At 37.2% G+C, this 72,089-nt stretch overlaps 1 long non-coding RNA gene across 1 annotated transcript; it reads left to right on the top strand.

The window, feature by feature from the left end:
* The first annotated feature begins 28,697 nt into the window (after positions 1-28,697).
* On the top strand, positions 28,698-34,908 carry LOC311088911. Its single transcript, XR_014607579.1, has 4 exons — positions 28,698-28,902; positions 29,344-29,385; positions 32,058-32,091; positions 34,238-34,908. It is a non-coding gene; the product is annotated as an uncharacterized lncRNA (long non-coding RNA).
* Positions 34,909-72,089: the final 37,181 nt, after the last annotated feature.

Consider the following 72,089-nt stretch of genomic DNA (forward strand, 5'->3'; position numbering starts at 1 on the left):
TACTATGTACAGCACTTTGGATCAATCTATATTGTGTTTAAATGTGCTTTATAAATGTTGTTGTTAATTTCATCAAAAGGTCTGGGCTTCACTCCTGCTTTGTATTTTCCCATCTTTTAAGAGCATGTAGTTATAACTTTCATACTCTTAAGTGTCTTTTATACAAAGGTTAAATCATATCACTTGTGACAAAGAAGTAATACAAAGAAAATAATTCATACCTTAATATTTTATAGTAATTTTATATAAACTTTTGGTAACACTTTAGGGTATTTTAAGCATCCAATTCTCAATATGAACTAGTTGCTTATTAGCACTTCCAAAGGATAAGGACTCTGTAAAAATGACGCCATTTTTACTGTTTGTGTCACTGTGTGTACGAGTGCTGAGGAAGCGGTTTAGGATATTGGCTGTTTATAAGTACTTATAAAGCACATTTTAATACCTTATTCTGCATGACCATATTCTAAATCCCTCAATCCTACCCAATACTCAACTTTACTGTCTTACTAACAGTAAGCAGTAATTATGAATTTACTGAGGCAAAAGTTGTAATTAATAGTATTGTTCACCCAAGAAAGAAAATTGTAATTTACTCAAGTTGTTCCAAACCTTAATGAGTTTCTTTCTTCTGTTGAACACAAAAGAAGATATATTGAGGAACGTTGGTAACCAGACAGTTGACGGTAGCCACTGACTTTCATAGTGTGGAAAAAAATACTAATTTTTTTATCATTTTTATAAATATATTTTTTTTCTTTTTATGCCCTAGCCTAGACAAACTTAATAATAATAATAATAATAATAATAATAATAAACAGTGCAGAAAAAAATAAGCAAACAAAAAGAGAAATTATCAAGATAAACAAAAAATAGAGGACAAAATAAAACATTGGAATGAGAAAAAAACAGTGGAAATGTAATGTAAGGAGTCAAGGAACAATAGAAGGCAAATATGTGCAACGGGAGGCAAATTTACAAAATCATTGCATGTTGAGACTACAAGCACTAGTTCCCACCCTTTCAAACCCGCCCATAGGGGGTTGGACCTAATGCGCTAACAGACCTATCACAGATCAGTGCCAGTGCGTTTGATTTCACCAGCAGAAACCTGCATGTCCGGCCGTCGAGATCGTCCAAAATGTCCAAAATGTCCGGGATTTGGCTTTTGCTTTCTATGGTCGCCATTCATTGTTTACATGCACACCTTTTGTTTCAATCTAACTGAATTCATTCCGATTGGTGAATCTGAATGTAGTGTTTACATGAACGCTAAACAAGTGATCGGTTGAGTAGTATGAAGCTGCAGACTCGGAGCCTGTATCTACAGTCCCGCACCCAGAGTCCCGCATTCTCAGACCCCTCGTTTTTCGAGACAGCGCCTCCTATCAATCAGATAAACATTTGAAGAACTTAAGCCGAAACGCGAGTATCGTCAATTTTATTTAGCGAATCATACTCATTCGATTTATTTTTTAATCAAACTACTTTATAGCTCATCGATACACCAACATATGAATAGTCCATTTAATATTTGTAAAGATAGTTTGTAACAAAATTTGAGCCGTTAATGTATGTTTTTTCGCCTTTTTTCCCCGAAAATATTTTGATAGCTGTTAGCCTTTAACCTTGGACTTTTTGTAGACAAGCCATTGTAAAAATTGTATTAAAATGAGTTTACATTAAAGTAGACCAATTAAATACATTAAGTGTGTTAATATCAAAGAATGTCATCATTAATTATTTAATCAGATTTACCTTTTGACCTTTTTTTAATTACCGGACCTTTTCTCCAAAAACTATAAATTGAATTAAGTAATGCCGGAGTAATTATTTTACTTTATATAATTTATGTAGACTAGGCCTACTTAAATTAGTTCTTATAAAACGTAAGTATTAAAATTAATCAATATTAATTTAACTGTGATATGAAGTTGTTGCCAGCCATTTACAACTCATACAATTGCCTAATAATCAAATTTACTATGCCTTCACTATGTATTAACCAGTCTATATTAACATGTGAGCTAGAATGTGTCATTTGGCCTTTTGTTTGGGTTCCTTCTTTTAATTTGTATTGACTGAAATGTTTTATATATTAATTTATTTATTTATATGGACAGGCCATCATTCATGGCCTATGTGAGATGCAGGCATTATTCTGGCAGGAGGCTGAGGAGGTGTTCCTCTGTGGCCCTACTTATCACCCTAGGTATGCTTGTAATTTGCATTTGCAAAAAAAATATATATATATATATTATTACACAATATTTTTGACAATGGCATTCATCTTTTATTTTAGTGAAGTCGAGGAATTTGACAGAGCGATTGCAAAAAGAATGAAAAAAGAAGAAACATTCGCCTACCAGAAAGTAATTATTTTAGCTTATGCATTTACATTACATTTTACATTTATTCATTTAGCAGACGCTTTTATCCAAAGCGACTTATAAATGAGGAGTTTTTTTTAATGCAATTGAAGATGAAAAGTAAAGTCACTAACACAATTCTTTCTTCCTTTTTTCTTTGCTTTGTCCTGTTTACAGCAAGATGATGTTTAGGTGTTCGTTAAATAAAGTACAGAATTGTTTATTATTGGTGTTTTGTCTACTCTTATTTGAGTTTTGCTTTGCATTTAAAATATCAAAAAACAGGTTTTGTAATGTTAGCATGGTATAATGTTAATTAGACCATTTGAACTGAAAGAAAATTGGAATTTGAATAAAAAAAACATTGTAGCAATATAATATCACAATATTTTTCAGAAGATAGTTCAATCTGTAATTGTATCCCTTCCATCAGTAATTTTCTTTCAATTACACCCATGCTCAAAAAATAACTACTGGGTAATTTGTTAGTCAGAGAACACAATGAGTTTTTCTGGCACATGCATTAAGCAGGGAACGCAAATATTTATTTGGATCACTTTAAATAAAACAAGACCATAATATTGCATCCTATTGTTTTCAATGGCATTTAAGGGTGTTATACGATCTTCGAAACAGTAGGAGGCGCTGTCTCGAAAAACGAGGGGTCTGAGAATGCGGGACTCTGGGTGCGGGACTGTAGATGCAGGCTCCGAGTCTGCAGCTTCATAATGTTGGATCGGTTGATGTGCGTTTTACCATTGCTAAGAAAATACCCGCTCCTCCGTGAGAGATGCGAGACCCGGCACGTCTCAGTAATGACGCCACCGGCCTCGCGTTGTTCTCCCGCGGCCCTCAGCCTCGTCCTGCTCGCCACAGTAAACATGATGAATGGCGACTGTAGAACGCAAAAGCCGAATCCCGGACATTTTGTGCGATGCAATCTCAAAAACCCGGGCAGACTCAAGACTAGTAACTTAGCTTAGCTTTATTGTTTACAACAGCTCTATACCCGGTAGGCGTGGCTTGGAATGGCCTTGTAGAGCAGCGAAGCAAGTGCATTCTGGGAGTTGTTGTCTTTCATCCACATGAGCCAAAAATACATTTTCTGGCTTTTCTCAGTCTAGAAAGCTCCAAATTCAAAAATAATTTCACATTTCTTCTACATAAATGACCCAATTTAAATACACATTCATCTTTCCAGCGGTGGAGTGTCCCTTTAAAGAGGAACACATATCTTGCTTGTTTGAAAGGGAAGTATTGTTGACAAAAAAAAGGACTTGTCAGACACGGCAAGTGATAACTTTTTATCAGATATCATGTTCGTGACTTCCCATAAACACAATTTTTTTTTTGTCAACAATACATCCCTTTCAAACAAGCAAGATATGTGTTCCTCTTTAACATGCAATGTTTCTGTACCTGTGTTGGCACCTGCACTTAGAGGAAATGTAATGACTCAAATGTAAGAATCTATTTCTGCTTCTGGTTCTACTCTCCATCCTGCTACTGACTATGATCTGCTAACAAATAAATTATTATAGAACCAAAACAGCCCAGATGACTTAGAAATGACATTCTAAAAACAAATTAATAATGAACGCTTTGAGCGCTGCTGATGACGCGATTAAGTGACGCTTGAGTGATCAAGTATTCCAATGTATAAAAAAAAGTTACATTCGAATCCTCCATCCTCGCGTCTTTTCCTTGCAGCCTTCCCTCGCATCCTACAGGGGGCGGAGCTGAGACGCGAGGAAAGGAAGCGAGGAAAGGAAACGAGGATGCACAAATAAGAAATGAGAAGCACCCAGAGACGGGGAGGTTGCCGCTTGATTGTAACACCGGTGTTGCGTCTCAATTCGCCTACTTATAGTACTCTTTTTGTGAAGAAAAAGTAGACACTTTTGAGTGTGCAAAAAGTAGACAACTATGGTTGGCGGGTGTTGCTAATAAACTGAATGTAATTTAAGTTCTGTTGCTTTTATATGTAGCCTAAATAAATATGATGAACAATACCCAAAGTACTTGTCATATAATTCCATTTAAAAGACGTGTTTATCAATAATTTTTACTTTAATACAGACATGTTGTTATATCGCCTATTTTTAGAAATATGAAAACAATCACATAGCCTATCCCATAGAGAGATCAGACGGTCAGACATATTAGGAATTCACGCATACTTTATACACACAAAAACATGATTGCAGAGTTTTAAAATCAAACATATATCTGTTTTATCTGTCAGGTTATTGTAAGAAAAAAAAGATGAGGATGTTGAAGATCTCAGTCAAGAAGTTTATTTCACTGACAAAGTACACAGAGCATCTTGGGTTTAATGGAGTTAAGAGTGAACCCTGAATATCCTAAACTCACACCTTTTATCCCATTACAAATTACTTTTCTGCTCATAATGATGCAGTATATTTGTTTCATATTTGTTTATTAAAATACATATTTTTATGTTCCTTACATCATGATGCCAAAGAACTGCAGAGCAACAAACAAGCTTTATTCAGTAAACTATAGCAATTGTGTATCATATTCAGTTGTTTGCAGTGGTTTTTGCTGTAGAATCTGAAGTGCAGGATCTGGAGTCACTGAAACCAGAAGTAGAAGAGCAGAGGAGAGAAGAGCAGGAGGAGGCTTGCCTTACACACTCCATCTGATCAAGAGGATAAGAAAAAATTATTAATAAATATTATTACTACTAATAATAGCAGTTAATAAAATGGCATGTTCATTGTTCATCAATTTTATCTGTTTTCTAAAAACAATAAAAAATTGCCAAAAACACTTGACTAATTCAAAAACTTCTCCTTTTCACATTTTTTCTAGCTTTATGCTATTGTTGACTACTGAAATTTGATAATGTGCTCTTTATCAACAATCACTTTTATTTTAATTATTATAATAGTCGTTGTTGGAAAGGGCAACTGCTGGTAAATGTAAAATATCACGCTGTGGAATAAAGGCAATACCTGCTGCATTGCAGAGGTCAGTGTCACAGCACCGGATGGACACATTCCCTGCATATGGTACCTCTTCGATCCCGGGTTTACATGGATTTGCACACCCTTTAACTGTGACGAACAACTTAGTGGAACCTTTTGAATAACCTACAAAAGATTTACAAAAATCATGTTCCTCTTATAATAGACAAATCATTGTAATTATGTGATGAGATTAACAGATACTTAGGAGCTGAACAGAATAATCTACTTTAATGCTCTGCCATGACGCTTTAAACTTGACGTCGACAAGTTGCTGATCATTCATGGCCTTTAGAGGGCTATGAACAGGACAATACTTTTTTGAAATCCACTTTTACCGTTTCAGTAAAAATGACAAATAAATACATGCTCAGAGAGCGCTCCACAAGATAGGTTTGATTTGTGATTTCACCATCTGGATGATCAAAAATTGATCGCCTGAATGCACGTTTACACAGCTTATTGTACAGGCAAATTAATCGTTCTAAAATGCATTAGGCTACACACACAGACACACACACACACACACAGTAGCGCGCATATCACATGAAGATCGCGCAGGATTCATTCAGTAGCACAGAGAGGAATTGTAAACTCCGTTCTGTGAACAAATCTGAATCTGAATCTGATTTAGAACAAAAAGAAATCTGTGAGAAATATAATGATCCAAAGACATAAAAGCTGATAAAAGTAAGCTGTTATGTAGGGGTTCTGTGTCATATACCATATCTGTGCACAAAGCAACCTGCATACGAGTCTCGGGGTTCATTGATTTGTTCATCAATGACGTCATCGGCGACTAGTAAGCTAAACGTCGACTCGACTTTCATCACATAAATGTCGACTTTAAAAAAAACCTGAAGTCGATCAACCCCTACTACAACAGTCAGTGACCTATTCTGGCATACCAAAGATTGGGTGTTCCATTGTAACGCTTGCACATTTAGAAAATCCATCTGGACAGACCTCCACTTTTGCTTCACAGGAACCCGTCAAATAAGACATACACGTGTAACACTTGAGAGAATATCCTGAAAGACAGACAGAAACAGTGAGTTATCACTCTACAGTATGTGTACCAAATAATACATTCAATACTTGCAGTTTTTTGTACCTCCAGTGAGAAAAAAGAAAAAAATAGCAACAGAGACTCGCAGATCCATCATGTCTCAGGAACAGAATGAAATAATAATGTTTCCATTCCTCTTATGTCGGTTCAGAAAGGGGTGGACCCTACACACATCAGACAAACTCAGACACTCATGGTAAATGTTTCTAGGGCAACTGATGTTCAGCTTTAATTAATTGATTATATTAATGTAAGTTAATTTCCTCAAGAAAAAAGTTCCTCAAGACAAAACTTGCAGTGCTGCTCATAGCTGGTTGCTACTGAACTATGTTCTGACTTGTTGCTTGGCATTGTTCTTCGGGCTGGTAAATAGACATTTCGGTTTCTTGCTGGTTGATAGATGTGGACACTTAATAATGTACATCATTTTACATGTGTGGCTATTTCTGTAGTGGGGACTAATTTTAAAGGGATAGTTCACCCAAAAATGAAAGTTAGCCCATGATTTACTCACCGTCAAGTCATCCTAGGTGTATATGACATTCTTCTTTCAGACGAATAAAATCTGAGTTTAATGAAAACATGTCCTGTCTCTTTTCTCAGCAGTTAACATGTCTAACAGTAATCTAGGTATTTTATGTCAGCATTAATCATTGTCAAAGCATTCTCAGTTCTGTCTGCAGTTTCCAACACAGTCCGTTATAATTTACACAAATACTCTTAAAATGTATTCATCCAGAGAGTAATTCAAATCAACATCATAAATGACAAAATTAATCATGATTACCAGTAGTAGACAGAGCTGGATAACTAATCCATTTAAAGCTTGTCCCATGTTCTGCATCATCTTTTCATCAGATTGACTCTTTAAAGTTTTGTCGTTTCTCTTAACCCATCTGTAATGATATAACACTCATTCCAGAGGTTAATGACACAATATCCACAACATCGGGAAATAATAGTAGGCCTACCCCAAACTAACACATACAAGACATAAAGTGCAGTCACCATCACACACTCATAGACACACATGACTATAAAATGCCCATAATCAAGTTTTTTGTTTTGTTTTCTTCTTCTTCTTCTTTTTTCTAAAATGATTTACTTAACATTTTCTTTAGGTTTTGCCTATAGTTCTTAACCAGTTCCAAATAATGTCTGTTCCAGGGCCGTGCACAGGGGGGTGGCCCGGTGGCTAGAGCCACTGCCCCTCTGCCCTCATCGACTGAGGTGCCCCTCTTCCCCACCCCCACCGCTCCGCTCAAAGCATTCCGCTGATTCCGCTAATCCACTCCAGGTTTTCCCGCTCGCTCCGCAGCATCACTCACAGTATACGACAGTTCACGAAAGCTGTCGCATTAACAGGTAGGCTATGCAAGACAGTGGTTGAATCTGCAAAATTAGTCATTTGTTTTTGTTTTTTTTGTATTTATGTCGGTAATGTTTTGCATGGTCTTCTGGCTTCTGGCTCTTTCTACTAGTGCTAACAACTTGTACAACCAGGGCTGGACTGGCCAACGGGCATACCGCGCACTTTCCCGGTGGGCCGACGTGCTTTTTTGGGTGCTTTTTTTTATAATACTCAAACATTATTTTTATTAATATTATTTTTTCTTTTTCTTTTTAACGGCCCATCAAATTTGTACATCGGCGGCCCATTCGTTTTGTTTTGTTTTGCTTAATTGGCGGCGCTGGGTTTGTGCCGGTGTAATGCATTGGTCAGAAAAAGCCAGCGTTAGGTTTTTTTTTTCTTTTTCTGACAGACCAGCCCATGAAACACGTAGATCAGCGGCCCATTGGTTATTTTCTTGATTGACACTGGGCTGGGCCAATCACAGTTTTAAACGAGTGAGCGAGAGTGCAGCAGTGTCAGTGTGTATCTGTCAAAATAGTCAGCGAGATGGAGAAGAAACGCAAGGAATGTGCAGAGAAATAGCGTGAAAAAAATAGAAACAGGCCCTTAAAGCAGACGCTTTATGTGTCAAAATATACACGTTCAAAAGTTTGGGGTCAGTAAGATTTTATGTTTTTAAAAGAAGTCTCTTCTGCTCACCAAGGCTGCATTTATTTGATAAAAAACAAACAGTAATATTGTGAAATATTATGACAATTTAAAATGACTGTTTTCTATTTTAATATATTTTAAATTGTAATTTATTCCTGTGATCAAAGCTGAATGTTCAGCATCATTACTCCAGTCTTCAGTGTCACATGATCCTTCAGAAATCATTCTAATATGATGATTTGATGCTCAAGAAACAGTCATTATTATTATCAATGTTGAAAACAGTTGTGTACAATTTTTTTTTTCAAAAGTCTTTGATGAATAGAAAGTTCAAAAGAACAGCATTTATTTAAAATATAATATTTTCTAATATTATAAATGTCTTTACTGTAACTTTTGATCAGTTTAACTCATCCTTGATGAATAAAAGTATTGATTTATTTTATTTCTTTCCCCCAAAAATAAAATTAAAATTCTTACTGACCCCAAACTTTTGAACGGTAGTGTTTAATGTTACAAAAGCCTTAGATTTCAGATAAATGCTGTTCTTTTGAACTTTCTATTCATCAAAGCATCATGAAATAAAAATGTAAAAAACTGTTTTCAACATTGATAATAATCATAAATGTTTCTTGAGCATCAAATCATCATATTAGACTGATTTCTGAAGGATTATGTGACACTGAAGACTGGAGTAATGATGCTGAAAATTCAGCTTTGATCACAGGAATAAATTACACTTTACTGTATATTCACATAGAAAACAGCTGATTTACATTGGAATAATATTTCACAATATTACTGAATTCGTTTGCAAATTTTTGTTTGCATTTTTAATCAAATAAATGCAGCCTTGGTGAGCAGAAGATACTTCTTTTAAAAACATTAAAAATCTTACTGACCCCAAACTTTTGAACGGTAGTGTATGTTTTCTGACCTTCATCAGCTCCAGTGGCAGATGATGATAGTGAGGAGGATCAGGAGAGAGCTACTTTCAAAACACTTAGGCCATGTCATGAGTGTAGGAACCCATAACCCAGTTACAGATTATTTCCACATCTGCATAGTTGACGATTACCGCAATTCACTAGAAATATAATGAGAGGCGTTTGTAAACCATGTTTTCCTCCAAAATAAAAGCTTGATGCAGTTTCCGTCAAAATAAAAGATCATGTGCTTATCTCTTTCAAGTACAGAAATTTGTACAAAACTAATCATGAAAGTTTCCTTTATTGTTTTAGTGCATTTGTTTTACAAAATATGGCTATTACTGTCATTGGATTAATATTATAACATTATTAGGCCTATGTAGTGTAATGTAAATAGACACTGTAACTAAAAGAGGTTTGAATATTTCTTTGTTTAATTTGCACACTGAATATGGGTTGGAGCTTTTAATTTTGAACTCTCAAAGTGCACCAGATTGATGAATTTAACATTAAAATGCACACAATTTTCTTACGGGGGGGGGGGGCATGCCCCCAAACCCCCCCTAGAAGGGCCGAGGTCCACCCACCACAGTTTTACCAAAAATCCTGTGAGAAACACTATTGCTATGCCAGTGCAGCTTATAGCTTGTTTTAGGCTTCATCACTGTATTAATAAATGTCAAATTTTTACTTATTTCATCTGTTAACCCTCACTCGTTCCTATACTCACTCATTACATGGCATTAGTGGTTTTAAGGAATTGGAGTTGGTATGCATATATTTAAGGGCGTGCAAAGATGGGTGGTGTTTATGATCATATATGGGCCAGTCTGGGCCAAAATGCCAGGGACGATTTTTTTTTTCACAGTCCAGCCCTGTGTACAACATATCCACGTTCTTAGAATTAGCTGCTTGTCTAATCAAATTATTGTACTCTCGATCAGATCTAATACAAATAAATTTATATTTTTTGTATCTAATACAACTAAATTTTCTGTTGTTGGCACACTTTGTAGTGTGCCAACCCCCCAAAAAAACAAAATAGTGCCCCTTTTTTGGTTTAGGCCACTGCCCCTTAAAATGTCTGTGCACGGCCCTGCTCAAAGGATCTGCCCTTATCTTGTTGAAGTTTGTTTATTTAAGAAATTCATAATAAATAATAATAAAGCAAGATACCCTGTTGAAATATGTGAGATGTGTGGTTTATATAAACTGCAAAGGTAAAGTATAAATTAAAATGATTGTGACCGATGTGAAGGGGGAGGAGAATTTAGACGTGCGTCACGTTTAAGTCGATAAAACTCTTCCGCATAGGATACACCTGTGTATCCTCGCTCATGACTCCTCAGGAAGCCTCCTAACTCCTCGATCCTTGACTCCTCGCGGTGCAATTAGAGAATTGAGATGTCCTTCAAGATGGCTGAGCTCGATCGGTTTCCGGGTCATAGGATGGAGGACGGAGGAGCGAGGAGACAAGGAGGGATATTGAGAAGCACCCACACTCTTGAAACCAACACGGAAGTGAGTTAAACTGCAATTCATTAACTGGCCGCTTGAGGCTGTTGTCAGAAGTGAGTCAAATCTGTATCTCCCTCATGTTAAAATGCCAAATTTTACAGCAGAAAAAAACGTGTTTAAAGCCTGGTTCTCTCTGTGGCTTTGGTCTATACAGCTAATTTTGCCCTTCATAACAACTGTGAGGGGGGTGAATTATTTTATAACTCGTCCGTTTAGTTTAGTTTGTGCTTTTTTTCGGGATTATTATTTCATACAATTTAATACTTGGGTAACGTTACAAAGCCCACGTCTTTGGATTCCGTCGTTATCGTTCGAGAAAACAACCAGCGCTGTATTTCAGTTGTTTTCCTCTGTGAACATGCACTAATGGATGTTTCGTTGCTTTTTGGGGTTTTCAAATTTAAAACGTCAATAAATGCTCGTTCGTTCTGCTCCCATGGAACAGATGGATTATAATATGCTTATGTAAGTTACCGTCAGATGAAATCCTGCAGGCGTCGGCGCTTTCTCCGTTCATGCAATAAATGCACATGAATGAGCGTGGATTTTCTAGCGCATTTATTTGCACTTCAAAGGCAATATATCTATGGTTTAACGGTTTAACCCATTTGAGAGACGGCCAACATCAGAATTTAAAATGGACTGAATAAGCTCTCTACGAACTTGAGCGATGCCGCGCTGACGGACCATGAAAGAGTGACTGACATGTATGCACATAAATCACTGTCACACACAAACACTCTCGAAGTAATACACAGTCTCACTTGTAGCCGTGTCTTTTAACTAATATTTCGAAGGGCAAAAATAGGAACGTTTAATTGGCTTTACATCATCAGCTAACTCGATCACGTCGAGCTAGGTGATTTCAGATAGCCAGGCTCCTCAGCTCCACCCACGCCCCGCCTGTTTGTCTATTTTCTGTTATCCGGGAGTGACGCAAGGCCAAGATGGCGACGGCTATGGGGTTCCATTTGTGCCAAAAATGAGTCGACTGCTTTGTGCTTTGTACTACACATTTGTCCTTGTCAACAGTCATTGTCTAGTTCAGTGGTTCCCAAACCTGTCCTGAAGGCCCCCCAACACTGCACGTTTTCTTTGTCTCCCTACTCAAACACACCTGATTCAACTCATCAGCTCAATTAACCCATGTGATAATGAGCTGATGAGTTGAATCAGGTGTGTTTGATTAGGGAGACAAAGAAAACGTGCAGTGTTGGGGGGCCTTCAGGACAGGGTTGGGAACCACTGGTCTAGTTGTTCGAAAAATTGGTATATGTTCATGTGTGTGTTCTCTGTTTATGTCGATTTGTTCCGTCGTCCTTACTGTATTGATCCTCCTTTTTCAGAAAAAATAGTATATGTTGATGTGTGTGTTCTCTGTTTATGTCGATTTGATCCGTCGTCCTTACTGTATTGATCCTCCTTTTTCAGAAAAAATAGTATATGTTGATGTGTATGTTCTTTGTTTATGTCGATTTGATCTGTCTTCCGTACTTGAACTGTAGTCCTAGCCATACTGTCGTCCTGTTCAGTCATCTTAACTGTCGTCCTGTTCTGTCATCTTAACTGTCGTCCTGTTCTGTCATCTTAACTGTCGTCTTGTTCAGTCATATTAACTGTCGTCTTGTTCAGTCATATTAACTGTCGTCTTGTTCAGTCATATTAACTGTCGTCTTGTTCAGTCATATTAACTGTCGTCTTGTTCAGTCATATTAACTGTCGTCCTGTTCAGTCATCTTAACTGTCGTCTTGTTCAGTCATCTTAACTGTCGTCTTGTTCTGTCATCTTAACTGTCGTCTTGTTCAGTCATCTTAACTGTCGTCCTGTTCAGTCATATTAACTGTCGTCCTGTTCAGTCATCTTAACTGTCGTCCTGTTCAGTCATCTTAACTGTCGTCTTGTTCAGTCATCTTAACTGTCGTCTTGTTCTGTCATCTTAACTGTCGTCCTGTTCTGTCATCTTAACTGTCGTCCTGTTCTGTCATCTTAACTGTCGTCTTGTTCAGTCATCCTAACTGTCGTCCTGTTCTGTCATCTTAACTGTCGTCTTGTTCAGTCATCTTAACTGTCGTCCTGTTCTGTCATCTTAACTGTCGTCCTGTTCTGTCATAACTGTCGTCTTGTTCAGTCATATTAACTGTCGTCTTGTTCAGTCATATTAACTGTCGTCTTGTTCAGTCATATTAACTGTCGTCTTGTTCAGTCATATTAACTGTCGTCCTGTTCAGTCATCTTAACTGTCGTCTTGTTCAGTCATCTTAACTGTCGTCTTGTTCTGTCATCTTAACTGTCGTCCTGTTCTGTCATCTTAACTGTCGTCCTGTTCTGTCATCTTAACTGTCGTCTTGTTCAGTCATCTTAACTGTCGTCCTGTTCTGTCATCTTAACTGTCGTCTTGTTCAGTCATCTTAACTGTCGTCCTGTTCTGTCATCTTAACTGTCGTCCTGTTCTGTCATAACTGTCGTCTTGTTCAGTCATATTAACTGTCGTCTTGTTCAGTCATATTAACTGTCGTCTTGTTCAGTCATATTAACTGTCGTCCTGTTCAGTCATCTTAACTGTCGTCCTGTTCAGTCATCTTAACTGTCGTCTTGTTCAGTCATCTTAACTGTCGTCTTGTTCTGTCATCTTAACTGTCGTCCTGTTCTGTCATCTTAACTGTCGTCTTGTTCAGTCATCTTAACTGTCGTCTTGTTCTGTCATCTTAACTGTCGTCCTGTTCTGTCATCTTAACTGTCGTCCTGTTCTGTCATCTTAACTGTCGTCCTGTTTAGTCATCTTAACTGTCGTCTTGTTCTGTCATCTTAACTGTCGTCTTGTTCAGTCATCTTAACTGTCGTCTTGTTCAGTCATATTAACTGTCGTCCTGTTCAGTCATCTTAACTGTCGTCCTGTTCAGTCATCTTAACTGTCGTCTTGTTCAGTCATCTTAACTGTCGTCTTGTTCTGTCATCTTAACTGTCGTCCTGTTCAGTCATCTTAACTGTCGTCCTGTTCAGTCATCTTAACTGTCGTCCTGTTCAGTCATCTTAACTGTCGTCCTGTTCAGTCATATTAACTGTCGTCCTGTTCTGTCATCTTAACTGTCGTCTTGTTCTGTCATCTTAACTGTCGTCCTGTTCTGTCATCTTAACTGTCGTTTTGTTCTGTTATCTTAACTGTCGTCCTGTTCTGTCATCTTAACTGTCGTCTTGTTCAGTCATCTTAACTGTCGTCTTGTTCTGTCATCTTAACTGTCGTCCTGTTCTGTCATATTAACTGTCGTCCTGTTCTGTCATCTTAACTGTCGTCCTGTTCTGTCATCTTAACTGTCGTCCTGTTCTGTCATCTTAACTGTCGTCCTGTTCTGTCATCTTAACTGTCGTCTTGTTCAGTCATATTAACTGTCGTCCTGTTCTGTCATCTTAACTGTCGTCCTGTTCTGTCATCTTAACTGTCGTCCTGTTCTGTCATCTTAACTGTCGTCCTGTTCTGTCATCTTAACTGTCGTCTTGTTCAGTCATATTAACTGTCGTCCTGTTCTGTCATCTTAACTGTCGTCCTGTTCTGTCATCTTAACTGTCGTCCTGTTCTGTCATCTTAACTGTCGTCCTGTTCTGTCATCTTAACTGTCGTCCTGTTCAGTCATCTTAACTGTCGTCTTGTTCTGTCATCTTAACTGTCGTCTTGTTCAGTCATATTAACTGTCGTCCTGTTCTGTCATCTTAACTGTCGTCCTGTTCTGTCATCTTAACTGTCGTCCTGTTCAGTCATCTTAACTGTCGTCTTGTTCTGTCATCTTAACTGTCGTCTTGTTCTGTCATCTTAACTGTCGTCCTGTTCAGTCATCTTAACTGTCGTCTTGTTCAGTCATCTTAACTGTCGTCCTGTTCTGTCATCTTAACTGTCGTCTTGTTCAGTCATCTTAACTGTCGTCTTGTTCAGTCATCTTAACTGTCGTCTTGTTCAGTCATCTTAACTGTCGTCTTGTTCTGTCATCTTAACTGTCGTCTTGTTCAGTCATCTTAACTGTCGTCCTGTTCAGTCATCTTAACTGTCGTCTTGTTCAGTCATCTTAACTGTCGTCCTGTTCTGTCATCTTAACTGTCGTCTTGTTCAGTCATCTTAACTGTCGTCTTGTTCAGTCATCTTAACTGTCGTCTTGTTCAGTCATCTTAACTGTCGTCTTGTTCAGTCATCTTAACTGTCGTCTTGTTCTGTCATCTTAACTGTCGTCCTGTTCAGTCATCTTAACTGTCGTCTTGTTCTGTCATCTTAACTGTCGTCTTGTTCAGTCATCTTAACTGTCGTCTTGTTCTGTCATCTTAACTGTCGTCCTGTTCAGTCATCTTAACTGTCGTCCTGTTCTGTCATCTTAACTGTCGTCTTGTTCTGTCATCTTAACTGTCGTCCTGTTCTGTCATCTTAACTGTCGTCCTGTTCTGTCATCTTAACTGTCGTCCTGTTCTGTCATCTTAACTGTCGTCTTGTTCAGTCATCTTAACTGTCGTCTTGTTCTGTCATCTTAACTGTCGTCTTGTTCTGTCATCTTAACTGTCGTCCTGTTCTGTCATCTTAACTGTCGTCCTGTTCTGTCATCTTAACTGTCGTCCTGTTCAGTCATCTTAACTGTCGTCTTGTTCTGTCATCTTAACTGTCGTCTTGTTCAGTCATATTAACTGTCGTCCTGTTCTGTCATCTTAACTGTCGTCCTGTTCTGTCATCTTAACTGTCGTCCTGTTCAGTCATCTTAACTGTCGTCTTGTTCTGTCATCTTAACTGTCGTCTTGTTCTGTCATCTTAACTGTCGTCCTGTTCTGTCATCTTAACTGTCGTCCTGTTCTGTCATCTTAACTGTCGTCTTGTTCAGTCATCTTAACTGTCGTCTTGTTCAGTCATCTTAACTGTCGTCTTGTTCAGTCATCTTAACTGTCGTCTTGTTCAGTCATATTAACTGTCGTCTTGTTCTGTCATCTTAACTGTCGTCCTGTTCAGTCATCTTAACTGTCGTCTTGTTCTGTCATCTTAACTGTCGTCTTGTTCAGTCATATTAACTGTCGTCCTGTTCTGTCATCTTAACTGTCGTCCTGTTCTGTCATCTTAACTGTCGCCCTGTTCAGTCATCTTAACTGTCGTCTTGTTCTGTCATCTTAACTGTCGTCTTGTTCTGTCATCTTAACTGTCGTCCTGTTCTGTCATCTTAACTGTCGTCCTGTTCTGTCATCTTAACTGTCGTCTTGTTCAGTCATCTTAACTGTCGTCTTGTTCAGTCATCTTAACTGTCGTCTTGTTCAGTCATCTTAACTGTCGTCTTGTTCAGTCATCTTAACTGTCGTCTTGTTCAGTCATATTAACTGTCGTCCTGTTCAGTCATCTTAACTGTCGTCCTGTTCAGTCATCTTAACTGTCGTCCTGTTCAGTCATCTTAACTGTCGTCTTGTTCTGTCATCTTAACTGTCGTCTTGTTCTGTCATCTTAACTGTCGTCTTGTTCTGTCATCTTAACTGTCGTCTTGTTCAGTCATCTTAACTGTCGTCCTGTTCTGTCATCTTAACTGTCGTCTTGTTCTGTCATCTTAACTGTCGTCTTGTTCAGTCATCTTAACTGTCGTCCTGTTCTGTCATCTTAACTGTCGTCTTGTTCTGTCATCTTAACTGTCGTCCTGTTCTGTCATCTTAACTGTCGTCTTGTTCTGTCATCTTAACTGTCGTCCTGTTCTGTCATCTTAACTGTCGTCCTGTTCTGTCATCTTAACTGTCGTCTTGTTCAGTCATCTTAACTGTCGTCCTGTTCAGTCATCTTAACTGTCGTCCTGTTCTGTCATCTTAACTGTCGTCTTGTTCTGTCATCTTAACTGTCGTCTTGTTCAGTCATCTTAACTGTCGTCTTGTTCAGTCATATTAACTGTCGTCTTGTTCAGTCATCTTAACTGTCGTCTTGTTCTGTCATCTTAACTGTCGTCCTGTTCTGTCATCTTAACTGTCGTCTTGTTCTGTCATCTTAACTGTCGTCCTGTTCTGTCATCTTAACTGTCGTCCTGTTCTGTCATCTTAACTGTCGTCTTGTTCAGTCATCTTAACTGTCGTCCTGTTCAGTCATCTTAACTGTCGTCCTGTTCTGTCATCTTAACTGTCGTCTTGTTCTGTCATCTTAACTGTCGTCTTGTTCAGTCATCTTAACTGTCGTCTTGTTCAGTCATCTTAACTGTCGTCTTGTTCAGTCATCTTAACTGTCGTCTTGTTCTGTCATCTTAACTGTCGTCCTGTTCTGTCATCTTAACTGTCATCTTGTTCTGTCATCTTAACTGTCGTCTTGTTCAGTCATCTTAACTGTCGTCTTGTTCAGTCATCTTAACTGTCGTCTTGTTCTGTCATCTTAACTGTCGTCCTGTTCTGTCATCTTAACTGTCGTCTTGTTCTGTCATCTTAACTGTCGTCTTGTTCAGTCATCTTAACTGTCGTCTTGTTCTGTCATCTTAACTGTCGTCTTGTTCAGTCATCTTAACTGTCGTCCTGTTCTGTCATCTTAACTGTCGTCCTGTTCTGTCATCTTAACTGTCGTCTTGTTCAGTCATCTTAACTGTCGTCTTGTTCTGTCATCTTAACTGTCGTCCTGTTCTGTCATCTTAACTGTCGTCTTGTTCAGTCATCTTAACTGTCGTCTTGTTCAGTCATCTTAACTGTCGTCTTGTTCTGTCATCTTAACTGTCGTCTTGTTCAGTCATCTTAACTGTCGTCTTGTTCAGTCATCTTAACTGTCGTCCTGTTCTGTCATCTTAACTGTCGTCCTGTTCTGTCATCTTAACTGTCGTCTTGTTCAGTCATCTTAACTGTCGTCTTGTTCAGTCATCTTAACTGTCGTCTTGTTCTGTCATCTTAACTGTCGTCCTGTTCTGTCATCTTAACTGTCGTCTTGTTCTGTCATCTTAACTGTCGTCTTGTTCAGTCATCTTAACTGTCGTCTTGTTCTGTCATCTTAACTGTCGTCTTGTTCAGTCATCTTAACTGTCGTCCTGTTCTGTCATCTTAACTGTCGTCCTGTTCTGTCATCTTAACTGTCGTCTTGTTCAGTCATCTTAACTGTCGTCTTGTTCTGTCATCTTAACTGTCGTCCTGTTCTGTCATCTTAACTGTCGTCTTGTTCAGTCATCTTAACTGTCGTCTTGTTCAGTCATCTTAACTGTCGTCTTGTTCTGTCATCTTAACTGTCGTCTTGTTCAGTCATCTTAACTGTCGTCTTGTTCAGTCATCTTAACTGTCGTCCTGTTCTGTCATCTTAACTGTCGTCTTGTTCTGTCATCTTAACTGTCGTCTTGTTCAGTCATCTTAACTGTCGTCCTGTTCTGTCATCTTAACTGTCGTCCTGTTCTGTCATCTTAACTGTCGTCTTGTTCAGTCATCTTAACTGTCGTCTTGTTCTGTCATCTTAACTGTCGTCCTGTTCTGTCATCTTAACTGTCGTCTTGTTCTGTCATCTTAACTGTCGTCTTGTTCAGTCATCTTAACTGTCGTCTTGTTCTGTCATCTTAACTGTCGTCTTGTTCAGTCATCTTAACTGTCGTCCTGTTCTGTCATCTTAACTGTCGTCCTGTTCTGTCATCTTAACTGTCGTCCTGTTCTGTCATCTTAACTGTCGTCCTGTTCTGTCATCTTAACTGTCGTCCTGTTCTGTCATCTTAACTGTCGTCCTGTTCTGTCATCTTAACTGTCGTCTTGTTCTGTCATCTTAACTGTCGTCTTGTTCAGTCATCTTAACTGTCGTCTTGTTCAGTCATCTTAACTGTCGTCTTGTTCAGTCATCTTAACTGTCGTCTTGTTCAGTCATCTTAACTGTCGTCCTGTTCTGTCATCTTAACTGTCGTCCTGTTCTGTCATCTTAACTGTCGTCTTGTTCAGTCATCTTAACTGTCGTCCTGTTCTGTCATCTTAACTGTCGTCCTGTTCTGTCATCTTAACTGTCGTCCTGTTCTGTCATCTTAACTGTCGTCCTGTTCTGTCATCTTAACTGTCGTCTTGTTCAGTCATCTTAACTGTCGTCTTGTTCAGTCATCTTAACTGTCGTCCTGTTCTGTCATCTTAACTGTCGTCTTGTTCAGTCATCTTAACTGTCGTCCTGTTCTGTCATCTTAACTGTCGTCTTGTTCAGTCATCTTAACTGTCGTCTTGTTCTGTCATCTTAACTGTCGTCTTGTTCAGTCATATTAACTGTCGTCTTGTTCAGTCATATTAACTGTCGTCTTGTTCTGTCATCTTAACTGTCGTCTTGTTCTGTCATCTTAACTGTCGTCTTGTTCTGTCATCTTAACTGTCGTCTTGTTCAGTCATATTAACTGTCGTCTTGTTCAGTCATATTAACTGTCGTCTTGTTCTGTCATATTAACTGTCGTCTTGTTCAGTCATATTAACTGTCGTCTTGTTCAGTCATCTTAACTGTCGTCTTGTTCTGTCATCTTAACTGTCGTCTTGTTCAGTCATATTAACTGTCGTCTTGTTCTGTCATCTTAACTGTCGTCTTGTTCAGTCATCTTAACTGTCGTCTTGTTCTGTCATCTTAACTGTCGTCTTGTTCAGTCATATTAACTGTCGTCTTGTTCTGTCATATTAACTGTCGTCTTGTTCAGTCATATTAACTGTCGTCTTGTTCAGTCATCTTAACTGTCGTCTTGTTCTGTCATCTTAACTGTCGTCTTGTTCAGTCATATTAACTGTCGTCTTGTTCTGTCATCTTAACTGTCGTCTTGTTCTGTCATCTTAACTGTCGTCTTGTTCTGTCATCTTAACTGTCGTCTTGTTCTGTCATCTTAACTGTCGTCTTGTTCAGTCATATTAACTGTCGTCTTGTTCTGTCATCTTAACTGTCGTCTTGTTCTGTCATCTTACTGTCGTCCTGTTCATTCTATCATTAAAGTAAACAGTTTCAAATGTGTACATACACAAAAATCACGCAAAGATGTCAAAATAAGAGCAAAGTAGGTTTACTAAATAATTCCATTGATGTTATTTTGTCTTGTTGCAGAAGTTGCTACCTAAACGTGCGTGTGTACATACTTGTAGATACATACATGCATATATGAATCAGCATTTTAAATTATATATATAAAAAAATATATATATGTATGTATATAGGCCTACATCAATATCCAACAGCAGTTTGCGCTTATAAAACAGCAGAAATGTCAATTTACACTATTAACCGCTTAAAACCACCTTATAGCCTATTATACAGAGGTAAAGAAAAAAGAAAGAAAAAAAACAACAACTATGAACCATTTTCTAAATACACTCCTGAAAACAAGGAGCTTGCAAGCCGTAGCCATAAGCTGGAGGAGAATATGTTTTCAAAGGCAAAACAAGCTGCTCATGACAACAACCTTCTAGCTCAATAAATACAACATTAGAATCTCTTCAGTTACAGCCAAACTGTAAACTACTATCTTCACTTCGAGTGTTAATATTTATGCATTGTGTGCTAAATTATTTAATATCTTTACTATAGTCAAATCAAAGTTTACATCTATAATTTTATATATATATATATATATATATAATTTTTAAATAATAGTCAATGAGAGCAATAAAAAATAAAATTTGTATCGAACAAAAGTTGTTTAAATCTGTGTTAATAAAGGCTTTGTGTCAAATGGTTTTATATGCCAAAAAAACTAAAAACAAATACCAGAGCAAATTATTATGGAAATTAAAGGTGGTACATTTTTAATAGTTTTTGGGAGATGAATTTGACCATAAAGTAACTAGTAATCTAATAGTAAACTAATTTTCAGATTTTCAGAATAAACAGCGAAATTGCTACAGAACAATGATTTAGTTTAGAGGGACAGGCCTATGGTGACCAGTTATGCATGTTAGAAATTGTAATCAAATTGCTCCCTTGAAACTCTTAATGCCTCCAGGAAAATGTCAACTCCAAAGCAAGTGCTAGTGCCAAGTGGATCCACTCTTCCCTGAAGAAACTGGAAAACAGCACTGTGAAGATTCTCAGGTGGCAGGGGAACTTCAATTATGTCATCACCATCAACTGGTGTTGGTCCCTCCCAGTCAATGCTGTGTTCTTCTAAATATCTCTAGAAGGGGGAAAAAAAGAGAAAAGAATATACATTATTTATATATACACACACACACACACTACCGGTCAAAAGTTTTAGATTAGATCAGTACGATTTTTAATGTTTTTAAAAGAAGTATCTTCTGCTCACCAAGGCTGCATTTATTTGATTAAAAATACAAACAAAAACAGTCATTTTGTGAAATATTATTACAATTTAAATCAGCTGTTTTCTATGTGAATATAATAGTTAAGTGTAATTTATTCCTGTGATCAAAGCTGAATGTTCAGCATCATTACTCCAGTCTTCAGTGTCACATGATCCTTCACAAATCATTCTAATATGATGATTTGATGTTCAAGAAACATTTATGATTATTATCAGTGTTGAAAACAGTTTTTTAAAATTTTATTTCATGATGCTATGATGAATAGAAAGTTCAAAAGAACAGCATTTATCTGAAATGGAAAGCTTTTGTAACATTAAACACTACCCTTCAAAAGTTTAATTTTATTTTTGGGGGAAAGAAATAAACTAAATACTTTTATTCATCAAGGATGAGTTAAACTGATCAAACGTTACAGTAAAGACATTTATAATGTTAGAAAATATTCTATTTTAAACAAATGCTGTTCTTTTGAACTTTCTATTCATCAAAGAATTTAGAAAAAAAAAATTGTACACACCTGTTTTCAACATTGAAAATAATAATGAATGTTTTTTGAGCATAAAATCAGCATATTAGAATGATTAAGTCAAGTCAAGTATATTTGTATAATTACAAATATAATTGTATAGCGCTTTTCACAATACAGATTGTATCAAAGCAGCTTCACAGTATTAAATTAAAATAAAATTACTGAAGGATCATGTGACACTGAAGACTGGAGTAATGATGTTGAAAATTCAGCTTTCATCTGAGGAATAAATTACATTTTAAAATATATTGAAGTAGAAAACAGTCATTTTATATTTTCATAATATTTCACAATGATACTTTTTTTTTTTTATATATATAAAATAAATGCAGCCTTGGTGAGCAGAAAGGACTTATTTAAAAAAATCGTACCGAAAACTTTTGACCAGTAGTGTATATATATCATCCCTTTAAACCAGATGCTAATTTGTGCTGCTCTTAGTAGTGTTGGTCATTATGGAAATGATCTGTCTGTGTTCTCTAATGTGGGCATTTTCAGTAAATCACCCACAGAACTTTACACTCCCATTGGCCCTTTTATGGGATTGTAGTACTCCCATTCTAATTTGCCTTTGTTAATTTAATCTGGCCCTACAAGAATCATACCGTTTCCAAACGTACATATACATTATATTTATCATTTAATCATTTAGCAGACGCTTTTATCCAAAGCCACTTACATATGAGATAACTTATGGTGTGTGTGTACACATGCACACACACACACACACCAGTGATGCGCGGGTTGATCCTTTGTGTTCACGAGTCACGGTTACGAGTCAAAAATATTTTTAATGATATTCGGGTCGCGGTCGGTCGGGTCGTTTGAAATAAAGATGCCAATTAAACCATTGTAATTTATATAGTACTAGACACAATTTTCTATGAAATACATCGGCCGACACTTTATTGGCTGAATAACTGGCAAGAAGTACGATGACGCACGAGCTCAGTCTGCAGGTATGGAGGCGGCAAGAGAAAAGGTCAAGACTGGGGAGTGTAAGCTGTGGGAGTGTGGGAGATATTTGCCGAAATAATGAAAGATGATGGCCAAAGTGCTGGCTTTGTCATGTGTACTTCTTGCGATGCTATTTACACATTTGATAGCCACAAAACTGGCACGACCAACCAGGCACGGTGCCAGGATTCCAGTTTTGGATAAGCCAGACCAATTGTGTGTGGGCCTTAAATTAAAAACGTTAAATAAAAAATAAAAAACATGATCCAATCACTGCTTAACATATTAAAAAGTATTGACTAATATAGCCTATGTTATATTATCTGTGCGTATACATAATATACATTTTAATAGCTTGATGCTCTTTAAATATTTTGTTGCACTGTTAAAAGTTTCGGTGCATAGGACAGACCTATCCGCGATCGCTCTCCATGGTTCTGACCAAAGAAGAGCGCTTTGGAATCTCCATTACGCATCATACGCGATAACTGTGGGTGCTTCTCAATTCTTATTTGTGCATCCTCGTTTCCTCTCCTCGCTTCCTTTCCTCGCGTCTCAGCTCCGCCCCATGTAGGATGCGAGGGAAGGCTGCAAGGAAAAGACGCGAGGACGGAGGGATCGAATGAAAGCTTTTTTTACACATTGGAATACTTGATCACTCGAGCGTCACTTCATTGCGTCATCAGCAGCGCTCAGAGGATCTGCCCTCATGTTGTTGAAATTTGTTTATTTAAGAAATTTATAATAAATAATAATAAAGAAAGATACCCTGTTGAAATATGTGAGGTGTGTGGTTTATATAAACTGCAAAAGTAAAGTATAAATCAAAATTATTGTGACCGATGTGAAGGGGGAGGAGAATTTAGACGTGCGTCACGTTTTAGTCGATAAAACTCTTCCGCATAGGATGCACCTGTGTATCCTCGCTCATGACTCCTCTGGAAGCCTCCTCACTCCTCGATCCTTGACTCCTCGCGGTGCAATTAGAGAATTGAGATGTCCTTCAAGATGGCTGAGCTCGATCGGTTTCCGGGTCATAGGATGGAGGACGGAGGAGAGAGGAGACGAGGAGGGATATTGAGAAGCACCCAATAGGCTTGTTCGACTTCATGCAGCTCTGCGCAGACCGATCGGCGGCTGACTTAAAGCAGTGCATGCCGGTTAGAAATTTTGTCCGACTTGATACAGCGCCGACGCCACGTGACTGTGACGTATGCCATCAAAGTACCGCGAGTGCAATTCGAGAGTAGCCGGAGAACTCAGCCAGCGCAGCTTCTCAGGAGCGGCTGCACTGGGCTGCAGGAGCTCTGATGACGACACTGCTGTTCCACGATTGGCCGGATTCACTGCATGACAACGATCACGTGTGTTTCGTGTTTATTCGAAAACCTTTAGTTCCTCTAAAGCTCTCAAATCAGTTTATTATAACAGTGAACACTCTTTTCATGTCGTTGTCATGTTATATTGTGTCATGTTTATCAAATTAAAACTGCTTAAGAAAACGTAGACTCCACTTCATTGATAGTAGCTTATGTTGAACTTTATTCTTGTTCAAACAGACACTGGATGAAGCAGTAGGCTACATAAAGTATTGAATCAAAATGTCTCTGAAACATCTGTGCATTATTTGGCAAATATTGCATTTATTTCACTGCAGCTGTGGTAAAGTATGCAAACACCACGTGAGCGGTCCCTACGGGAACCAGAAAGTGTCCGACTTCACGTCTCCGTTTGCAGCTCCTCCCCGCCTGCACGCGGCTACTCTCGCCGATCGGGTGCATCCAGCCGCAGCCGATGTCGAACACACCTATTGTCTCTTAGCGCGCTACAAAGACAGAAGGCTTGTTCGACTTCATGCAGCTCTGCGCAGACCGATCGGCGGCTGACTTGAAGCAGTGCATGCCGGTTAGAAATTTTGTCCGACTTGATGCAGCGCCGACGCCACGTGACTGTGACATGTGTCATCAAAGTACCGCGAGAGCGATTCGAGAGTAGCCGGAGAACTCAGCCAGCGCAGCTTCTCAAGAGCGGCTGCACTGGGCTGCACGTGGGCTGATGACGACACAGCTGTTCCACGATTGGCCGGATTCACTGCATGACAACGATCACGTGTGTTTCGTGTTTATTCGAACACCTTTAGTTCTTCTAAAGCACTCAAATCAGTTTATTATAACAGTAAACACTCTTTTCATGTCGTTGTCATGTTATATTGTGTCATGTTTATCAAATAAAACAGATTAAAAAACGTAGACTCCACTTCATTTATAACAGCTTATGTTGAACTTTATTCTTGTTCAAACAGACGCTGTATGAAGCAGTAGCCTAAATAAAGTATTGAATAAAAATGTATCTGAAAAATCTGTGTATTATTTGTCAAATATTGCATTTATTTCACTTCAGCTGTGGTAAAGTATGCAAATACCACGTGAGCAGTCACTACGGGAACCAGCCCACTGAGCAAGCGACGTCTGTGGACGTACAAAACAGGTTGAAATCAAGTCGGCCCGTCCAGGCCATGATCTGAACGTCCATTGACAGCCAGAATTAGTTGATTAATGACACTGAGAAATTATGTCCAATCCGGCCATAATCTAAACGTCCACTGACAGCCAGAACTAGTTCAGAAAAGACGTTCATACTGACTATAATCTGGACGTCCGTTGACATCCAGAAACAGTCCATAAATGACGTGAATAAAGATGTCCAATCCGGCCATAATCTAAACATCCATTGACAGCCAGAACTAGTTCAGAGAAGACGTTCATACTGACTATAATCTGGACGTCCGTTGACATCCAGAAATTGTCTATAAATGACATGAATAAAGATGTCCAATCCGGCCACAATCTAAACGTCCACTGACAGCCAGAACTAGTTCAGAAAAGACGTTCATACTGACTATAATCTGGACGTCCGTTGACATCCAGAAACAGTCCATAAATGACGTGAATAAAGATGTCCAATCCGGCCATAATCTAAACATCCATTGACAGCCAGAACTAGTTCAGAGAAGACGTTCATACTGACTATAATTTGGACGTCCGTTGACATCCAGAAATTGTCTATAAATGACATGAATAAAGATGTCCAATCCGGCCACAATCTAAACGTCCACTGACAGCCAGAAATAGTTCAGAAAAGACGTTCATACTGACTATAATCTGGACGTCCGTTGACATCCAGAAACAGTCCATAAATGACGCGAATAAAGATGTCAAATCTGGCCATAATCTAAACGTCCACAGACAGCCAGAACTAGTTCAGAAAAGACGTTCATACTGACTATAATCTGGACGTCCGTTGACATCCAGAAATAGTCCATAAATGACGTGAATAAAGATGTCCAATCCGGCCATAATCTAAACGTCCACTGACAGCCAGAACTAGTTCAGAAAAGACGTTCATACTGACTATAATCTGGACGTCCGTTGACATCCAGAAACAGTCCATAAATGACGCGAATAAAGATGTCCAATCCGGCCATAATCTAAACGTCCACTGACAGCCAGAACTAGTTCAGAAAAGACGTTCATACTGACTATAATCTGGACGTCCGTTGACATCCAGAAATAGTCCATAAATGACGCGAATAAAGATGTCAAATCTGGCCATAATCTAAACGTCCACAGACAGCCAGAACTAGTTCAGAAAAGACGTTCATACTGACTATAATCTGGACGTCCGTTGACATCCAGAAATAGTCCATAAATGACGTGAATAAAGATGTCCAATCCGGCCATAATCTAAACGTCCACTGACAGCCAGAACTAGTTCAGAAAAGACGTTCATACTGACTATAATCTGGACGTCCGTTGACATCCAGAAACAGTCCATAAATGACGCGAATAAAGATGTCAAATCTGGCCATAATCTAAACGTCCACAGACAGCCAGAACTAGTTCAGAAAAGACGTTCATACTGACTATAATCTGGACGTCCGTTGACATCCAGAAATAGTCCATAAATGACGCGAATAAAGATGTCCAATCCGGCCATAATCTAAACGTCCACTGACAGCCAGAACTAGTTCAGAAAAGACGTTCATACTGACTATAATCTGGACGTCCGTTGACATCCAGAAATAGTCCATAAATGACGCGAATAAAGATGTCAAATCTGGCCATAATCTAAACGTCCACAGACAGCCAGAACTAGTTCAGAAAAGACGTTCATACTGACTATAATCTGGACGTCCGTTGACATCCAGAAATAGTCCATAAATGACGTGAATAAAGATGTCCAATCCGGCCATAATCTAAACGTCCACTGACAGCCAGAACTAGTTCAGAAAAGACGTTCATACTGACTATAATCTGGACGTCCGTTGACATCCAGAAACAGTCCATAAATGACGCGAATAAAGATGTCAAATCTGGCCATAATCTAAACGTCCACAGACAGCCAGAACTAGTTCAGAAAAGACGTTCATACTGACTATAATCTGGACGTCCGTTGACATCCAGAAACAGTCAATGACTGACAGCCAGAACTAGTTCAGAACAAAATGACAAACAATATCTGTAAATTAATTAACTGACTGTTAATTTACGGACTCTATCATTAACTGTTAAATTGATCTTGCTGGTCAGACACCAACAGGGTTCATGATGCACACATGGCGCTTTTAAGTCCTTCTGGGAAGTTTGTATTCATGAGGTTTTACTATTTGTTTTTTTTTATGTTTTAAATTAATTTATGAAGCCACTGTAAAATGTATCATTACATGTTATATTGTTATACTATAATACTGTCATATTTTGTGCAGGCATTAGCTTACTTAATCGTAAATAGAAAAGCCTGACAATGTAACTGCTAAATACCAAAGTATTGTGGTATTACATGTTTCTCACTGACACACTCATAACTCTTCAAGATCGGGCTTAAAGAAAATCCCAAGCTTCCTACTCATATTTTCATCATTGTGGCGGCGTTCATGTGTGTTCAATTTGTAAATACGATCTTTATGATACAGGTATGTCTTGAATGCATCAATAGCTCTAGTTTAGGGACAATCCATACAAACAATCTTTACTAAACAGACTGTCACAGTGAGAAGATTTTTGTCCTTTATCAATGCTAAAGGCCTAACCACTGCAGTTAACACCATGCTGTTAAATAAAAGTCTGTAGACAAGTCTTAAGGTTAGGGTTAGGGTTATCCTTAACCCTTAATTTCTAACCCAGACCCGGTTTCACAGACAGGGTTTAGATAAAGCCAGGATTTGTCCTTAGTTCAATTTGGGTATTTAATTATAGCTTTTAAAAATGTGCCTAAGAAAAAAAAAAAACATTACTGGCGTGCATCTTGAGACAAAACAATGGCACTGCCATAAGATATGTCAGTACAAGTTGCTTTCAGGTAATACAGCTCAAACATGCATTTTAGTCTGGGACTACAGGCTTAAGTCTTGCCTGTGAAGTGTGAAACCCGGGGTATTATGTTGTAACTTGTATGCCAATGTTACCAAAGTGTTGCGTTGAACAGAGGATTAACTCTAAACCAACAGGTTGTGTACCAGTGCCACACAGGGTGAAAAAGGATGTTGACATTATTAGGCATAAGAGTGTTTCTAAAGGAAAGGTCAAGAATTTGTGAAAGTGTAAAAGGGTCAGGGTCATTATGGGTCACATGAATGTAACTGTCACCACCATGATACCAATTCATTAGATTTTCATATAGATCTACATACAAATTGTATATGAATATATGCAGTGTTTGCTCTGTTTAATATACTGTTTGCTCTATTAAATTCCGCTTTATCAGAACAGTGGTAAATAAATATTATATATGGTCAGTTACTGTAAGTTCTTACAGTATTTTTAATCTTTTATTTAATGTTTAATTTTTAATCATGCACTGCAATGAAAAAACAATTTAACCAATTGATTAAATATAACAGCCAGTCTACAAATACAACCAAATAAATAGCACATTATATATATATATATGTTCATATTTTCCTGTAATTGCAATGTTGCCACACTATTGGCTGTCTCTCCTAGCTGTTTCGAGCATGATTGGTTATTCTCTGTTTATTCTGACTGTCATCCAGGAATCTAGCCAATGACAACTAAGCGCGCCTTTACGAGTCAAGTTTGAATAAACGTCAGTTGAGTGAGTCGGTGTTTGCTTTGCTGCTGCGCGGGATCTTCAATATTAGCCTATTCTGTGGGTTTTACGTCGTTTAAAACATGGATTATTTTACATCGGACTGCTAAATGTTTATTTTGAGCGAGTTGCTGGTGTTGCTGGATGTAAATGAAGAACAAACAAGGAATATGGACAAAGAATTTTAACAACGGACATATTGCAATCTACGGAAGGTAAAACTTTATCTTATACAAATTCTGCTACATCAAGATATTGTATTAAATTGAGAATCTAAACGCGATTAGAGCAATATTATTAGTGCATGCGGTAGGCTATTCCAATGTATTTGCTGATAGCATGTGTGACTTGTCTAACTTATACTTATTAGTTTATGATAAAAAATAAAACTCAGCATGGGAGCTTTACAACGAGTGAACTGAGAATATTGTAACTTATCTTTAGACAGAAAGGAACTGTCACAGTCTTACTCTAAGAATCTGCAAACTAGGCTTTTGAATCGTTGATCGGCTAACCGATCAGTTAAATTAACGAGTCGTAATAATATGTTTTGGAGCTGGTGAGTCAATTTTGCAAGCTTTTGCAAATGTCTCCGTTAGTAAGTAAAACCAATAACTAATATTGATGTGTATGTGTGTGTTTCCTTCATGATCCAGGCATTTTGGGAATATGATGCTGCCACACGATGTTCATATGCGGTGAGTACTGGGTTGGTATTGTCATAAAATACACGTGAAATAGAGGCAGAACATGTAAACTCTGCTCAAATGCACTGGTTCAAACCCCCCAGACAAGCTTTATCTTCTTGAGTTTACAGGCCTAGCTGACCCAAAAATAAATGTCTTTCAAAATGAAAGTATTTTCAAACCTGTATAACTTACTTTTGTGAAACACAAGAATTTTGGGAATAAAACAACTGTATTCATTGTATGACAAAAATAAAAGGCATTTTTCAAGATATCTTAATTATGGTTCTACATAAGAAACTCATACAATTTCAACATGAGGGTGAGTAAGCTACATAATGAGATAACTCTATATATTTTTTTTTTGGATGAGCTGTTCTATTAGTTCACCTCAAAGTTGAAAATTGTGTCATCATTTACTCACCCTCAAGTTGTTTCAAACCTGTATGAATTTCTTTCTTCTGCTGAACACAATGAAAGATATTTTGAAGAATGTCTGTAACTTGGGTCCCATTGACTTCCATAGTATTTTTTTTTCCTACTATGGAAGTCAATGGGACCCAAGTCTGTCTATTTACCGACATTCTTCAAAATAAATTTCTTTGTGTTCAGCAGAAGAAAGAAATTCATACAGGTTTAAAACAACTTGAGGGTGAGTAAATGATGACACAATTTTCAACTTTGAGGTGAACTAATCCTTTAAGGACATTTGCTAAATTAACCATGTTTTTTATTATAGTGTAGAAACCATGTTTTTATGGTGGATTGATTACAATAATTTATTAAGTGAGTATAGGAGCAGGGTTCACTGTATATATTAATAAACTTTTATAGTGCTGGCCTGGATAATTGTAATAAGTAAAATAGGAAAGAGGCCACACTATGCATAAACTTTTATTTGCAAAAATGCGTTTCGGCGCGTGCAAACTGATGAAGGCACGTTCGCGAAACGTGTTTTTGCAAATAAAAGTTTATGCATAGTGCGGCCTCTTTCCTATTTTACGCATTACAATAATTTATTACCATTTGGTTAGTGTCACAAAACATTGTTAATTTTTAGTAAGGGTTCTCCAGATTTATATAACACTTATGGAACATTAAAAAAATGGTCCTATGTTACCCGGTCAATAATCCTATTAACACACTTTAAAAAAAAAAAAAATAATTAGATCAAGCATTGGACTTACGGAGCAGAATAGGCACCAACAGAGAAACAAGTCCATCACTAGTAAGTATCCACTGCAGTATCTGGTTACACTTTATTTCGATAGTCCACTTTCACTAACATGTCAACTAACTCTCATTATAGTATTAGTAGGCTGTAGTAGACAGTCAATAGACTGGTAGGTTAAGTTTAGATGTTAGGATTCGGGTTAGGAGAATAAGTTGACTTGTAGTTGCCGAGTAACTTATAGTCAGTAGAATGTCTGTTAGGGGACCAACAAAACAGAGTGTTAGCAAATATTAAGCAGACAGTCTACTAATACTCTAATGACAGATAGTTGACATGTAGTTGCAAAGTTACTTATAATTAGTAGAATGTCCAAAGTGGACTATCGAAATAAAGTGTTACCCAGTATCTAAATCCGCAGTCAATTTTAAAGGCACAATGCACTCCGAAATTAAAAAATGATCTCTTTTTATCTTCTCTCGTGGCATTCCAGATGTATATCTGACTTTCTTTCCACAAAGATTTTTTGAAAAATTATCCATTATTGTAAGCCAATATAATGCAAGTGCATACGCCAGAAACTTCATACAGCCTACTCACAGCTTGCTGTGTTGTTCACACAAGATGTTTTCTGCACGTATCATGTGAGCTTTACAATGCTCTTGGACTTTTTCGACCTTCAGCATTTTGGTGTCTATTCACTTGCATTATTTGACACACAAACACAAGAGATGGATAATATTTTTTAAAAGTCTAGTTTATTTTTTCTAAAATATGTGTTTTCATCCGAAGAAAGAAAATCATATACCTTTCGGTCGGCATAAGGTAGATCAAATGAAGGGGGAATCAGTTTGCTCTCCTTTACCTAATATTATTTATAAACCTTACATGTGATTTAATAAATGTACAATTAAAGGGGTGTTCCAAGCAAGCATCTAAATCCCTTCACAAAGAGCCCTTCCACAAAAGGGTTAGCAAAGGGGGACATGCATGCAATGGTAAATTAACTGAAGTAATTTTATCTTATAGTAATTTTATATTATATTTATGGTAATGTGACCTAGGATGGCAAGTTCCTGTGATTCATTTTAAAACTAGATATGGTGGAAGAGTTCCATTTAACATAGAATAATTGAGTTGTTTGTTTGGGTTTGCTTTATTACACACATTTTCATCATATCAAAGTTCCATAGGTAAAACTTTTATTAATAGATGCGTTAACCCTACCTGCAGGGTTAAAAGAAAAGACGTCAAGAACACACAAACTTAAGGAACTTTTACACATTAACAATGTACTAAAAACGGAAGAGTTTTTTCTTTGTACAGATGACAACGTTGTTAAAACGATTACCGTTTGGACAGATCCACTGTGTTAATCTACATGTTCCTTCTTTTGGTGATGCACATTTTTCTATCAGACATAAGTTTTAGATACCAGACAAAATGAATGAAATGTGACCCATGCTAATTAATTCCCCCCTTTTACCTCTCTCTTTTATCTTTCTGTGGCCAGGATCCGTCATTCATCAGAACAGCTACCAAGAGAAGTGAGTATTCGTCCTCTACCTCCTTTGTCTCAATGTTATTTCAGCACAATTGGTCTCCAAAGTACTATATGTATGTGTTTATATTAGGGGTGTAAGATTAAGAAAATGTCATAATTCGATACAATTGCGATTTTCGATGCAAAAACGATTCTCGATAAATAAAAAAACGATTCACAGTATGTAAATGTAGTTACTTTTCCTATGTAGGTATTAGGGATGTGCATCTCCATAACTGAGGCCGATACGATACGCATCTCGATGCATAGCCAACGATACAATACATTAATGATACAGATAAGCAGCTGCCAGCTACCAATGCAATGCAATACGATTCACTATTATTACGATCCGGTGCGATTCCATTTCGATTCAACGCATTGCAAAAATATGATGCTATGCAATTCAATATGGTATAGATAGTTAACTTTTATTTCTTTTGTTCAGACATAGGGCAAATCATAAAGTAGCTTAAGTGCCATCTGACTTTTAACACATGGCTCTCTCACAATCAAAAGATTTGGTTTCCACAAAAAAAGCAGGTACTGTAGGCTAACTGACCAGAAAGCAGGTCCTGTTATTATGTGCTTCACGGGCTGTTTATCAGTTTATCAGTACAGGGCTCTAAGAGATCCCCACTGAAGTAATAACATCGCTGCGAGATCTAGTGAGAAGCATTCATATTTCTCTGTTAATAACGGATCAAACAGCGCTGACGTGGAAACATTGTGCCATGAATGAACAATCCAGTGTCCACATATCAGCAACATTCACCATGGATTTACTGTAGTAACACTAACTGTAACCATGGAAGTTTGGCAGGAATAGTAGGCTATAATGCTTTCAAGTTACATTACGTCGGTTTTATTTTTTTGACATAAATAAAATTACTGCCCTCAAATGTTAATCTGAACTAAAATAAACCTTTGTTTATAACTACAATATTACATTTCATTTTTTTCAAGGAGCTGTTTTACATGCTTCTAAGAGTCATATTATTCATTATTATAGCTTCATCATTCCTCAAAGTAAAAAAAACATCATACTTTATGATGTTAGGTTTAATACAAAAAAAAAAAGTTAAAAATATTAAATCAAGGAAATTTCTCTGGCATTTCTTTCTTTTTCCTGTATCGAAAACGTACCGTGACACAAGTGTATCGTATTGAACCGAACCATGAATTTTGTGAACCGTTAACTTACACCCCTAATATGTGTGTGTGTGTGTGTGTGTGTATGGGGCTGTTTAAACCTGGCCACTTGATGCGTTTTCTCAGATCGGATAGCTATCTGTTTTATCACAACATTTCCATTTACACCTGGTCACATAAATATGTTTTTGCAAACCGGATATAAATCCGATCTTCGATTCCCTTGCTATGCAAATATAATGGCGTTCACGTCACCGAAAGCAACAGATATGAGCTGCATTTTATTGATCATCCGTTAAAATTTCTAAATCAAAGACCGCAAAAGGAGAGAGCGCAACAGCCCTGGTAAGATCATTTCGTTTCTTTACTTTTAATGATGATATTGATAACTGTGTGTTAAGCATCGGGGACTTACTTTCACTTTGATTTGCAATAGTTTGCACATTGGCTTGATGAATAACGTTAGATGGTCAGCGGCGATGTGGCAGTAGCGTCGTCATAACTAGCTATAACATGACATATAGCCTATAACACGCTCTCACACCTTTATTTTAGAGTGTTTTTGGGAGGAGTAAAATTTACATATGTGGTTTCAACAACCAGATGCATTTACACCTGTCCAGTTTCTTCAGGAATGCGGCCCAGACCACCTCCTGAAGTGGTTTGAGCAATCAGATTCAAATGCGTCACGAATGCGTTTCGGAGGGCATTTACACCTGGTCTTTTCAAGATCATATAGCTATCCGATCACAAAAATCGCATGAAGTTGTAAATGGCCCCTATGTGTGTGTGTGTGTGTGTGTGTGTGTGTGTGTGTGTGTGTGTGTGGAATGCCTTATATCAGGCTTGATGTAATTTTACTTGATTTGTGATTTATTTCATTTAATTGATTCGAGTACTCAAATTTTCAACTATGTATCTCTGCTGTAAGCTAAACCACAACAGTGGCATTTGTATTTATTTATTTAACATGTGGATTTTTTTTGCTTTGATTGTAGCTGCTGTCATGAAATGGGACCCAGCTGCAACAGAGGCCCAAATAAAGTCTGTAGCCGATCATCTGAAACTGCTTGCTGCTATAAATGAAGCTTGTGAACCTTATAGCAGCCATATTTTGTTAATTGTTATGTTATATTGTTTTAACAACATTTTATAGATTATTTAAAGGGAAATTGTGTTAATTTACAACTTTACTGTTCTGGCTTTTAAGTTTTATTGTGTTAATTTATACTTTACTCTTCCGGCTGTTAAGTATTGGTCCAGCAGAACAAAATGGTAATAAAAATATATTTTGAGATTTAAATAGTTGATTTCTTGGAGTGATTAGTTTGGTTTACAGGAAAATGGTAAGCAGTTTATTACAGTTATATTGTTAAGATATACAAATGCAAGTATATACACTACACAGTTATTCAATTGAATATTCAATATTATCAATATTCTTTAAAATCTTATTTAGGTCTATGGTCTGTGTGTCTGCAGTTTCATGACACGACAACCATTAACAATGAGTAACTGGGTTTTTCTCAGTGAGAACTAGCTCACTCACTGCCACTGTTTTGTAAATATTTGTAAGTAAATATTTTTTAAAGTTGGATCCTTGCAAAATGCACATACGGGATTTCCATGTCAGTATGGGTCTTTAACAGTCTTTGACATTTCTACTACAGAAAACACATCTAATACAACTTTTATTCTGGCTGCCTTTAGATGTCTAAGAATGACGTCTTTAGCACGTCTTTAATTTACGTCTATACAATGTCCAGAAAAGACGTAAAAAAACTTTCATTCTGGCTCCTGTGAGGACGTCTTCTGGATGTCTAAGAATGACGTCTGTAGCACTTCTTTAATTTACGTCTATACAATGTCCAGAAAAGACGTTAAAAAAACTTTCATTCTGGCTCCTGTGAGGACGTCTTCTGGATGTCTAAGAATGACGTCTTTAGCACGTCTTTAATTGACGTCTATACAATGTCCAGAAAAGACGTAAAAAAAACTTTCATTCTGGCTTCTGTGAGGACGTCTTCTGGATGTCTAAGAATGACGTCTGTAGCACGTCTTTAATTTACGTCTATACAATGTCCAGAAAAGACGTAAAAAAACTTTCATTCTGGCTCCTGTGAGGACGTCTTCTGGATGTCTAAGAATGACGTCTGTAGCACTTCTTTAATTTACGTCTATACAATGTCCAGAAAAGACGTTAAAAAAACTTTCATTCTGGCTCCTGTGAGGACGTCTTCTGGATGTCTAAGAATGACGTCTTTAGCACGTCTTTAATTTACGTCTATACAATGTCCAGAAAAGACGTTAAAAAAACTTTCATTCTGGCTCCTGTGAGGACGTCTTCTGGATGTCTAAGAATGACGTCTTTAGCACGTCTTTAATTTACATCTATACAATGTCCAGAAAAGACGTAAAAAAAACTTTCATTCTGGCTCCTGTGAGGACGTCTTCTAGATGTCTAAGAATGACGTCTGTAGCACGTCTTTAATTTACGTCTATACAATGTCCAGAAAAGACGTCAAAAAAACGTTCATTCTGGCTCCTGTGAGGACGTCTTCTAGATGTCTAAGAATGACGTCTGTAGCACGTCTTTAATTTACGTCTATACAATGTCCAGAAAAGACGTAAAAAAACTTTCATTCTGGCTCCTGTGAGGACGTCTTCTGGATGTCTAAGAATGACGTCTTTAGCACGTCTTTAATTTACGTCTATACAATGTCCAGAAAAGACGTCAAAAAAACTTTCATTCTGGCTCCTGTGAGGACGTCTTCTGGATGTCTAAGAATGACGTCTTTAGCACGTCTTTAATTTACGTCTATACAATGTCCAGAAAAGACGTCAAAAAAACTTTCATTCTGGCTCCTGTGAGGACGTCTTCTGGATGTCTAAGAATGACGTCTTTTAGACGTCTTCTAGACGACTTTTTGCTCGCTGGGAGAAAGTGTCCGACTTCACGTCTCCGTTTGCAGCTCCTCCCCGCCTGCACGCGGCTACTCTCGCCGATCGGTTGCATCCAGCCGCAGCCGATGTCGAACACACCTTAAGTAGGGGTGTGACGAGATCTCGTGTTAAGAGATCTCGCGAGATTAAAACGCGACGAGATTTCTCGTCGAGGTGAAACTTTAGGCTTGTTTGAGATGAGCAAAATCTGCGCAGAACCGATCACCGGTGATCAGCGCGAGATGCATGCCGGTTAGAAATGTGTCCGACTGCGGTCCGCCTTGCTCTGATGTCATGCTGACGTATGTCAAAAATCTCTCGCGATCGCAAGGCAGACGTGTCGGATTCTGCAGTCGAGCGCAGTTGCTCTCCACCGACTGCGCTGATCAAAAGCATGATGGGAAACGACTTGCTGACGACACAGCTTAATGCTCATTGGTTTAAAGAACTGTGATGTAGGCTATTGTTCTCTTTTAAAATGTTTGATTTTAAAACTCTAATATCATGTTTTATGTGTATATGTTATGTGTGAATATTCCCAAACTATCTGACAGTGCGATCTCTTTGGGTTATGCAATTTAATTTTTATTAAAAAAAAAATAAAAAAAATAAAAAACACATATGTCTGTATTAAATAAAAAAAATATTGATAAACATGTATTTGGAATGGAATTAAATAACAAGTACTTTGGGTGTCTTGTTCATTTTATTTATTTTCATATAAAAGCAACAGAACTTGAATTACATCCAGTTTATTAGCAACACTGTGCACGAGCGTGAATCCCGCGATATCCATTTGATCTCACAGGTGTCAGATCCACTACGAGAAGAGAGAACTGTCCGGCTTGCCTGCGCTTTTTTCACTCCTCCTCTCACTGCAGCCGCCTACTCTCGCATACATTTCAGGCGAGGCAAGGCGCATCTCAAACAAGCCTATTGTCTCGTGAGTTGTTGTGATGTCAGCGTGATGGAGCGTGAGGGTGAAATTAGTATTGAAGATGCCCCTGCCACTTTTAAATCATTTGTGTGCCGGGCCAATCACACACACACTCCGCGCGCACACACACACTCACTGTCCCTCGCTCACTCACTCACTCGCGCGCACACACACACACACGCTCACGCACACTCACTGTTGCTCGCACTCTCACTCACTCGCGCACACTCACTCTCGCTCACACTCAACCCGTCGTGGAGGACCGTTAAAATTAAACATGCTACACTGTAAAAAAAAATTACATCCCCAAGTCAAAAATTTCAAGTGACCGATAACATCTAAATTTTTCAATTAGTCTGACGTATTATTTCTCATTGAGCCAATGTTAACAGACTATTGCAACAAGAATTTCACTTGGGCCAATTGAAAAATTTAGATGTTATCGGTCACTTGAAATTTTTGATTTGGGAGGGTTAGAATTTTTTTTACAGTGTAGTCTTTCTGTCGTGATGTCCTGAAGCATCGCAGACGCGTAGGTTGTCGCCCACTATGACACACTATACGAAATGAAACGATCGAATCTTGCGTCCCGACGCCCGTTGTCCTTTACGGATCTCCACGAAACGGATCGTGCCAAAATCGCGCTAAAATAGTGTAATCTGAACCAGGCAGGTAATAAACATTTGACCTATCGCGCAAAGAACCTATTAAAGCACTAAGACATGGGAACAGTATAGCTAACATTCACATATCACAAGTCATATAGACATCGCAATATTAAACAATGTTATCGCACATCGCAGCTTGTCCTCATATCGTGCAGCCCTAGTTACTGCCCAAAGGTCTCAACTGCTGCCAGAAATCGACATGCTTATATTCTTGAAAAAAGAACATGACCATAATCTTAGTCTGTTCTGTGTAGTTAATTTATCTCTTTTTCATGCTTGAAGAAAATGTTTTTTTCTGTTTGAACTTGTAGTTTTGAGAGAGCAGTAGCCTACTTTGATTATGGATACACACTTACTGTTTGCATTTAAAGTGTTATTTCAGTTATTTATATTTATTTTATTTATACTGTTTTATTTTTTTTTTATGTTCGATTTGTGGAAAGGAGTTAGATTTCTCATATGAAATCGTACAGGGGAGAAGCCAGACGGTAGAGTTTATAGCAAAACATTTTGCAGTGTTTGCATGTCCTTTACTGCATAGAATTCATTAAAATAGAAGTAAAATAACATTCATTACAAGTTGATTTCAAAATGCACCTAAATTGTTTTGCATTTTGTGATTTTCAGTTGAATAAAATACTATTTTCCATTCATACATTTCATCATTGAGGATTTCTTAAAAATTGTGTAAAAATCTCGTCTTGTCTCGTTCTCGTGAACCCAATCTCGTGTCTCGTCTCGTCTCGTGGAGTAAGCGTCTCGTCACACCCCTACTCTTAAGGTATAACTTAAAGGGATAGTTCACCCAAAAATGAAAATTCTGTCATCATTTACTCACCCTCAAGTTGTTTTAAACCTGTATGAGTTTCTTTGTTCTGCTGAACACAAAGGAAGATATTTGGAAGAATGTTTGTAACCTAACAGATCTCGTCCCCATTGACTACCATAGTATATTTTTTTCCTACTATGGAAGTCAATGGGGACCGAGATCTGTTGATTACAAACATTCTTCCAAATATCTTCCTTTGTGTTCAGTAGAACAAAGAAACTCAGCTTGTGCCTCACAGATTTGAGAAATATAGGCTATATATTACAGAAAGCTTGAAATGTCAACTTTTAAATGAAAATATTCAAAACCAAAATAAATAGGCTACTCTCTGATTATGTAATCCATATGAAATGTGCATTTCTCTCATGGCGAGTCCGAATCGTCAACTTCATCTGTGCAGCGACACAGAAAACACCAGTTTATTACTAAACAATTAAATGTCTCCTTGCTAATTTAGACACATTCATAATCATTACTTTAACCGGTTCTTTGTGGCAAGCTTTATGCGTGCGGTCATAATGCTAATGCTTATTATACTGTAGGCTATAGCCTATTTACGTAATTCAATTAATATAAAGGGGAGATTTGTCCACGAATGGCTTAAATGAACAACTATAGTCGACTAGAAAAAAAAAATCAGTCGGAGGCAGCCCATGGTAATTTTACAGTAACATTCTGCTAGAGGTTGTGTGTTATATTACAGGACTATTGTTGTTGTTTTTTTTACATTTTAAAATAGCTTCATTAACATACCTGCTCAGACAGTGGATCACAAATTTGGTTGCTGTTCCGTAACTGCCCTTCAATCCATAATTGCTGTGGTGACCTCCCATGCTCTGTGGATATTGGATGCCGATCCCATGCTTGCTTGAAGAGCTGGAGATGCATATTTATTCGTGGAAGCATCACATAATGAAGGCAAATTATATCAAGTTCATTATCAGGATTGAGAGCACCGGTGCTGGAGAGATGTTGGAGTGCAGAGTGATAGTTGACTGTCACTGCGCACCAAACATCTCTCCAAAGTCTCTCAATACGTTGATTATGCACGCTGCGTCCAGTGATGAATCTTTCTAAACAAGAGAAGAAAAAAAAGAAGCAATTATGAAATATTGCTGTGTTTTATCATGATTCTACATACAGTATGTATTTAGAGAAAAAAACAAGTGTTAAAACTGCTAAAATTACACTATTCAAGAAATACCTGATCCTCTATCTGGATGCTCAAGCATAAAGCGTGCCACCTCAACATTCTCTCCACCTTTATCACTACGCACTCTTTCAGGTACCCCAAAGAGTTGCACAGCACCAACAAATGAAGAAAGAACAGTCAAGGCTCTATTGTTGTCACTTGCATGCAGGTACATGATTTTCCTACTGTACCCATCTATCCCCCCATGGATCACAATTCTCCATCTACAAAAAAAAAAGACACTTATGAGTAGGTCCAGAAGTATCCCTTTAAGTACGTATGTTAAGCATATACTCTATATTGTATCTATACATTGTAAAAATTGTAAATTGCAAAATTGTAACTGTATACTGTCTTCTATGTTAAATTGTATTCTGCGCTGTCTGGACAACACTCTTAATAATTTCACTCACTACGGCACATGTACTGTTAGTGAAGTGACAATAAAGTGATTCTGATTCTGAACAGCTGTGTTTTATTCATAATAAAACGACTATTACTGCTTCACCCAATGGTTCAGTGTATGACCAAAGACTTTATCTGGATAATTGGCTCGTTTTCGCATTAATGTATAAAATTATTATTATTGTAACAGACTTTATAGTGATTAATCTTCTTATCTGTCTTATTGAGGAGGGACTCTTAATTTGATGGGTTTCACAGTGAGCGAAACATGAAATGAAAGGGAGATTTTTTTTAAATAGATATAAAGTTTGCATGTTTAAGCACCCACCGAAAAGGCATCAGTCTTGTATATATTTGTTTACTGTTAGTTGTAATGAGTGTTTTGTGTAGTTTGTGTAAGCAGATACAACGGAGAGAGGGAATGAGCTGCTGTTAATGTGCACTTCTTGTGCTTTGTTCAGCTCTTATGGTGACTTCATAAAACATCAATAAAGTTTTGACCATCATTACAGCAGGGTTCGCTACAACTATTATAATTATTATAATGCTAGTATTATTAAATTAATACTAGGATCTACAATTAATTTGCCTTCCTCGACCTCTACCGACCGAGCATATAAAGATTAGACTCCTCAAAGAAAATGCAGCCTACACACCCCCCATCAAAATTTAATTGTAAGGGAATTTACTCACAAATTGTCAAGAGTGCTTGTTATAACAAACACATTCCTATACGGTTGTTGTTTGCATCGTTGCTCGTCAGCATAGCACATTAACAAAACATTTAATGACACTAATAACACTAAAACCAATGTGCCTACAATTATAAATTAATAATAATAATATCACTAAAACGATATAGGCCTAATAACATGTCTTTCAGGATAGCTGCACATTTTTTTAAAGTAAAATTCCATGCTTTTTAAGACATTTTTTATACCTGAAGAAATCAAAATTAATACCGTACATTAGGGGTGCGCAATATTGACCAAAATATATCATGATATTTTCAAAGTTTTGTTTATAATAATTAGATGATATTTTACTGATTGTGTTTTTGTAGCCTACTGGTACCCTGGCTGGTTTAGGCCTGTTGTTGACAGCACACTCACAAATATATTCATATTTTTCATATTCTATGCAGTGGTCAGTTCACAGCAGTGACAGAAATTAACATTTTTATTAAGTGGCAATATTTGCCACCTTAAATTGATTTCCAGGGGCATTTTCACCTATATATATGGAATTTTTTTCTAAACTTAATTAGAGGTATGCATCACCTTTTTATGTCAAATTCTAATATTTCAATTAAATTATATTAGAATAATAACACAGTACCACTGTTACCAGTCAAATTAAATAATTAAATCAAAATCCATCTTTGCAGGGAGTCAGGTGACACAGAAGTGACATCAGTTGTTACTACCAGAGATGGTGTGTTTTGCTTGCACATAATAATAATGTCAATCTTTAATAATTAAATTATTTCAAAGACTGAAAATTACTTCTTGTATCCCATCATTACTTGTTTTTAGCCTAAATGTGAAGCTGGATATTAGGGGTCATATAATGCCATTTTCGTACAAGCTAATATGATTCTTTAGGGTCTAAATTAAAAGTTTGTAATATAGTACTCCTTTAATAAAAAATTCTCATTAGTATTGTAAGAAAACACTCATTTTACCTGGTCAAAAACAGCTCTGTTTTCAGCACGCCGTTTCAGTGCATGTGTCTTTAAATGATAATGAGCTTTGCTCACCCCGCCCCTCTGTTCTGTGCATACACCGTTTCTAACACAATAACCTAACGCATTGTTCATTATAAGGGATTATGAATTATATTGAGATCGTCGTACATAGAAAACATGGCGTAATGTACCCTTGAGTGTAAACAGCCGCATTCATCGTGAAGCGTGCAGCAAGCGATACGCAAAGATTAATAAATATTAATATAACTGTTAATAAAACGTTACACTCACTTCAGTTCTTCTGGAGGTGCAGCAGGAACACGAATAGTTGGTACGGATCCTATTTTCAGGAGCAGCTTCTTAGCAAAACAAGCTTTACTGGCCCTCCTTTGTAACTCAGTCTGGTGTGAAATGTGTTGATCGTGGGGAATCCCCGCGAGGGAACCCCCGCGTCAATGCTTTGGGAATATTCCATCAAAAACATCAATAAAATGCCTGCTGTGTTCCTTATTAGGCTACACCCAAGAACAATCGCTTAGACGACGCCATTCTTCTCCAGCATATCAATGCACTATGATGACAGTCAGACTTCACAGCTCACGAGTGAGGGGATCTGTGTTGAAACACAGTGCTGTCAATCACAATCGTGGGAGGGGCGTCGATTTAGTGACGTCACAAAATCGAACGGCTTGATTTCAGAGAGTGTCAAACATATAAGAAGATTTAAAAAAAAACACTGGATGGATTTTTATCATTTTATGATGGTTGTGTACAGGCACTGTCAACATACATTTCAGTACAATCAACTTGTAAAAGTGCATGTACCATTATATGACCCCTTTAAGTAGGCTATCATGTTGTAGTGTGTAAAATAGATTTGACAGCATACCAATCTGTTTATGTCTACATCGAAAGCACTGACTTTAGCCGACATAAATTATAGAAACCACTTACCGAATCAACTTGTGGTTTCCATCTATATGCCATAAAGCCATGGGTGCAGGAACAGAGTATACTCTTCTCTGAATTATGTTGATTCCAAGTCCACGACATACAGTGCCCACAGGATCTACAGTCCGTAAAGTTTCCATTACTCTGGACCTCTGCACCCTTGGAAAAATATACATTTTAGACTTAAAACAACTTCCCATTGCACTACAATAAACAAAACTACTAGCTATATTTTGATCCAAGCTAAACTAATCTTGTAGTCAAGACCACCTAATCCAAGATAGCCTGGTTAAAAGTAGTAACTGAGTAATGGTCTGGCGAAGCTTCATTAATAACTCATTTCCAAAGGGGCGTCACCTAACGGACGTTGCTCAAATGCCTGCAATTGGATAGACCTAAAACCAATCAGGGGTTCGTTTCCCGAACAACGACGTAACTCACTGCTTAACTAGTACGGAGTACAATGCATCGTTGAAGAAATCATCTAGCTAGTCCATAGACAGTAGGCCTATAGACCAATTTCGAGTCTACGTCACAGTTATGTCACAGCGTTAGCTGGTGGCAAAACGAACGGAAAACTGGAGGCGGCTAATACAAACCAGCACAGATTCGGCTACATAATAAGGAGCTTAAATTATTATTATTGTTATTAAATGTCATCTTGTTGTGTTATTGTTGTGTTAAGATAAAATCGGATTTTCTCCAGTCATTATTAAAAAACACGCTAACAAAACTTGCAAACTAACGTTAGTAAAGCGGCCAAAGGGATCGTTCTGCCACTAAGCTCCGCCCACAAAAAAACGTCAACATGTTTACTAACTGAAAATTGGTCTATAAGAAATGGACACAGCGACCCCATAGTTTTCAACGGAGAAAAGTGAAGCAAATTAGAAGCTCTCTGAAGAGAGATTGTGGATCCAGAACAGATGATTGTAACATTGTCCCATTTTATGCTTGCAGTTAACACGCAAAAGTGAAAAGGCTTCGCTGGTGTCTATCTTTATATGGGGCTGATCCTGTGGTGCGACCAGTGGTCCATTACAAATATTCAATCGTCGACCCATACAATCATTGTGTGCATTGCATAAAGACTCACCTTAGTCCAACGCTGTTAAGGAATCCACTGACTCGCTTTATTCCGGAGTCAGGACATTCTGTGATGAAGTTAGATACAACTTGTCTAAGTTCCTCATCTGTTATTGCAGTGTAATACATTCGTACTGACAATCCATATTCAGACATTCTTCTTATTGTTCTGTAACTGACACAGAATAAGCGTGCAATTTCCTTTACAGTGAAATTAAATTCCAAAAGGTATTCCAATTGCTCAGGGGAAATGTCCCAGTATGGGCGTCCTCTGTCTCCAGTCCTTATCCTGGCAGGCCTAAATCCATGCGTTGACTGAGTTGACTGGGCTTCCAACAAGTACAATACCCTTTGCATGCTGTGTAGTATGTCGTCAATTTCACAAAAAACACCATTCCGGACACATCTCACAAGAATAGAAAGCAGATTCTCATAACGAGTGTAGAGAAAATCCAAATCCATTTGATTCGGGTGCGTTTCAAATTGCTGACAAAGTCGTTGTGATTGAGAATGAATAAACTGTAGCAGACGATAGCTCTGTTGATTATCCTGAAAGCTATATATTTTTAAAAAAAAAAAAAATCTGCTTAGTCTAACAGGGTCATTCATGTGATTCGGTTGATGATACATAAAACACTTACTACTATATGTGATTTCTTCCTAAGTTTTCCCCACATTGTTGGGTAATTTTTTTTCATAATTTAATTAATTTAATTTTAACAGTTATAATCGAGGTTTTCAGATTGTTCCTCAATTCCACTGGCCCTGTTTTTGACTATCCTTTCCTTTTTTTTTGAAAATTAAATTTTATTTTCATCAATTTTATCTTTCACATTTTTACTTGATAAACCTTCTTTGTTACTTACAGTGTTACTCTGTTGTTGTGTTTCCCTTCCCTTTCCTCATTCAGATGTGGGAAAGGAATGTGTATATAGAAAAACGTGCAAACAATGTTTTCTTTTTAATATTTGTGTCTTTAATTATTCAATTTCTACTTTTTTTTGTCTGTATAATAAAAATAGTTATAAATTTTTTTTTTAAAACAGGCCTACCTTTTAGGCATTTTTAATAGGCCTTTAGAGGATGGACATTTTGGATCTTCCATTTTTAAAAAAAAATTTTTTTTAATAAATGGTTACATTTATTTACCTGAGTTGACTATATTTTTTTTTTATGTTTTACATCACTCTATAATGAATAACGTTATACAAAAATGTATTTTAAAATTGGGGTTCCATGCTACTAAGCATTATTAATGGCAAAAAGTCACCGAAAACCAGTAATGACCCACCAACATTATTAAGAAGGAACATTTTATAATCATATCATGGTTGAATGCATTATTTTACCTGGCCATTGAACTCATCTTCGCTTACTCCTGGAGGATAATTTAAATTTGTTATTTTTCTTCTTCATTGGTGATTTTTCTTTTTGGTGGTTGACAAACTAGCTTAGAGGTGCTTTACTGCCACCTGCTGGACTGGAGTGTGGATATAAAGTGTGACCAATGTGACACGGGAAAGAAAATAATAGGCTACTGGTACTGTGTGTGAATGCGTCACGAAATTGAATTTTAAGGGTTTTTCAGCTAAGAATGTAATACATAATAGCTAATAATCCATAATAAATTTCGTTTGCATATGTTTTCCTCAATGCTGCTCCAAGTATGTTTTAAGTTTAGTGTCAATTTTATATTTGTAGTTATATTACAATCTTTTGATTTCATATAGCCTATGCATGACATTTCATTATCACATCACATGTTAAACCGATTCTGGTTGATTACAATGTACACTACCAACCATATCTATCTATCTATCTATCTATCTATCTATCTATCTATCTATCTATCTATATCTCTATCTATCTTGTTTTTATAGGCAACTGACTTAAAAAAAAGTTATGAACAGTAATTTGATGAATAACTTGTAAGACCAGCAGGCCTATTCGTTTATGCAGGCGGACCAAAGTTGTTTAGCACTGAGAAACAGCAGATAGGCCTACAGTAGCTCTGGGTAAGAATTGCATTATTATTTATTTTATTATTTTTTAAATCTAAAATATATTCAATCCAAAATTGGTCCCAATGGTTGTGCTAAATCTAACACTCTTCCTCTGAAACTTCTGGACTGTAAAAAAAAAGAGGGACCTGTGTCACCAGCACCTATGCCTGCGTCCAGAACTTTCAGAGGAATAGTTTTAGATTTAGCACAACCATTGGGACCAATTTTGGATTAAATATATTTTTTATATTGAATTATCCTATATTTCAGATCTATTAAAAATAATAATAATAGGCTATAATGTAATTCTAACTGTGAGCTACTGTGTCTGTTGTTTCTCTTAACTTGGCAACGTTCCCTGCAGGTTATTTTGGAAATGTAGCCTATTTTATAACCATGTAAACTAATTAAAACGTTGCAGATGATGCCTATCCTAACGCTGAAATGGGTAATTTATTTATAAACAAACTATATTGTGCTCACACTCGGTCTGTCTCGTGCCATATCGAGCGCACTCTTGGGCACACCTGTCTGTCCGGACTCCGTAGTACCCCAGAGTGCAGTCTGGACGATGGGGCAGGGAGACACTTTTAGGCGGGGCGACACGTGTCGACAAACCCAATTTATTTGGTTTATAATACCGCAATCTTATTGGTGTAGACGATTCAGGTCTGAGCATGCGCATTCCTTTAAGTACGATTTTATGAATGATTTGGCCGTATTAAAGAAATATTAAATGCTAACTTTAATCGTAGGATATATGTCTATCTTGATTCTTGTCGGTTTACCATGGTAATTTTAGTTAAGATCTATTGGCTAATGTTTTGTACTTAAGAATGAATGAAGTTATTGTTTAAAAACGAACGCAGGCCTACTTCAAGGAGATGTTTTACAAACTCGGAATTTTATGCAAAGGATGATAATTCACTGTAAGAATGTAAAAGCAGCTGATTTTAATTTTTAAAGCACTACCGTTTTTTGTTGTCATTTTTTTAACGAGATGTTGTCCAATGCGTGCATTATTTGGTAGGCTACAAAGTGCAAATAAAATGTTTAATGGCAAACTCATGTTTCTTTGTTAATAAAATGAGTGCCTGTTGGTTCTGTAAATCCCTTATAGTTTTAAAGATTCATGTTTTCTATAGGCCTAAGTGTCAGGCTACTTCGACTATCTGTACGTGCCATCAGGCCATTGGGTTTTGTGCGTTGGCTACAATAGAATTATTATTATTGAATTATCAATTACAATAAAAACCGTGTAGTGCTGAAATGTGAAAATAAATGAATAAATATGTATTTACTAAAACAGATTTATTATATCGATCTGGGCTTGTATAGCATACTATTTGGTAGGCTAGCCTATTATTGTCTTATTTGTCACTATGGTTTTGCTTTAAAATAAAATAAAACACACTTTCGGATTTATCCGATGTTTTACTGAAATACAGTGAATTATCATCATTTGTGTAAAATCCCGAGTTTGTGTTTATTCACTGATCCTAATGGAAAAACGAAGAAGCATTTACGAATGATTTGAAATTCCGGAGCCCTGCATGACGTGCGGAAAAATATTGTCTAGCCTATATTAGCCTATAGAAATTATCTCTCCATTGATAGCCTATATGCCAGTAATTTCATGCCGTCATGATCATTGCTCACTAAAAAGTGGCACTGACTTATCTGCAGGGTAAATGAATAAATATAAGAGTAGGCTATCTAGGCTAAATCTCAAACAGTAATTTATCAGCAACATATTTCGTGATATTGCCTAGCCCTTAAACTTCTCAAAATTAGCCTAAAGCTTACAATATGATTTTTTGTAATGCTGCTTTGAGACGATATGTTAATTGAGCGCTATACGAATACATTTTGACAGTAACTTCATCTAACTTGATTCGTAAATTCAGCAAAATATTATCCATTTGATCATTAGGCTACTGAAATCGGAAATCCCCATGGTTATCATCACTTAATATTTCTGTAGTAGGCTGTGGCCTACCATAGACTCGTACATAAAGGAATGCGCATGTTCATGCCTCAAGCGTCTACACCAATTAGATTGCTGTATTATAAACCAATAAAATCGGGTGTGGGCGGAGCGACACGTGTCGCCTAAAAGTGTCGCCCCGCCCCATCGTCCAGACTGCACTCGCGCCCTATCGAGCGCAATCTTGGGCACACTCGGTCTGTCTCGCGCACTATCGAGGGCAGGGCCGTGCACAGACATTTTAAGGGGCAGTGGCCTAAACCAAAAAAGGGGCACTATTTTGTTTTTTTGGGGGGTTGGCACACTACAAAGTGTGCCAACAACAGAAAATTTAGTTGTATTAGATACAAAAAATATAAATTTATTTGTATTAGATCTGATCGAGAGTACAATAATTTGATTAGACAAGCAGCTAATTCTAAGAACGTGGATATGTTGTACACAGGGCTGGACTGTGAAAAAAAAAATCGTCCCTGGCATTTTGGCCCAGACTGGCCCATATATGATCATAAACACCACCCATCTTTGCACGCCCTTAAATATATGCATACCAACTCCAATTCCTTAAAACCACTAATGCCATGTAATGAGTGAGTATAGGAACGAGTGAGGGTTAACAGATGAAATAAGTAAAAATTTGACATTTATTAATACAGTGATGAAGCCTAAAACAAGCTATAAGCTGCACTGGCATAGCAATAGTGTTTCTCACAGGATTTTTGGTAAAACTGTGGTGGGTGGACCTCGGCCCTTCTAGGGGGGGTTTGGGGGCATGCCCCCCCCCCCCGTAAGAAAATTGTGTGCATTTTAATGTTAAATTCATCAATCTGGTGCACTTTGAGAGTTCAAAATTAAAAGCTCCAACCCATATTCAGTGTGCAAATTAAACAAAGAAATATTCAAACCTCTTTTAGTTACAGTGTCTATTTACATTACACTACATAGGCCTAATAATGTTATAATATTAATCCAATGACAGTAATAGCCATATTTTGTAAAACAAATGCACTAAAACAATAAAGGAAACTTTCATGATTAGTTTTGTACAAATTTCTGTACTTGAAAGAGATAAGCACATGATCTTTTATTTTGACGGAAACTGCATCAAGCTTTTATTTTGGAGGAAAACATGGTTTACAAACGCCTCTCATTATATTTCTAGTGAATTGCGGTAATCGTCAACTATGCAGATGTGGAAATAATCTGTAACTGGGTTATGGGTTCCTACACTCATGACATGGCCTAAGTGTTTTGAAAGTAGCTCTCTCCTGATCCTCCTCACTATCATCATCTGCCACTGGAGCTGATGAAGGTCAGAAAACATACACTACCGTTCAAAAGTTTGGGGTCAGTAAGATTTTTAATGTTTTTAAAAGAAGTATCTTCTGCTCACCAAGGCTGCATTTATTTGATTAAAAATGCAAACAAAAATTTGCAAACGAATTCAGTAATATTGTGAAATATTATTCCAATGTAAATCAGCTGTTTTCTATGTGAATATACAGTAAAGTGTAATTTATTCCTGTGATCAAAGCTGAATTTTCAGCATCATTACTCCAGTCTTCAGTGTCACATAATCCTTCAGAAATCAGTCTAATATGATGATTTGATGCTCAAGAAACATTTATGATTATTATCAATGTTGAAAACAGTTTTTTACATTTTTATTTCATGATGCTTTGATGAATAGAAAGTTCAAAAGAACAGCATTTATCTGAAATCTAAGGCTTTTGTAACATTAAACACTACCGTTCAAAAGTTTGGGGTCAGTAAGAATTTTAATTTTATTTTTGGGGGAAAGAAATAAAATAAATCAATACTTTTATTCATCAAGGATGAGTTAAACTGATCAAAAGTTACAGTAAAGACATTTATAATATTAGAAAATATTATATTTTAAATAAATGCTGTTCTTTTGAACTTTCTATTCATCAAAGACTTTTGAAAAAAAAAATTGTACACAACTGTTTTCAACATTGATAATAATAATGACTGTTTCTTGAGCATCAAATCATCATATTAGAATGATTTCTGAAGGATCATGTGACACTGAAGACTGGAGTAATGATGCTGAACATTCAGCTTTGATCACAGGAATAAATTACAATTTAAAATATATTAAAATAGAAAACAGTCATTTTAAATTGTCATAATATTTCACAATATTACTGTTTGTTTTTTATCAAATAAATGCAGCCTTGGTGAGCAGAAGAGACTTCTTTTAAAAACATAAAATCTTACTGACCCCAAACTTTTGAACGTGTATATTTTGACACATAAAGCGTCTGCTTTAAGGGCCTGTTTCTATTTTTTTCACGCTATTTCTCTGCACATTCCTTGCGTTTCTTCTCCATCTCGCTGACTATTTTGACAGATACACACTGACACTGCTGCACTCTCGCTCACTCGTTTAAAACTGTGATTGGCCCAGCCCAGTGTCAATCAAGAAAATAACCAATGGGCCGCTGATCTACGTGTTTCATGGGCTGGTCTGTCAGAAAAAAAAAAAAAAACCTAACGCTGGCTTTTTCTGACCAATGCATTACACCGGCACAAACCCAGCGCCGCCAATTAAGCAAAACAAAACAAAACGAATGGGCCGCCGATGTACAAATTTGATGGGCCGTTAAAAAGAAAAAGAAAAAATAATATTAATAAAAATAATGTTTGAGTATTATAAAAAAAAGCACCCAAAAAAGCACGTCGGCCCACCGGGAAAGTGCGCGGTATGCCCGTTGGCCAGTCCAGCCCTGGTTGTACAAGTTGTTAGCACTAGTAGAAAGAGCCAGAAGCCAGAAGACCATGCAAAACATTACCGACATAAATACAAAAAAAACAAAAACAAATGACTAATTTTGCAGATTCAACCACTGTCTTGCATAGCCTACCTGTTAATGCGACAGCTTTCGTGAACTGTCGTATACTGTGAGTGATGCTGCGGAGCGAGCGGGAAAACCTGGAGTGGATTAGCGGAATCAGCGGAATGCTTTGAGCGGAGCGGTGGGGGTGGGGAAGAGGGGCACCTCAGTCGATGAGGGCAGAGGGGCAGTGGCTCTAGCCACCGGGCCACCCCCCTGTGCACGGCCCTGATCGAGGGCACTCTTGGCTGGGCACACTTGTTCTCTCTCGCACACTATCGCGCGCGCTCTCGGACTCACTCGGTCTCTCTCGCACACTATGGAAATCTTTTTATGTACAAGTTTTTTAGTGGTCTCAAATGAAATATGTTCATAATAATACTTTGCTCATGTCAAGTCAAGTTTTATTTAGAGTACAAATTTAACACAACCGTAGTTGATCCAAAGTGCTTTCCAGTATAATAAAATAAATCAATCAAATAAAAAAAAGGAGATAAAAATCAAGTATCAAAATAATTTCATTCAGACACATACCGTAGGACGCCGACTAATTTAAAATATATACACGACATTACTCAAATGCAAGAGAGTAAAAATAGTTTTTTTAAGCTGGATTTAAAAGCAGACAGAGTTATTAATACGAGTATATATACACGTTATTAATGCATTATCATTTTTTGTTAATACATTTAAATGATAGTTGGTCAATTTAAGGCAGTCGTTTTCTGCAAGTGAAATTAGTTAACTTGAGTTTTAATTTAGTGCATTTTTACAGTAACATACTGTAGATTACAGTAAAGAACTGTACAATTAACAGTACATTTCTGGCAACAATGTTGGCAGTATTTTACTGTTAAAAAAAACCCTGGTAAGGTCTAACACACTGTACACTGACTATATGAATGCTACTGTTGCCTTATATCTGCTTGTTGTAATGAGGCAGACTCAGAGAGATCCATTTGTAGCTTTTATTAAGAATAATCAAAACAGGCAAGGTCATCAATAGCAGACAGGGCAATGCATAGGAGACAAAGACAAACCAGGTAGACAAGCTAAGGATCAGGGCAGGCAGTAAAAATCAAAGTCCAGTAAACAATCCAGGTCAGGGCAAGTAGCAAGGGATCAGCAGTAATAAGCAGTCCAAGGTCAAACACAGAAATCAAACATGGGGAAATAACGCTCTGAGATGATTGCCAATCAAATCAAGACTTCACAATGTGTGTCTGTGTGGAAGTGGCTTATATGTGTGTGTGAATGAGATGCAGGTGTGTTGTGCAATCAGTCCCAGGTAAGAGGCATTATGGGAATTGAAGTTCGTTGAAAAGAAGTTAATACTCTGGCAACGGCTTCCTCCGGTGGTGAAGAGGAGGTGGAGAGGAAGCCTGCTCTGTAACACTGCTGGACTAAGCACTAAACTGATAACGTAGCCATTAACTTTGTAAGTCCACTTTATCTTAAATATGTGTTTATTATGTGTTAAATATGTCACAGCGTTGTTCCCCTGAATGGCATAGATTAATACAGATTAAAATATCAATGAAAACTTCAGTTATCATTTGACAATGGTTATACCTGCAAGCTATGTCCATACAAAATAATGTTGCATTTGCAGCTTGTGCCAGCTCCTTCTGCAGGAACATTGGGTCTGCATATATTTCACCACAAAAGTGATTCAAGCGTTGCAGCAAGATTTCATGTCTGCACACAGCAATTTTAAGGCCCTCCTCATCCACCTTGGCCCTGTACTTCTGTGATACTGTATTTCTCGGCCTGCTGTAAATGTTGCAGGCCAACAGACATCATGACCTGTCCTCTCAAAATAGAAACAATATGTCACGTGTAAACCCAGGACAAGTTAAAAAAATAAAGAAGGGTTAAAGAGTTGAATAAATCCTTACACAAATCATCTAGCTTTTTTTTGTTCAACAAAGGCTGACAATTTTGTCATCTTGTGTGGTGAATAGTCCATCAAAAGAGATGTTTCATCTGTCCTGTTAAATAAAAAGAAATCATTGGCCACTTAATCATATAATCATAAATGTTTTATTCTCCTCAATTTAATGTGACAAATATTGATAAAGGTGCCACATATTTTAGTCTGTGTGAATCACATTTGATCTGGAACACTGTTTAGATCATGGTTCTTCAAAGTTTTTCAGGGCAAGGACCCCTTGCAGCAGGGACCCCCATTACAAAATGTGTCAAACAGATAAGGGATCATGTAGAGCAAGGCGGTTGTTATAGCTAATACAACCCCGACAGGCCGATCTTGAATCAGCCTGAAGGGGTTGTATTCGCTATATAAACCGCCTCGCAATACATTATCCCGCTTATTACATGGCTACCTAACAAATAAATCAATAATTTGACTCAAAATATTGATTTAAAATGGAGTTTATTGATTTAAAAACGATTATATTGCCAGAGCAGAACTGTGTCCATATAGCAACGCTCTTTTTTTCATGGCAACGGTATGTTATTATACCAGAGTAGAAGGGCTCTGGTTATACTTCGAAGCGGTCTGTTATCAAGAAATAACACCATGTAACGCCATGTAATAAAACTAGGCTACATATTAAGCATATAGTCTCCGATATTAACGTTATTATCAAGACAAAGTTATTTTATGTTAAGACTGTAATTTATTCTTGTTGCACAGGCATCAATGTCTGTATATTACTTTTTATTGTTAAAATTGAAATTTGTGCATCATAAAAAAACGTTACGATAAAAATCTAAATTCATTACGAACGAATGAGATACAATCACAAGTTTGATATAATAGTTTTATGAAAGGTAGTTGAATTAATTAATATAGATAAAACACCTATTTTAGTGAAAATGATACTTTGTGATTGTGTGTATTGCACTAACACAATTGAAAATATGATGAAAATGTTTGAAAAGTGCACTTTTGATTATCTGTTGTGATATAGTAATAAGATTTTTTTTGTGATTTTTTTTTAAAACATGCACCAAAGCAATAAAAAAATATCTATACATCATTTATTGATTGGATTATGAGGGGAAAAACTCCTCTTTATAATCTACACGTTTAAAAAAAAAATTCAAGAAAGGGCGGGGTTTAAGCAGAATGTTTTTTAATTGAATACCATGATATTCAAATTACAATCCGATAAAAAATTATTTAATTTTAGAACGGTTCACAATAAGATGTGGCTAACATACATTTTGAAAATAAACAAGTTGAATTTGCATTTGATGCAGACTTAAAAGTACGAAAAATATTAACCAATAGGACTGAGCTCTCAGTTTGAATTAAGGCGGGTTTACGGTTATTTTACCCGGGCCGTGCTAGCCTAAATGATAGGTCAGTCGAGAATCGAGACACAACGTGTAACAGCAAGACATAATAATGCATGTCTTGGGTATTGTGTAGCCTTTGTTCATAAATAGCCTATAGTTTATTTTTAACAATAAGAAGTAAACTCAGAATTCTTCGAATTTTTTTTTTTTTTCACACAGTTCTTTCCAGATTCCATAACAATGGAAGACAAAGATCAACCACATGGGTGAGTAATATTAATAATTAAAATAGCCTATATATTTTTTTATAGAGAGAAATTCAAGGTTGGTCATCCCTACTTTGCGGAAAATACTTTTTTGGAAACAACGTTATAGCACAGTATAGTAAACGTAGTAGTTATGCAATTAGGTTATTTAACGTTAAAGGTGCATTGCGCAAGTCTCTGAGTTTTTGCAGAACTATGCCCCCTTCTGGCGACACGCGAAACTGCAACAGAGTTGTGCACGCGGTTACGTGGAGTTTGCGTTGGGGTTTGGGATGAACTAGAAGCCGGTCTCTTTGAATCCATCTTCTACTTTTGCAAAAGTCGCTTGAGTTGTCTTCGCTGATGCGGATAATGGCGGCGAATACACAAACCTGCCAGACATAGCCAGGTGAGCGTGAACGCGCATGACGTCACGCCCAGTCGATTCCGACCCGAATCCCTCTTATTTATTTTACTGTACAGGATTATAGAGGCAATCGCAGTGATCATAGAAGGGCTCATTCAGCCCATCAGGCAATTGTTTAAGCATGTATGGGTTAGAAAAACGGGTATTTTTAACATGAAATGTTGCGCAATGCACCTTTAAGTTATACTGTACAGGGGTACGTTCCCTAAAAGCATCGTATGCCTAAATTGATCGTAGAGACCATTGGTGGCAATTGTTAAACGAACAATTGCTTACGATGCGATGGCAATTGCTTCCAAAAAAATATTTCCCGCAAAGTTTATATATATTTTGAGTTTCTATAAAAAAATAAATAAAAAAAAATGCAGTTTTTGTAGTTCTACCATATGTACATTTATTTACGTTTTATACACACAGAAACGTATAACGTATTTGCAGCACTAAAACGTATAACATTTACATATTGACAGCACAAAAACGTAATTTAATTGGTACAAATTGGTACGTATTCCTATTTAACTTATGCATATTAAAATCGTGGCATAAATATTTTTACTCGATTGCATTCAATTGTCTTATCAATTACATTTTCAGTCGCATTTATTAATACAGTTTATTCATATAATAGTCTCATAAATAATACAATTTCGCTCTGTTCGTGCCTTCTGCTGCAGACTCGTTTCAGAGAGCCTACATGGTGTTAAACAAGAATACACTTTAAAACCTTGAAAATACTTTCTTTTTAGCCATTTTGTAATATTTGGTTTATTTACCGTGAGACACAAAAGGCGTTTTGAAACACCATAATTCACAAAAGACATTGATTTTATTAGCTTGATGTAATCCAAATCTTTAGAATCCATAAGTTGTTGGCAAGAAACAGATCCAAATTCAGCCCTTTATCCAGCGATCTTCATCTCCATTCTCAGCAGAGACCGTAAACGTAAAATCCCGCGCTCGTGGTGAATTCAAAAATTGCGCCATAAGCATGTTTTACGGCAGTGATATCAAACGCCCATTGGGTCTCGCCATGGCTCTCGCATGCTTCGTCACAGATTGCGACATGCCGTGTACTACATTTGTAGAGAAGCGCGCGCGCCTTCACAGAGCGAACAGCGAACTGAAACCGGATTAACATTTTCATGGATTACTAACTTAAATTCTGCTCTGTAACGTTACCTCATACAAAACTATTATTATATTCTGCCAGAGCGGACTGCGACACATCGTCATGTGAACGACTTTTGGCACCGGTTTTGACATTTTCTCAATAAATTAATTATTGTGATTATGCGTGTCTGTCTGTTGTTTTTGTTTATAATTGTAGCCAACTTAGTTTTAAGAAATGGTTAGGTTTAGGGGTAGGATTAGTGGCTCAAACTATCTTTTAATGCTACAGCCTATTGTTAAAGGGATAGTTCACCCAAAAATGAAAATTCTGTCATCATTTACTCACCCTCAAGTTGTTCCAAACCTGTATGAGTTTCTTTGTTCTGCTGAACACAAAGGAAGATATTTGGAAGAATGTTTGTAACCAAACAGATCTCGTCCCCATTGACTACCATAGTATATATTTTTTCAATGGTCAATGGGGACCGAGATCTGTTTGGTTACAAACATTCTTCCAAATATCTTCCTTTGTGTTCAGCAGAACAAAGAAACTCATACAGGTTTGGAACAACTTGAGGGTGAGTAAATGATGACAGAATTGACTAATGAGACCAGGCTGGAATATACAACCTGTAGGCTACTTTTGCATCTTTTTACAGGGTGCCCGTGGATCATTAAAGCCATAAAATGTCCTACATTTGTTATTGTAAAAATAAGGCGTAGCTATGTATTCAAATGTCTTAAATCCACGTTTCAAAAGTGTTAAAATGCAACTGAACAGTGAAGATGAACTTTTCTGAAATCTTAAAACGGTGTCAATGCTTTGCACCATGACTGATCAGTTTGAGCTATAAAGAATCGTGTATGAATGAGAAAATAAAAGGCAAAACCTCCTTGATAAGTTATTAAAATTACAATAAAACCCCTGCAAGAGATCTGAATTCAGGATTTGTTAATAGGCAGTCCTCAGCAGCGCGCGCACACTAGAAGTGTGTATGCCTCTAACGCGTAAAAATGCCCGACTGGACGGGTATTCACGTAAACACATTAGGTCATGTATTAAGTGAAGGTAAACAATATGGAGAAAATCAGATGCACATCCGTCATTATATTAGATCAGTGCATTCGGTTTTAAAGTGACAGGAGCCATAGGCTACTCAGGGGTGCATTTCCCGTACAACTATATTGAACAGGACTTTTAGTGTTCTGAAAAAAAAGGGGCATTAGTACCATGAATTAATTATGAATGAATGAATGAAGTAATTATGACCTTTATTTTTCATTTTAAAGTGAACCATTCTTTTGAAGTTAAAATATTAAACAAATTTAATAAATAAAAAGTATTTTTTAGTGTAATATTTTAAATTTTTTAATTTGTGCATGTATTTGAACAGCTCAGAAGAAGACATGCGCGAATTACTTCGCCAGATACAAAGAACCACCAATTTACTGGCTGAAAGATGTACCTCCTCACAAGGAACTCCTACCAGGGACATCCTGCCAGGGACATCCTCCCCGTCTCTGATGCCCCCTAGGCCCCCGTCTCACAGTCTGTTCCCAACCACCCCATGCTACAGAACAAACTCAACCCGCTGGCGACCCTATCAATCCACCTCTGATTCTCAGAGTAGCCAAGCATCATCATCATCATCAAGGGAAGATGACATCCAGATGAATCTTTCAAGACTTTTTCGGCCATATTCAGAGTCTGGGGGCTTTCCGGGAAAACACCTTCAAAGGAAAAAAGAAGTTCCCTGGAGCCATAATTTTTCCTGTCTCTCTGAACCAGAGAGCACTTTTCTGCCAAGTGTCGAGGACACAAGGATTCTGGAGGAATGTGGTCTGGGCCGCAAATGTATTACTTTTACGAGTAATGTGGGCAGCCATTCAGATGTTGCCGAATGCCTTTACCAGGCATACCCTCTGCTTAGAGGTGCTGGGGGATTCACATTAGCCAGGAGTGATCGCAGAAGGGAGTTATCCATCATCCCAATTCCACCCTCGGGCTACTCGGTGGCCTATTTAAGAAATTTCTGTAAAGGAAAGCGGACCCCAATCTACATTATTCCCCTGCAAAAACATCTTGTACTACAACCTCATGAAGGAAACGTAAGTGCAATGTGCAAACCGATAAACTAACCTTTTTTAAAAAAAAAAAGTATATCTTCATGTTTTGTTTAATTTTTAATACACTTCAATAGCAGGTTCCAGCTGTCATGCAGGAGTGTTTCACATGCAAGCAAAGCATAATTCTCTCTCAACTGGCAGAACACATTGCGACATGCAAATGGTAAATTTTGTCTACTGACTGTTCATATCTCACTTTAAATTAAGTATGGGCTATCTTTGAACATAAAAGTACTGTATTTTTCTTATTCCATGCAAACAGCACAACAACTGGTGAAATTTCTGAAGAATTAAATGATTCACTCACCCAACCAGAGAATAGGTATGCTACTCTGTGCTAGTAAACGACATGTGAGAATGTCCTTACTTTTTGGTGAATGTGTTTGTTGTGGGTTAAAATTGATCTATTTGTATATCAGTTCCAGTGATGAAGAAGATGTCCGAATTGCAATCGAACTATCCTTTCAGGTTTGTGTGCATGACATTTTTACTTCTACAAACATTTTCAAAGAAATAACAAATTAAAATTTTGTACACACAAGCAGGAAGTGTCCTCAGGACAGTCAGCAGCAGATGTCTCACAAGAGGCTGGAGGTGATTCAGCTTGTTGTACTCCACTTCAGACTGAAGATCCACTGTATGTATATTTCTGGTTATTTGTTTTATGACTGGCAAATTCAGTGCTTGCTTTATGCCTTAACGGCTAAGAGTGTTGTTTTTAATTGTTTTTAAACAGACCTGAAGTTGTCATCTCAAGTGATGAAGAGGATGTGCATGATGTAAGTCTAACAGTGTGTTGAAACAAAATGCTGTTTGGCATGCACTGTTAACAAGGTCAAAAAGTACTTGCTGATAAGCGGCTACTTTCAAACACGCTGTTGCGTTTTATGTTTGTGTGCACTTTTCAGTTTTTTTATTTTATTATTACGTAAGATATCAAGCACAGTATAAGCATCAGATTGTTACATAATTTATGCTCACATACAAATGAACATATATTCCCTCACAGTAACATATGCATATACATAAACAACTAAATAAACTAGGGGGAAAAAGTCTCCTTAAAATAATATAAAAATGGCCTTCAAGATTTCAAGAAAAGATCAGGTTTTTCATTCTGACTCCAAATTTAATCTTTTCAAGTTTGAGGGAAAAAAGTAGGTCAAAACCCCACTGACGGTAGGGTTGGAGGAGATGGCAGCTTCCTATTGATTAGTATAAGTCATAGCCAACAGTGTGCAACAATATTATCCATCTCTAAAGCTGTAAGTTTAACATTTTCCGGAAGAACCCCAAATAAAGCGGTCAGTGGGTTGGGGTCTATTACTGTGGTAAGAATTTCTGAGAAAAAAAAAACAAAACAAAAAAACAGGAAATATTTTGCCGAGTTGCACCCTAGACCAATTAATACGATGCACTACCTTAAATTGAATAAGTCTATGCCTGGAGCTCTAAGATTTCTTTTTACAACATGTTTTTTGCAGCATTGTAGGCAAATACAGAGATGTTAAAAAGCAGGAGTTTTTGTTCTACAGACTTGTGAATAATTGCATCATAAATACAATGTAATTAAGAAATTCATTGTGCAGTGTAGCCACTATTTTTTGTAAAAGAAATCAAAATAATTGTTCTTCATGTTATTGCTTTTTTTTTCTTTTTTTTTTATACAGCTTATCAGTAATGTTTAGTCAGTCATTTTTGATGTAACATACTTATAATTATTATAATTATCATCATTAATTAACTCATTAAATGTATTTTGTATTTCTTATTTTCTAACAGTTTAATAGTTAATAGGTAGCAAATAGTATGTAGAACTGAAAATTGACTGGTATTTGTAGTGACAACTGAAATTTTGGTACAGTGAAATTGGTGTACATACTTTCTGCATGTTTATTAGATAATACACAGAATGAATTACACAGAATATGTATTTGTAAATCTGATCATTGGTTTTATTACAGAACATGGTGGAAGATCAACACCAGCTAAATGACGTGTCCCCATCACACCCAACAACAGAAAGTTGTCATGTTGATCCAAGCGAGTAAGTAATATGTTAAAACAAAACTATATTTGTTTTAACCAAAAGATGTCAACTCCATAAAATGTGACATAACCAGAGTGAACACGGTCAATCTGACTGCAGTAGATGTGAAAGATATGAATAAAAATGAAGTTAATTCAGCCAGCGCTCATACCTGTATTTACATCCTGTTTTCGGTTGAAGTCCACAGTAATCGATTGTCGAGTTCACGCGCGTGATCATAGGTAACTAAACCTATGCGCGTGAACTCGACAATCGATTACTATGGACTTCAACCGAAAACAGGATGTAAATACAGGTATGAGCGCTGGCTGAATTAACTTCATTTTTATTCTTATTTTTCACATCTACCCGCGTTCACTCTGAAGGAATCACTCACATTGGCTGTGCACTTGTAATGACACATCAAGGATGTTAAGAGGGTAAAAGCAGGTTTAAAACTTGCCCCATTGAAGTCAACAGGGTGCAAATTTTAAAAAGAGGATAACACGGTGTAGGCAACACCGATTTTTGTCGTTGTTCTCTGTACTGACAGCACTCCAAATTTACCAAAAAATTAACTCAATGTTAAAATTGACCGGAGTTCTCCTTTAAGTCACAAATCCTAGTAGGCAATTTTCGGCATATAATTTGCTTTTTGATTTTTAATGACACCATTTGCTAGCAAAGTCAACACTACTTTTGGTACTATAACCTATAGTGCTAATGTTTAAAATGAACATTTCTTTAACTCATGGTAGTTGCTCTCTGATTGCAAGCTAATGATGCTACTTTCCTTGGCAGATCCATGACTTTGCTACCCAGTAATGATACACTGGATGAGGCTCTCACCATTGAGTAAGTACCAATTAACACCACAAATAAATTGCAGGGTTATTCCATGTGTAATCTGACAGAATTCAGTAAAGTGATAGTAGCAACATCTCAGGTTTTTGTTGGGTCTCAAAAGTAAGTGCTCACCCACTGCAGGCCTCCAATTTTCACTTATTCATTGCACCAAAACTGTTGTGACATTTGTGATTGTCTTTATTTATATTGTGGATCACAATATGTTGTTTCACACATGGCTGTTATTGTAGTAATAATATATACACTTATATAAAAGCATTTAATTGTTGAAAAATTTTACATTTTATATTTTGCAGGCCTGATTTGATGTCTATCTTAAAAAACATCACCAACCGGCTTGACACTGGGGTGCCTCCACGGTCCAACAGTGTGAATGTCATGAGAGAGTCTGTACTGGAGAGTGCCTTCAGAGCATTCAGGAGGCCAAGGTTTTCTCCAGATCATCGCCTCAATGTTGTGTTTGTTGACATTGATGGCACCACAGAGGGGGCTGTAGATGACGGCGGCCCTAGCAGAGAATTCCTCCGCCAGCTGGTCATGGCAATCAAGGACAGCATGTACTTTACTGGACCAGAGGACAAGAAAAATGTGTCTTTGATATCCCGTGGTATGCAACACTGAAAGCAATTACTGTTTAGTTTTTTAATATAACAATTATGTTTTTTCAATTCATGGCCTTTATGGTTTTTGCAACTGAGATAATCAGATTAATGTCCCAAGTGTCTGACAACATTATGGAAAGGAATCCTCTGGAGGTCGAGCTTTCTGTTAGAGCAAGATCCTTTTTCTTTTTTTTTTCTTTTACATAAACATTTTCTGAAATTGCATTCACTAAACACACTAGACTCCATGTAAGTAAACACATTTTTTGCATCAGAAAATACACATTCAAAGTTGACAGAATCAAAATGAACCTATGAAAAAGATGTTTGTTCGCCTTTCTGCTTTCCTGACAATCATCACTCTGGTTTTGGTGTAAATTAACAGATACTCTACCGATTGACGTGAAAATAAGATGGATCTTTACATGCTAAAATGACTGTTTATTAATATGGATTCTGGTGGGTTTAGCCATACCGATCTATGAGATGTTTCTTGTTTTAAAAAAAAGCCGATTTTACAGAAAATCCTCTCTGTAGGGATCCTTTTTTATAATGTCAAACAGACATTAGATAATAATCTAAGCCTGTTGAATTGCTGCAGCTCTGAGAGCTTGGGTGTTTGTAGGTCTGTCTGCTTCACTGCTGCTGCTTGTCCTCTCTGTCAGCATAGCTTAACTTTTGTGAAATGCCACTAATAACTGCTTGCTTTCATTAGTATAAATTGCATTTATAAAACATTCAGTGCAATTCATTGAGAGAACATACTGTAGGGCTTTTATTTTGAAACACAAGGGAATGTGAGTTAGGAACATGCCTTTATTTCTTATAGCCTATGGTCAATACTACTGGAATAATGTAAACCAAATATCTTCTGATAGTCATACTGGCCAGCGTGTTTTTTTAAAAAAAAAAAAAAAAAAAAAATGTATTTGTGAAGTGACGGCTCAAATACACATTTTCCTATTACGATTGGCACCTGTGAATTTAAGTCCTAGAATTTGTTTGACTTGTTACTGTTGTAACACAAATTTCTGTTTCAGCTTTGGATTCTGGAGAGTACAAGTATATTGGACAAATGCTCGCTGTTGCCATTGTCCACGGAGGCATCAGGCCATCCTTTTTTTCAGAGCGCCTCTATTGCTTGGTCGCCCATTGTCCAACTCCACCAATCAAGATTGAGGAGGTGGATGACTTGGAAATTCGGGAGAAGTTGCAAAGGGTAAATTGAAGCACACGTCGTATACCATGTTGGAATGATTGCAGACATTCATCTGGTTAATTAAAAACAAACTGAATATTTTATGAGCAATTGATTTGAGAAATTTGTGTATGTCAAGTTCATAATCCCAGATTTTAGCAAACTCCAAAATGTATGCTTATGTTAGAATGTAGCATATGCCAGATGTCAATTTTATATTAACAATAAGGTGTCACATTGCATTTATTGTGCCCTTAAGGATTTGGTGTAACAAAACATTGCTTAATTTTTTTTCTTTATTTTTAAAAATAGATAAATGATGCAGAAACACTAATGGATGCTCGTGAGGCACTCATAGAGGCATCAGGCATTCTTTCTCTGCTTGGGTGCCCTGGCTTCCTTCACAGTCTAGACCAAAGACAAGCCCTTGTGGAGGAAGCGGCAAAGATCTACATCGAGGGCCGAACCCAAAAGGCTGTGGAACAGTAAGTAACAAATGACCAAAGTTTCCCCTTCCAAACCAGTATCTTTTTTTTTGTGCAAGCCAATTAAGAACATCTCATGTAAGATTTGGCAAAACAGACTTGCATTCAAAAATAAATAAACTGCATTTTAAAGAGGTTTTTCCTGGGTCAAAATTGGTCTTCGGTGGTGGCTGACCGACATGGTCATCCACACACAGCAAATAGTAGCCTACCCTAGTACCCACATGATCCGCAAGCCCAATATTGACAATAAATGTTAAATTTAAAATAAATACAAAGAAACCGTTTGTGATTTTTTTTTTTTTCTTTTCTTTTTTTTTTCTTATCCTATTTATTCATGAAAAAACGATCACTGTCAGGCTAGATAGTAAAAGAAAGCGATTACAACTTATTTTACATGTAAACATCATCGATACCAAAGTATAATGATAGTATTTGAAATGTGATCACAGATATCACCTGTCAGTCACTGAGAGTCACTGTCATCCTTTCTTGCCCTCTTTGCAAAAAAAGCTGTGATTTTTCCACGACTGGCTTTCATTGTTTTGAAAGAGAAAATCCTTTTTTGACCTGATATTTTAGTATAATCATATAAATTAAAAAGTAGCATTAAAACCGTAGCGTTAAGATGTGTAGGCTAATAGTGTAATTTTTTACCATATAAAATTAGCAGCTAGCTAGCAACAGCTTGATTTGTGCTTTGATCCAGTTTCATCTCACTCCAGTCTAACTTCAAACTAAATGATTTTATAGGTAATTTACTACACATTGTCATAGGCCTATACATACTGTGGATTATTAAGGCTAAATTTTACTAAACACTCTTGCTAAATGAGGTAAGCACACTTACTTTCTCATTTCAGATGTGTATGTTCTTCTAAGTGATGATTTGTGATACACCGATTCAGACACTGACGGACAGACCCTTCATTATAATGAATCGGCTCAAAGGAGTCATTAGCAGAGGTGGGAGTAAGTCACACATGTGCAAGTCACAAGCAAGTCTCAAGTCTTAACCTTCAAGTCTCAAGCAAGTCCAAGTCAATTTTGTGAAAAGCAAGTCAAGTCAAGTCAAGTCACTGCTTTATGTCAAGCAAGTCAAGTCGTAGCTTGGGTCACAAGTCACTGGCAAGTCATACAAACGTTTGATGATTTCACAGATTTTATATATTAAAATAAGTTAAAACTACAGAAGTTGTGGACTATGGTTTTATTTGCAACTTTAAAAAAAAAAAAAATGCATTTCCACATACAGCTGAGTGGTTACTACAATAAAAATCTAAAAAAAAAAAAAAAAAAAATTTTTTCAAACTACATAGCCTAAAATGGAAATGTAACTGAAATTAGGCCAACATTAAAGCAAAAAAAAAAAAAAAATGCCTCAAACATTGCAGAAGACCATTAAAAGGTAGGCTATTAAACAATTCACAATTCAAGTATAATGGTTCTTATGCCACAAAATAGCATTCTTCAAACTGGCATCCCCTTTAAATAAGTTATATATTTTTAATTATGAAGTTAAAACCGCCAATAGGTGGCGCCAAATCACCGTCTTAATGTACGAGTCATAGAAGCATTCATTCAACTGATTTGTTCAAAACGGCAGATTCGTTCTGGAACTAAGCAACTAGGTCACTGAATCACAAATATCAGAAAGATAACTCTTTCTGTGGCTTGTTTGGAACTATTGTCACTGGAGAAATAGAGCAAAAACAGAGAATATTTGGAATATTATGTCTAAAATGTCACATCACAATATTCACTCTTTGTTTACTGAACTGTTTTATAAAATCATTATCACATTTGCAATCGCGTCAATATTCTGGAAATATTTTTTAATATCATATGTTATAGGATAATTATAAAAAATAACTCATACCAGGGCAATTTTTCCACCACATTTTGAATTTTGGGTGCATATTAATTCTGCTGGCATTTTGCCCCCAACCCCCTGATAACATCTAACCCTGTTTTAAGAGAAACATAAAACACAAAACATTAACAGTTTTCTATGTTGTTTTTTTGTCATTGGAAAGAACGACATATTTGGCTTTAAAGCATGATTGGAAAGAAATGTGGCAAATGTTACACAAAACATATGCCATCATTAATTATCATTTGAATATTGACAACAGTAAGCTACATTTGAAAACATAATTGTGTATAAAGAGGCATGCTGTTTTGACCAATATTCTCTCTAGATTTAAAGATAGTCAAATTAACTATAACAAACAGGTTAAACAAGCCATAGCTTACTTTTAGACGTGGTGAATGAAGTTCGACTGTTCGAGGTTGTGATGGTCGTCAGATATCCCTTGCCTGTTATCATGCGTACAGCAAATCTTCTTGTATGAATATGGTCAATTTCTAGTGTTTATATCCAAAAAGAAACGATGCTGGCCTGGAGATGGTTTTGTATTTAGCGCGCTGCCGCGCTCACCGCGATGTATGTTTTTCCGGGCTTGTGCAGCGTCACGCAATCGCGCAGAATCTGATGACTGGCGTCAATGGTTCCGTTGCTTTCATTTTGTTCATCAATTGATGTTGCGATGATTTATATAAAAATGTATATCAAGTCATTCTCGAGTCATACAGTTCAAGTCAAGTCAAGTCTCGAGTCATTGGATCTCAAGTCAAAGTCAAGTCGAGTCATTTTCTTAAATTAGTCAAGCAAGTCTCAAGTCCTTAAATTTGCGACTCGAGTCTGACTCGAGTCAAGTCATGTGACTCGAGTCCCCCATCTCTGGTCATTAGGTCGCGAATCGGACTTTAGCGGACGTGTTGTGTGGGAATCCTGGCTGTTAGGACATCACGAAATATTTGTCAACACACACACACACAAAAAAACACTTCAAACTGGATAGATTTTTATGTTTATTTAAAGTTATGTCAGCTGCATGAGCGGAATGCTTGTCACAAGCTGTAAGAGAAGATAAGGCAACTTTTTTTTTGACTGCAATTCACACCCAGCGCTAATTCAGCATAAATATTCTCCGAGTGCACCACGTGAAACATGGATTCGGTCTTCCGACCTTTAGGATCAGTTGATTTTGATGCGAGGGAGAGAGCCAGAACTGAAGACGGAGAGTGCGCGCGCGGGGGTGGAGCGCTGTGATCGTTCTCTCCGTCGCTCCGTCAGTAGCCCGCTTCACTCACAAAAATCAATCACAGATCAAATAAGGCTTTGGCGGGACAAAAAAGCGTTTTGGCGGCCGCCAAAAAAAATTCAATGTAGGAAAAACCCTGCCTTTACTGACATGGTTCCTTGCTTGATAGCTGCACTTGTCCTTGTAATAGTACCCTTCTTAAAGTACTGCATAATCCTGTAACATTTAGTTGTGACAAATATTTTGAACAAGGGCAACTCACTAGGGCTACACATGAACGTTTTTCACTTGTAGCACTGATGCTCCCTACTGAAATGTATGAGCACCAAACTTAACACAACATTCAAAACTACACATTATTATAGAGTGCTTTTATAAAATAATTGACATGAAACTAACAGCCAAAAATAAGTCCAGTGGGGCTTTAAGATAATTTAAAATGTTAGCTTTTAAGGTCACTGTATAAATCTGGAAGTGAAAATATAAATAAACGCAAGTCTAAAATCTGAATCGTCAAAGCTCTATTATATGGAGTGACAACATCTGTAAAAAATCTAGCAAATGATGACATATGGCCCAAGATCAGTATGCCCATCAATCATGTGTCCAAGATAAGGTGGAATGTGTGCAGGTGGTGGGAATGTTGTTTGGCTGTTAACTTTTGAATAGAAACACTGTATTTGTTGAGTATAATTCTTGTGCTTTTACAGGTTGGTAGCGGGACTTCAAGAGCTTGGAATTGCTGAGGCAATAGCCAAGCATCCTGAGGTAATGAAACCTCTTTTTGTTGGAGGCCCCAAAGTTCTTGATGTGGAGGACCTTCAGAACCTCTTCACTGTAACTTTTTCTGAGCCAGGGAGCAACAGGCGCAGACATGAGAACCAGGCATTCATGTTCTGGAAAGACTGGCTCCTGGAGGTGGATGGTATGTTTTGTTTTGTATTATGCGATCCTCAAAAGTGGTCAAATAAATGCTAATGCTAAGTGTGGTATAGTTTTAAAGTCAATATTACATGCTTAACATTTGCGTCGTTAAAAGCATATTAATTTTTTTTTTTTTTTCTGTTTTGCTTCTCTTTTAGAGGGAACTAGACCTGTGACCCTACAACAAATATTAATATTTGCCTCAGGGGTAGACAACATACCACTTCTTGGGTTTCCCTACCCGCCACAGCTTGAATTCCTGCATGGTGAAAATCAGAGTAGGAGAGTATTCCCAGAGGCTAACACGTGTCAAGTTGTGTTAAGGCTGCCTCTACACACCTCTTATGACAACTTTGTCAAGTTCATGGAGTCTGGGATACTGCAGTCCCCGACATTTGGAGTAATCTAGTCAATATCTATATCCACAACGTACCATTTCTGGGTTTGCACTGCCAGATTTCTTTTTTTTTTTTTTTTGGATGTCCGGATACCTTCCGTTTTGTGTTGTAATTTTAAACTCTGGTCGATTTCTGAGGACTATGGTTAACCTGAGTGTTCTGTTGCCCAGCTAAAACTACTTTGATACGTACGTTCCACCAAAACAAGTTCTTTCCTGAGGATAATATTTTGTAGAGGAACCTTTGTTCTGTATGGCGTTTAGTGCCGCCCACAAGAATTGGTTTAAGTTCCAATAAACAAGAGTACTTTCTTTAGTTGTATGATGTATACAAGCAACGTGATCGAAAACTTATTGATTTGCCATCTCTATAGTTATGTTTTGCACCGGTTTTATATAATATTATAGATGTAAACTTTGATTTGACTATAGTAAAGATATTAAATAATTTAGCACCCAATACATATTAACACTTGAAAGATAGTACTACATAGTTTACAGTTGTAACTGAAGAGATTCTATATAGTAATTTTCTATTTTATAAAATTGTAATAAGGAGCTTGTTTTGCCTTTGAAAACATATCCTCCTCCAGCTTATGGCTACAGCTTGCTAGCCTACTGTATGACCACAACAGTGAAAGGACCCAATGTTTTCAGGAGTGTATTTAGGAAATGGCTCATTGTTGTTGTTGTTCTTTACCTCTGTATAATAGACTACCCAATAAAGTGGTTTATAGCATAACCTGGAAATTGACATTTCTGCTGTTTTGTAAGCACAACCTGCTAGCGGATATTGAGGACATTCCATTACTGCTGCAGCTGATGGCTTTGCTGCTTTCTCTATTGTTTGAAGTTTGCTCTTCTGTTGATTAGTTACATCTAACCTCATTATTCTTTTTATCTTCTCTGGGGATGGAACAGGATTGAAGATTGAAGGAACATAGTCAGGTGACAGAGGGTTGTCACTCTTTTTCCCTAAAACATAAGTACTTAGAAACAACATCAGAATCAGCTTTATTGGCCAGCTTTGAGTAAACAAACAAGGAATTTGACTGATTAATCTTTGCTATAAAGTAGGCTAGGCTACAGCACTCACTTAACAAAGAATAAAAACAGAGGACAGTAAGAAATATAAAAAAAATACTGTAAAGTGTACAGTATAAAAATAAAACATAACTTACCATTTTACAAAAAATATACAAAAGAGAGGGAAACGACGCATAGTAAGGACACATAGCAACGACAGAGTGAAACAACACAGTCATGACACATCATGCAGCATTGACACAGCAACGACAAGGACAGATGACGGGAATAATTTGAGTGGACAAAGACAAAAGTTGAGTCATGGGCAATCACATAGACAATGAACAGACACATAGACATGGAAGACGACACATAACGACAGACAGACATAGACAGTGAACAGACACATACAGTACCAGTCAAAAGTTTGGAAACACTACTATTTTTAAAGGTGCATTAAGCAAGTCTCTGAGTTTTTGCAGAACTATGCCCCCTCTGGCGGAAAGCGAAACTGCAACCAGAGGTGTGCACGCTCACGGACAAAAGTTTTATTTTTTTTATCTTACGTGGAGTTTGCGTTGGTGTTTGAAATGAACTATAAGCAGGTCTCTTACAATCCATCTTCTACGGAGAATGCCGGCGAATACACAAACCTGTCAGGCATAGCTATGTGAGCGTGCCGTGAACGCGCATGACGTCACGCCCAGTCTAAAATTCCGGCCCGAATCCCTCTTATTTATTTTACTTTACAGGATTATAGAGGCAATCTCAGTGATCAGAGGAGGGCTCATTCAGCTCATTCAGCCCATCAGGCAATTGTTTAAGCATGTATGTGTTAGAAAACGGGTATTTTTAACATGAAAAGTTGCTTAATGCACCTTTAAGGCTTTTGCAAGAAGTCTCTTATGCTCATCAAGCCTGCAGTTAAAAAAAAAAAAAAAACAGTAATATGAAATATTATTACAATTTAAAATAATGGTTCTCTTTTTTAATATACTTTAAAATGTAATTTATTTTTGTGATGCAAAGCTGAATTTTCATCAGCAAGTACTCCAGTCTTTGGTGTCTTATGATCCTTCAGAAATCATTCTAATATGCTGATTTGATACTCAGTTATTATCAATGATGGAAACAGTTGTGCTGTTTAATATATTTTTTTGGAATACTTTTTTCAGGATTCATTGATGAGTAAAACATTAACAGCATTTATTCATAAAAACATTATTTATTTAAAATAACTGCAGGCTTGATGAGCATAAGAGACTTCTTTCAAAAGCATTAAAAATAGTAATGTTTCCAAACTTTTGACTGGTACTGTAGACATGGAAGATGACACATTAGGATGACTGAACAAGACGACAGTTAAGATGACAGAACAAGACGACAGTTAATATGACTGAACAAGACGACAGTTAAGATGACTGAACAGGACGACAGTTAATATGACTGAACAAGACGACAGTTAAGATGACTGAACAAGACGACAGTTAATATGACTGAACAAGACGACAGTTAAGATGACTGAACAAGACGACAGTTAATATGACTGAACAAGACGACAGTTAAGATGACAGAACAGGACGACAGTTAAGATGACAGAACAGGGCGACAGTTAAGATGACTGAACAAGACGACAGTTAAGATGACTGAACAAGACGACAGTTAAGATGACTGAACAGGACGACAGTTAAGATGACAGAACAAGACGACAGTTAATATGACTGAACAAGACGACAGTTAATATGACTGAACAAGACGACAGTTAAGATGACAGAACAGGACGACAGTTAAGATGACAGAACAGGACGACAGTTAAGATGACAGAACAGGGCGACAGTTAAGATGACTGAACAAGACGACAGTTAATATGACTGAACAAGACGACAGTTAATATGACTGAACAAGACGACAGTTAAGATGACTGAACAAGACGACAGTTAAGATGACTGAACAAGACGACAGTTAATATGACTGAACAAGACGACAGTTAATATGACTGAACAAGACGACAGTTAAGATGACTGAACAAGACGACAGTTAAGATGACTGAACAAGACGACAGTTAAGATGACTGAACAAGACGACAGTTAATATGACTGAACAAGACGACAGTTAATATGACTGAACAAGACGACAGTTAAGATGACTGAACAAGACGACAGTTAATATGACTGAACAAGACGACAGTTAAGATGACTGAACAAGACGACAGTTAAGATGACTGAACAAGACGACAGTTAAGATGACTGAACAAGACGACAGTTAAGATGACAGAACAGGACGACAGTTAAGATGACTGAACAGGACGACAGTTAAGATGACTGAACAAGACGACAGTTAAGATGACAGAACAAGACGACAGTTAAGATGACAGAACAGGACGACAGTTAAGATGACAGAACAAGACGACAGTTAAGATGACAGAACAAGACGACAGTTAAGATGACAGAACAAGACGACAGTTAAGATGACAGAACAGGACGACAGTTAAGATGACAGAACAGGGCGACAGTTAAGATGACTGAACAAGACGACAGTTAAGATGACTGAACAAGACGACAGTTAAGATGACTGAACAAGACGACAGTTAATATGACTGAACAAGACGACAGTTAAGATGACTGAACAAGACGACAGTTAAGATGACTGAACAAGACGACAGTTAAGATGACTGAACAAGACGACAGTTAAGATGACAGAACAGGACGACAGTTAAGATGACTGAACAGGACGACAGTTAAGATGACTGAACAAGACGACAGTTAAGATGACAGAACAAGACGACAGTTAAGATGACAGAACAGGACGACAGTTAAGATGACAGAACAAGACGACAGTTAAGATGACAGAACAAGACGACAGTTAAGATGACAGAACAGGACGACAGTTAAGATGACTGAACAAGACGACAGTTAAGATGACTGAACAAGACGACAGTTAAGATGACAGAACAAGACGACAGTTAAGATGACAGAACAAGACGACAGTTAAGATGACAGAACAAGACGACAGTTAAGATGACAGAACAGGACGACAGTTAAGATGACTGAACAAGACGACAGCTAAGATGACAGAACAGGACGACAGTTAAGATGACAGAACAGGACGACAGTTAAGATGACTGAACAAGACGACAGTTAAGATGACTGAACAAGACGACAGTTAAGATGACAGAACAAGACGACAGTTAAGATGACTGAACAAGACGACAGTTAAGATGACAGAACAAGACGACAGTTAAGATGACTGAACAAGACGACAGTTAAGATGACAGAACAAGACGACAGTTAAGATGACAGAACAGGACGACAGTTAAGATGACAGAACAGGACGACAGTTAAGATGACAGAACAAGACGACAGTTAAGATGACTGAACAAGACGACAGTTAAGATGACAGAACAAGACGACAGTTAAGATGACAGAACAAGACGACAGTTAAGATGACAGAACAGGACGACAGTTAAGATGACAGAACAGGACGACAGTTAAGA

Source organism: Abramis brama, assembly GCF_963993115.1.
Source record: "Abramis brama genome assembly, chromosome: 8".
Classification (NCBI taxonomy): domain Eukaryota; kingdom Metazoa; phylum Chordata; class Actinopteri; order Cypriniformes; family Leuciscidae; genus Abramis; species Abramis brama.